Raw genomic sequence first — 72,089 nt, 5'->3', positions numbered from 1 at the left:
ATACCAATTAAAGAAAACAATTAGTTTGACAAATCACTCTTATCCAATTATTTATGATCTTGTAGAATATCTTTGTAGAATAAGCCATATTTGATCTCTTTTCACACTTGCTTTACTCTACTCAATGACATATCAAAGGCATGCATGCATACATGGAACAACTGCTTTTCATTTAATCATTCTTTAGAAGGCACACAGAACTTTTTCAATGAGCTGTAAGGGGACCAACAAATTTCGTTACTTTATAAAGAGATCAAAACACTGATAGATTATGGAACATTACTGCAGTTACACAGGTTTAATTGAGTGCTTAATCCATCAATCTATTACTTAAATCCATTTCTTCTTCTTTTGATCATTGTCTATGGTTTACATACTCTCAATCAATATGCATGGGTATCAGGCACTTCTTTTTCCTCCTTTGGGGAGCCTGTACTGACAGCATTTGGCATAAAAAAGAAACTCAGTCTAGACAAGAACTGAAACTACAAGGAATACCAAACCCACTCGGTCATTTTAAGTCCAGTTAATCTAACCTGCACATCATGTGTGATGTGACAGATTAGTGGAATACTCTGCAAAAAAAGACACATGGAAATGGGGAGAACAATTTTTGTTTGTACACTCAAAAAATGATGTATTGGACTTATTTAAAAAACTAAGGATATTTTTGCTTATCTCCTTTTAAGTAAATTTAAAATAGGAATTTTAGTTTAAAATATACTAGAAAACATGTGTTTGCAATGCATACATTTCAAAGTTAAATCAAAACGTTAACCTGAATAAGTTCCTTAGTACAAACTCAACTAAAATCCAAAAGTTAACCCTTATTTAATTACACATATTCAGTCGAATTAAATCAATACATTTGGTATATTTTGCAGACTCACTTAAGTGAATGGGTGGCATGGTGGCGCAGTCCTCCCTGCGTGGAGTTTGCATGTTCTCCCCGTGTCTGTGTGGGTTTCCTCTGGGTGCTCCGGTTTCCTCCCGCAGGTTAGGTGCATTGGTGATTCTAAATTGGCCCTAGTGTATGCTGGGTGTGTGGGTGGGTGTGTTTGTGTGTGTCCTTCGGTGGGTTGGCACCCTGCCCGGGATTGGTTCCTGCGTTGTGCCCTGGGATTGGCTCCAGTAGACCCCCGTGACCCTGTGTTCGGATTCAGCGGGTTGGAAAATGGATGGATGGACTTCAGTGAATTAATTAGCATCAGTTTGGAATTTCAAGGTATATTTACTTAATAATTATTGTGCAAAACTGTGCTTGAATTTGGATATTCACTTTTAACATTGTCTCGTGGAGGGGCACGATAAAAATAACTTGCAGTTCTAAAATAACTTGCAGACATTTGTAACAATTCAAATGTTGTTGTGTAAGGTAATTTTTTTTATAAAAAAAAATTTTATTGACACAGTACAAAATACAAAACACTAAGCACCTTTTTCTTGTTCAAACCTCCCACCACTTACATCATCACTCTATTAGATATTAGAAGATGGATGGGTATGAACGTCCTGCTGTTACATGCTGATAAAACAGAGGTATTGGTTATTAGACCCACCAGATATGGACACTTGTGTGAGAACTTGAGAGTTAATATTGATCGCTGTAGTGTTTCTAAAAGTTGGACTATCAAAAATCTTGCTCTGATTTTTAATACTCATTTCATATTAAGGCTATTACCAAAACAGCATTTTTTCATCTTAGTAATACTGCAAAAAATCCAACCTCTTCTATCTTTCCTTCTTCTTCTTCTTCTTTTGGCTACTCCCGTTAGGGGTTGCCACAGTGGATCATCTTCTTCCGTATCTTCCTGTCCTCTGCATTTTGTTCTGTTACACCCATCACCTGCATGTCCTCTCTCACCACATCCATAAACTTTCTCTTAGGCCTTCCTCTTTTCCTCTTCCCTGGCAGCTCTATCCTTAGTATCCTTCTCCCAATATACCCAGCATCTGTCCTCTGCACATGTCCAAACCAAAGCAATCTCACCTCTCTGACTTTGTCTCCCAACCATCCAACTTGAGCTGACCCTCTAATATACTCATTTCTAAAACTATCCATCCTTGTCACACCCAATGCAAATCTTAGCATCTTTAACTCTGCCACCTCCAGCTCTGTTTCCTGCTTTCTGGTCAGTGCCACCATCTCCAGCCCATATAACAGAGCTGGTTTCATTACCGTCCTGTAGAAGTTTCCTTTCGCTCTTGCTGATATCCGTCTGTCACAAATCACTCCTGACACTCTTCTCCACCCATTCCACCCTGCCCGCACCATCACAGGACAAACCATACACACACACACACACACCTAACATACACACACACACACCTAACACACACTAGGCTAATTTAGTGTTGTCAATTCATCTAACCTTCATTTGGGAGGAAACCGGGGCACCATATTCATTAACATGATATGTTTTAATGTTATTTTAGTTAAATGTATTATTGTCATCAATTCAATTAATTTTTATTTTTATTTGCCTACTGCATATTTTCTCCCATGTTTTCTTTTTATTTATACAGTGTATTATGCACTTTAAATAAAGTTGATTTAATGACTCTCAAAAGAATTATAATTGCTATTATAGTATATCCTATTCCATTAGACAGTACGACAGAAACATTCTTGTTGAAAAACATTCGTATTCCCATAGTCGTTTTTCAAAACTCAAATTATCCTCTTTCCTGAATATTGGAGCAGTGTCCATTTTACATACATTTATCTGTAAATGCCCTTATTTTCTATTCCCCAATATCCACAAAACCTTCCATCTCTCATTAGCAGCTGTGAATTCCCACTTCTTAATATCTCCCTTCACTTTCCCTTTTAGCTCATTTTCCAAACTCTTTTTTGCCCAATCCACATCTCTGATCACATTTCACTTTATCACAATATACCTGTCATCCCATATCCTCTTTGTTGCCAGACTAATAACCATCCATATCAAAAAGGCTTCCCCTTAATATTATCTCTAATTTTATTTTCTTTACTTTTTTTCTTGTCAGTTCTCCCTTTTAAACATATGTATTTCAAACATAGTTAGTTTTTCTTGGGTCTAGACATTTTCCTGAAAGTCTTTATTATATAAAATGCAGAATACAAAGTATTTTTTTAAAAATCCCTCATTACCTTGGTGTAGAGTTACTTTCTGTTTCCTTTGTTTTCTTCCTCTATCTTTTGTTTCTTATCATTGAGTAAAATGTTGTCTGTCATTTGCAACCTGTAAAACACTTCTAGAATTACTTTTCTTTTGTATATTAGTATACATCTTGCTTTTCATATAGCTTCTTTGGTTTATTTTTATACATTCTTTCAATGGAAGGCTGCTGCCTTTTCACCACCATACATCCATCCATCCATCCATCCATTTTCTTCCGCTTATCCGAGGTCGGGTCGCGGGGGCAGCAGCTTGAGCAGAGATGCCCAGACTTCCCTCACCCCAGCCACTTCTTCTAGCTCTTCCAGGAGAATCCCGAGGCGTTCCCAGGCTAGCCGGGAGACATAGTTCCTCCAGCGTGTCCTGGGCCTCCTCCCGGTTGGACGTGCCCAGAACACCTCACCAGGGAGGCATCTAGGAGGCATCCTGATCAGATGCCCAAGCCACCTCATCTGACTCCTCTCGATGCGGAGGAGCAGCGGCTCTACTCTGAGCCCCTCCCGGATGACTGAGCTTCTCACCCTATCTTTAAGGGAGAGCTCAGACACCCTGCGGAGGAAACTCATTTCAACCGCTTGTATTCGCGATCTCGTTCTTTCGGTCACTACCCATAGCTCATGACCATAGGTGAGGGTAGGAACATAGATCGACCGGTAAATTGAGAGCTTTGCCTTATGGCTCAGCTCCTTTTTCACCACGACAGGCCGATGCAGAGCCCGCATCACTGCGGATGCCGCACCGATCCGCCTGTCGATCTCACGCTCCATTCTTCCCTCACTCGTGAACAAGACCCCAAGATACTTGAACTCCTCCACTTGAGGCAGGATCTCGCTCCCAACCCTGAGAGGGCACTCCACCCTTTTCCGGCTGAGGACCATGGTCTCGGATTTGGAGGTGCTGATTCCCATCCCAGCCGCTTCACACTCAGCTGCGAACCGATCCAGAGAGAGCTGAAGATCACGGCCTGATGAAGCAAGCAGGACAACATCATCTGCAAAAAGCAGTGACCCAATCCTGAGTCCACCAAACCGGACCCCCTCAACACCCTGGCTGTGCCTAGAAATTCTGTCCATAAAAGCTATGAACAGAATCGGTGACAATGGGCAGCCCTGGTGGAGTCCAACTCTCACTGGAAACGGGTTCGACTTACTGCCGGCAATGCAGACCAAGCTCTGACACCGGTTGTACAGGGACCGAATAGCCCTTATCAGGGGGTTCGGTACTCCATACTCCCGGAGCACCCCCCACAGGATTCCCAGAAGGACACGGTCGAACGCCTTTTCCAAGTCCACAAAACACATGTAGACTGGTTGGGCGAACTCCCATGCACCCTCCAGGACCCTACTAAGGGTGTAGAGCTGGTCCACTGTTCCGCGACCAGGACGAAAACCACACTGTTCCTCCTGAATCCGAGGTTCAACTATCCGACGGACCCTCCTCTCCAGAACCCCCGAATAGACTTTTCCAGGGAGGCTGAGGAGTGTGATCCCTCTGTAGTTGGAACACACCCTCCGGTCCCCCTTCTTAAAGAGGGGGACTACCACCCTGGTCTGCCAATCCAGAGGCACTGTCCCTGATGTCCATGCGATGTTGTAGCCACCATACATTACTAGTTTTTTTACTTAGTTTTACTTGCTTTTTCCCATATCTTTTGAGCGACCCTGCATTCCCACATCACATGTTCTGTTGTTTCTTTCTGACTGTACCCACCTCTTGGGTAAAGAGAACTTTTGTTGCCTTCCTTTTTGCCAGTCTTTCATTTTGTTCAGAATATTATGATAGGGTCTGCCATACTAATTTGATGAGGTTCCCTGAGAAGGTTGTTGCTTTCAAAGGTTCCTCATATCCTTTCAAAGACAGGTTCATACTACTTTTACTTTTACTTCGGTATATTTTGTTAGTTGTAACCAGTTGTTCCAAATGTTTATTTCTTCTTTCCCTGTATTGTATTTTAATATATTCATTAACCTTTTTCATATATCTTGGATTTTCTAGGGCTGTGGTCTTGTTATTTGATGTTTTATACAAGTCCAACTTTCCTCCCATCATGTATTTGGCCAGATGATCAAGAAAGCTTCCACTGAGCCACTTCATATTTTTTGACTTCACTATCCTTTTGAACTCATTTGCAACAAGGGGTAGTTAAATATGCAAAATATCATACTTTGTGCAAATACAGGAATGGCATTACATAATTAATTTTAAGTTTAAATTAACTGAACTGGATGCACTGGAAGCTGTTGTGGAAAACAGAATGGTGCAAAATTGTATTCCATCATGTAAAATACCCTCCATCCCGTCCAGGAGGTGCTCTCTTGGAGCACTTTTAGCCACAGGCTCATTCCATCACAGTGTCCTAATAAGCGCCTCTGGGGGTCTTTTCTGCCCTCTGCCAATAGGCAATTCAATCCTTTTCTCTGACATACTCTTTAAGTTAATTTTGAAATATCTCGTAAATATATACACTTGTTTATTTTTATTAATTGATTGATTTATTGACTTTATATTTATCCTGTAGGTCTGTATCCTTGTTATTTACGTTTGTACTGCTGTATGCATCTGAATTTCCCCTTGAGATTAATAAGGTTTATCTAATCTAATTTAAATATATAAAGTAAACATCTTAGTTTGTTGCGGTTTTTTTTTGGAGTGAGTGTTTAAACATAAGTCATTATCATAATAAAGATTATAAAATGTAATATTTTCAAGTCAGAAATAGCACTGATAGCTTCATTCCAGTGTCAAAACATTTTTGAAGACACTTAACTAAAAAACAAATTATTTACCTAAAATAGAAGGTATCTTTGTATTTAGCTTAAACCTGACAACTATGTGAAAAGCTTTACTCCGCTATATGTGAATTGTTAAAGTCCTTTCAGCAAAAGATGTCTACTTGTTGAAACAGTGAAAATGCTTGAGTGTGAGTGTGAGGGGGAATTGTGTCACAGGATTTCCCATACATCACAACTTAAAAAATTGTGATGGGTTAACTGACCGTTGACATTACACAAAATTATACTTTCACTAGCTGTGCTACCTGTTCAAGACAGGTTGAAATCTAAATAATCAACGTAGACCTCAGCATTAACATTTGCAGTGCACCATCTATTGGAATGTATTTTGCAATGCATGTAGTAATAATATGCATTGCATTTGTCATTTCAACAGATGGCACATCACACACATTTGTAGTAGTAAAATGTATTACACAAATGTTTGTGATGTGCCATCTGTTGGAATGAAAAATGCAATGCATATGTCTGTGTTTTATGCCAAGGGTACTAAACTTCAGTCCTAGAAGACTGCAGTGGGTGCAGATTTTCATTCCATCCAGTTTTGTGATTAGATGATAAGATTATGAAACTTGGTAATTATTTATATGGCTTGGTAGTGCTCTCATTCTTCAAAGACAAATCTTTATCACATTGTAGATATTTTACTTTTCTGAGAACATTGCCCATATGTTTAGTGATCCACAACAGATTTGTACCTTTTGGTCCTTCCATTCTCTCTACTTCATGGTGCATATACATAGGTTCAAATGGAAGCACGTTAGAGCTGGTGGTTTATTGGCACATCATTATTAATTGATGACTGTTTAAGAAAACAGGCAACAATTAAAAAAATAATGTAGCTGTTTAAAATTAAAATAGGCAAGTGAGGGTTCTTAACTAAGTTAACTAAGCCCCCCATAAAGACAATATTGCTTTAGTAGTAAATAAACGGATTCTAACTTAAAATTTGGTTATAGCAAAAACCTGCAACCACTGCAGTCCTCCATGGACCGGAGTTGAGTACACCATTATATACCTTTTGGTATGGGAGTCGTAAAAGCAATGTTAATGTTTGTGATGCACCATCTGTTGGAAAGACATAGACATAGCAACTGGACAGACACAAATATACAGACAACACAAACATCCTTTTATTAAGGTGGATGGTATGTACTGCATCAGGTTCAGTGTTTAATCTGTATTATATGTTAAACATACTACTACTTCTTAAGAAAATCTGAAAAGGTTATTTTATTGATTAGAATATACTGATTTTCAAAAGTAATTCTTGTTGAGCTAAATAAACTTTTTTCAGGTTACTAATATATTTTATTTCCCTCTTTCTCATTTTAATATTGATTAGACTTTGCTATCCTGGTTGATTTTGGGTATATATGTGGAAAACGAATATACTTAGGATGAAGGTTGAATCCATGTCTTAGGAGGTGTGAGGCAGCAGCACTACACCATCCTGTTCATTCACTTTACATATACTAATATGGTCTAATGCTGCTTTCCTACACTCTTAAAATAAAGGTGCCACAGTGGTAATTCAGAGGAATGCCACAGGGCAACCATTATGGGTTTCCAAAAGACCCATCCTCATGAAGGTCCCAGAAAGAATCTTTATTTATTCAGATTCATAACAGGCTCCATACAGTAGTGAAATACCAATGGACCATGATTTTAAAAGGACTCTTGCTACAAACAATAACACAGGCTAAGTTTAGATTTGAATCTATAAATGTCCTGCTAGGTAGCCTACCAAGCATTAAAAATGGCAGGTTTTTCTTTTTCTGTATATTAGAAAGGTTTTTGAAGCACAAAGAAGCAACTTCATATGCAAAGGACCATTCCCCGAATGAAATTGAGCTTTGTCAACCAATAGCTCTATGAGGAACCTCAGAACCCAGGGAAGAACCATACAGTGCCACTGAAGAGCCATTTTTAAGTGTGTACACTTAACCTGTGTTATTGCACACAGCAAAAGTCCTTTAAAAATCAGGACCCATTTGGATTTCACAAATCTGTTAACATCTAGTCTTGGTTATTTACTGTATGGAGCCTGTATGGAGTATGTTAAGGATCGAAATAAATGAAGGTTCTTTCTGAAACCTTCATGTGGATGGGTCTTTTGGGAAGAAAAAATGGCTCTCCTATGGCATCACACTGAAGAACCACTCTGGCACATTAATTTTTAAGAGTGTACTTCCAGATTCATTGCCGTATAAATGCAGTGTACTGTATATAGTGTACAACTGTGTGCCTAAATACACCGACGTACTTATTTGTTTGTTTGTTTATTTATTTATTGTGTCATTTAGAACATATTTATTTATTCAAAGACAGATTTAGTGCTGGATTAGACTGTTGTAGGTTGAATTTACTATACCAGCGGCATGTCCCGACGCTTACTTTAAATGGATGAATGCAACATTATTTCACAGCCCATTCTCGATGCTATTGTCGATAGATAGATAGATAGATAGATAGATAGATAGATAGATAGATAGATAGATAGATAGATAGATAGATAGATAGATACTTTATTAATCCCAAGGGGAAATTCACATCCTTCAGCAGCAGCATACTGATACAAAAAACAATATTAAATTAAAGATTGATAAAATAGGGGCTCGTTTATTACAAATTTACAATAAAAAGATTTGGCAGTTTCATTTAAAGGTAAAATGTGCGGCATATATGTCCACTCGAATGTATCTCTGTCTGTCTGTCGCCTGTCACGTGTCACATAAAATTGTTTTCTCTTTCTGCTCTCTGACTAAAAGTCAGCGGGCTCACGGTGTACTCTCGCCCCCTGGAGGCCATTTGTGGACATGCTACAAGCAGTAAGGCGGAGATTCAATTTCGACATTTTTCTCTTTCTTCTTAGTAGGCGTAAGCCGTTTAAGTGACAGAGGTGGCTCCCCCTTGGACGATGTTTTACCCAAACGTGGAAATACGGCGTGAACGTCTCATTGTAGCGTATAATAAAGCGGGCAATCGGAATAAAGGCAACTGTGCTGTAGCCATTTTCTCGGCATCCACTACACCAATTGGTACAAACTCGGGATTATTCTAGCGATTCTTTTCACCCAGTTGAGTGGATCTGAGCACGAGGAAAATGGAAAAGTGAGTCGTAAATGTAGTTGGACACCGAAAATTGTCGACATTTGTAAAAGGCGGCATGTACGGCTGGCCACAAGTCAAAAGCAGTACTTGTAAATGCAACAAGCGCATCGCGTCCGTTAACTCTTCATTAGATGATCACGATGCGATGGGGCGCTACGTGGATCGGGCAGTAATTTTTAATAAAGCGTCGTATTTCCATTCTGGATATTAATCAACCTTCTGATTGATTTGTCCCCTTTCTCGATGAGTTGTTAATAGACATTTGTACGCCTTTAAGATTTTCGAACATGCATGCTTTATAATGCCCTAATGAAACTATAATGACAATCTTAATTATCGGTATTAAAAACGAAAGAATCGGTGTATTTATTAACACGTACACAAAGTTAGATTTTCTTCAACTGTGAGTTCTTCTTGAAAACCTTAGAGTTTCATCCAAAAGTAACGCAGCGATTTGCTTTGTAACCAAATAAAATCCGGTTTAGATACGACAAATCGGTGGCACCAAGACTACACGTTGCTGCATAAAAATGTTACTATACTCATCTGATGTGACGCCTGTTAAAGAAAACACAATCCTAGAGCACCTACAAATAAGCATCAGTTTAGGAGAAACACTGCCTAGAGGCAGGATAGGTGGTTTACACTTAAAACAGAAATGATCTGAACTTGATTAAATTGAACACATATGTCCGTGCCAATCATTGAATATTTTACAGTAAATCATGATAAACATAAATATGAGATGACAATTTATTGTCATATGCACAGCAGTCACTGTATACAATGAAAAGCTTACTCTACAGGCTCTTCCAGACACCGGTATAAACAAATTAAAGACAAGACAACACAATTAATGTGCTAAAATTCGATAAAACAAATTTCTACAATAAATACAGCAGTGCAAAGTAAGCATAAGTGGTGCAAATACTATGAATATTATATAAACGTATAAACCAGGTTGTAAGCTTAAAACATATAGTCCAAAATCGTGTAATGCAGAGTTCATAATTCTAAAGGTGAACAGAGCACACTCTCAAAACCAACGGTTCTGTAACGGCACTTTCCTGAATTGTGAGGTTCCTCGTAAAACCATTGCTTGGTAAAGAACCATTTTATTCTGCACTCAAAAAACGATCTTTGACAATGTCAATTTGTACATTTTTCATTATATTAATTTTTAAAATGCTTAACTGTTTCTTCGGGTTTATTAGAGCTAATTTAATTCTTTGTAAAAGTGTATGCTTTTACCGTTATAAACGGTAAGATCATTTTAAACAAATGAAATTAGTTCACAATTTTTTATCATTTCATATTTTTAGTTAAGTTTTCTTAAATGGTTTTCATACTTTTTAACCATACAGACATCATTACAATGAATACGAAAATCTAAGTGTTTGGAAGTAGATTACAGTAATTTGTGGAGAACTGAATAGACAATACTGCAGAAACTACACGAATATTTTTATATTAAAGATCAATAGGTGAAGTGCTGCCATAGTGCGCCTGCACGTTGTGACGGATCTTGCTGGAAATGGATGGATGAATTGTCTGATAGATGGTGGAACTGTTTTAGGTTAATTATAACAAACCGCATTAATTAAAAACTTTCAGTTTCACTCAAAAAGCAGGGTTGTTCACTTTATTTATCTAATTTAAGTTATTGTAACTTCATATAGTCTTGTTCGTTGATATTAAACATCCTTTACTTGTTACGTTGACATAATTCTCTTAAATGTCACATTAACACAATTAAATGATGTTGAAGTAACACTAATTATTTTCTTACAACAGATGCATAATCACCCTCAGGGACTGATGTACTTACTTGTTTTAATTTAATTTTACTCAAAATTAACGCTTTTTAAGGTATGCCCACTTTCAATATACGCAGTTGAATTAAGCCGATTTAACTTAAAATAAAAGCCATTTTATATGTGCCTATCCTATATTTGCATAAAGAGCCTTCCCTTTTGTTGCATTGTGGTCCAAGGCATTTCCACAGCTTTATAAACTTAGAGACAAAGTTAAGGACTTCAATGTTTTTTCCCTAATTCTGTAGGATAATTCCCTTTTGCTTTCTAGGTGTTGTCAGGGTTGGGTTTTATAGCAAAATCTTGCTTTTGGTCTCCGTGTTTAGATAGTTTGCGCTAACTTAATTATTATTATTATTATTATATAGACTGACAAATTTGTTGCCCACTATTCATTATAAAAGCATTTTTTCTTTACTTCCTTTATATTACAGAGTTGGCAATGTTAGTATTACGCAAAGAGTTCAATCATCCAAAATAAATGGAAAATGGAATGGCTGTCCATTTTCCTGTTTGTACTGATGCATTACAAATAACCATTTAAAAACTAATGTTTGAATGGACGGGTGTGGCATAATGGATATAAGTTTATTTTATGATATACAGTTTTGTCCATAAATATTTGGACAAAGACAACTTTTTTCTAATTTTGGTTCTGTACATTACCACAATGAATTTTAAATGAAACAACTCAGATGCAGTTGAAGTGCAGACTTTCAGCTTTAATTCAGTGGGGTGAACAAAACAATTGCATAAAAATGTGAGGCAACTAAAGCATTTTTTTAACACAATCCCTTCATTTCAGAGGCTCAAAAGTAATTGGACAAATTAAATAACTGGAAATAAAATGTTCATTTCTAATACTTGGTTGAAAACCCTTTGCTGGCAATGACAGTCTGAAGTCTTGAACTCATGGACATCACCAGATGCTGGGTTTCCTCCTTTTTAATGCTCTGCCAGGCCTTTACTGCAGCGGCTTTCAGTTGCTGTTTGTTTGTGGGCCTTTCTGTCTGAAGTTTAGTCTTCAACAAGTGAAATGCATGCTCAATTGGGTTAAGATCAGGTGACTGACTTGGCCATTCAAGAATTTTCCACTTCTTTGCTTTAATAAACTCCTGGGTTGCTTTAGCTGTATGTTTTGGGTCATTGTCCATCTGTATCATGAAACACCGCCCAATCAATTTGACTGCATTGAGCTGGATTTGAGCAGACAGTATGTCTCTGATCACCTCAGAATTCATTCGGTTGCTTCTGTCCTGTGTCACATCATCAATAAACACTAGTATCCCAGTGCCACTGGCAGCCATGCACGCCCAAACCATCACACTGCCTCCACTGTGTTTTACAGATGATGTGGTATGCTTTGGATAATGAGCTGGTCCATGCCTTCTCCATACTTTTTTCTTGCCATCATTCTGGTAGAGGTTGATCTTGGTTTCATCTGTCCAAAGAATGTTTTTCCAGAACTGTGCTGGCTTTTTTAGATGTTCTTTAGCAAAGTCCAATCTAGCCTTTCTATTCTTGAGGCTTATGAGTGGCTTGCACCTTGCAGTGCACCCTCTGTATTTACTTTCATGCAGTCTTCTCTTTATGGTAGACTTGGATATCGATACGCCTACCCCCTGGAGAGTGTTGTTCACTTGGTTGGCTGTTGTGAAGGGGTTTCTCTTCACCATGGAAATGATTCTGCGATCATCCACCACTGGATGTCCAGGTCTTTTTGCGTTGCTGAGTTCACCAGTGCTTGCTTTCTTTCTCAGGATTTACCAAACAGTAGATTTTGCCACTCATAATATTGTAGCAATTTCTCGGATGGGTTTTTTCTGTTTTCGCAGCTGAAGAATGGCTTTTTTCACCTGCATGGAGAGCTCCTTTGACCGCATGTTGTCTGTTCACAGCAAAATCTTCCACATGCAAGCACCACACCTCAAATCAACTCCAGGCCTTTTATCTGCTTAATTGATAATGACATAACGACGGACTTGCCCACACCTGCCCATGAAATAGCCTTTGAGTCAATTGTCCAATTACTTTTGAGCCCCTGAAATGAAGGGATTGTGCTTTAGTTGCCTCACATTTTTATGCAATTGTTTTGTTCACCCCACTGAATTAGAGCTAAAAGTCTGCACTTCAACTGCATCTGAGTTGTTTCATTTAAAATTCATTGTGGTAATGTACAGAACCAAAATTAGAAAAAAGTTGTCTCTGTCCAAATATTTATTGACCTAACTGTAAATAGCATTTGGGGAACATAGGTGAAACATTGTCTGTTTGGGAATGTACATTCAAGAGTGTAATTTTTATCAATATTAAACTATTTGTTTTTATAAAGCTAATTCTCCCTTCAACAAAAACTTAAGACAATAATTTAATAATAATTTCTTATCAAGCTTATAAGCAACAAATGAAAATGCATTTAGAAATCACTCATACATTTGTTTTAATATTCTCTGTTGTCATACATGTGACTTTAAGCATGCAATTGATATGAATGATATAGCAAATGTGTAGTTAGCACTATGTCTTATTTCTTCAGAGTCCTAAGCTTCAGACCAGACATTGTTCCTGTAAAGTTTACGTTTCCTGTGCACATCTGAGTGGATTTTTATCTTGCTACACTACTGGTATGTGGATTAGTATAACAGGAGTGTGAAAAGAAATCCACGCTGCAAAATACGCTCCTTCAGATATGTGTTATGGGTTTGGATAAAACTAAAATATGTTATTAAAAACACATCTTCAAATGATAGTTGTTTACTTTAATATCATACATTTATGATTTAACAAAATAGCATTAAACACTTAAAAAATCGTGCAAACCCAAAACTTTATGTTTTACACTGTCTAGAAAGAAGAGGTTAAGAAGGGACAAGTCAATTTTGCAATGTTAAACTCAAGTATGTTCTCTTATGAACAAGCCGTGACAAGACAATAAATACACTAATTAATAAATAAATGAAAATAAATTGTGCACATTTCTGTCACAACCAATTTCTACTTTAAACTTGGCACATCCATTAATTAAACAAGCTTTTATTTCCCAATCCAGAAAACCATCAGCCACAGCGCTAGCACAAACATATATGTCACACATATGCGCATTTTTCAAAATGAGATGGTGATGGCACCACCCGGCAAAGCATTTTGGGTGTTAAAAGTTTTAAGTCTACACAAATGAGGTTAACCTTGAGTCTAGACTCGGGTCCTGAAGAGCTACTGTGGCTGTTGGTTTTCATTCTAACCCTTTTCTTAATTAGCAACAAGTTTTTCATTCTAATTAAATCCCTTTCCCTTTATTTTAATTGACTTGTTTTTTTTAAGATTTAGTCATCTGAATTGGTTCATTATTTCCTTAAATGGCACCAAAACAGAAATGAGATGTGAAGTGATAATTAAACCTGTTATTTAATATCATGGTTTTCTGGAATGTTCTTTCTACCACAGCAGGCATTCCCAAAATAGTAGACACTCTTTTTTCAAAGAACACCATCAAAATGTTTTACAGACCTGAGCTGATCAAAATTACAGCAACCTTCACCTATGTTTATTTTCAGATATTGTATGATGGACACGGGTTGCTGGTCATGTATTGGCTTATTTTGTAGCTCAACTGAGGACTTTAACAAGGTGATGGTTGTGGTAGGTGGAGAAAATCATTTGGAGTAAAATCAAGTCGGGGCCACCCTTAGGGTAGATCAGTGAGATTCAGAATATTGGTAGGAAAGAGCTAACTGTTACCACACATCCCCAGGTGACTGGGTTAGAATCTTACAATGCCCCACTGCATATGTGAAGTCTGCACATTCTCCCCATGTCTGAGTAAGGTTTTATTGGGGGTTCTTTGATTTTTCTTGGCAGATTACTAAGACATGTATTATTGATTTATAGACGTATTAACTGGGCTACTCATCTAAGACAAGTTGAAATCGAAGAATCAGCAAAGACTTCAGAGTTTGTAATACATGTAGTAATAAAATGCATTGCATTTGTTATTCTAACAGATGGTACATCACAAACATCTGTAGTAAAAAAAAGGCATTATCACAAATGTTTATGATGAACCATCTGTTGGACTGACAAATGTAATGCATATGTCTCTGTTATATGCCATTCGGTATGGGATCTCTAAGACTATTTGTGACACACCATCTGTTGGAATGACAAATGCAATGCATTTCATTACTATGTATGTCTGTGATGCCGCCATCTGTTGGAATGACAGAGACATAGCACCTGGACGGATACACAGACAGAAGCACAGACACGTCTGCTTTTATTAATGTGGATTAGCATCTCTGAATTGTGCCATGTAATGTAAATTGTAGCCCCACCCAAAGCTGGTTCCTGTTTTGCATGTTAAACTGACAGTCTAGGCTCTGGTTCCCCCTGAAATTGAAGTTAGGTGCAGGGATGCGCACAACAGGAGATGCTATATCGACTTTAACAATTTTCTACAAATTAGACCAAGTGCCACTTTCTTCCATTAGGACTTAACTTATTGCTTCAGAGATCAAGTGCACAACTCCTTTTCACTGTGAGAAACAGAGGAACAGCAGTAATAAGCAACATGTCTTCTTAAAGCTAGGTAAGCTAGTTCACATAATCTAATAAAGAAAAAAGTAGGGTGCATGATGATCACCGCTATTAAAAAAAAGTATAATAAATATTTGTGTGCTGGTTGTGTTGATTTGTATTACATTATGATGTGAAATGTAGCTATAAGGTCTTCATACAAGCTGCACATGTTCACTAAGCTTAAATTGCAGCTTTTTTCTTTGAAAAAGCTTTTTAGAAGCTTCTCACTTAAAAAAAAACTGTTAGGAGATTTATAAAATAACTGTTTATTCACAGTGTATGGCATTTTATGCCTAACATCTCAGGCACACTGCAACCAAGCAAAGCATCGTAAAAGTGCAGGTATCTTTCAAAATGCATGTCTACATTTATATGTGTGTCTACTCATTCAGAGAGGAAAAAGAGGGAGCAATTTTGGCAGAACCATTCAAGTTCAGTTGAGTCAAGTGTGCTGACAGAGCTGAGAGTATTTAATTCCACATACACCTGTCCAAAGAATGGTGCCCAAGCAATTCTGGATATGTACCAAGAGTTCAATGCCAATTTAGTATTGTCAACACTGTTTCAGTTGCTGAAAATCTATGGCATATTGCCTGTATCAACAAAGTTACTGAATGAAGTTTTTACAGGTTCAATTCAGTTAAGTCCAAACACAAAAAATCTATGTGGACAAGAATAGATCTTTGATAATATGATTCTGGCCATAAGGAATAACATAAATATTAACAAAGATGAAGACAGTGAAATCTTTCTGAACCCTGTAAACTAAAAGTAAAATTTTGCTGTAAATCCCAAACCTGATAATGCCTAGAAAGCAAAAGGGTATTATTTTTCTTTTGACTTGTTACTGATACATCTTATTACATATATTATTTAGATAATCTTTTAATATTACACTTCAGGGTCCTGAATCACATTAATTTTACTTTTTATTGCACAAAAAAGAATGGTAATATATGGTAGCAGATGATAAGTTGTAGTGTCCTCCTAAATGTTGGATACATGTCTGAAGAAAAAAAAACGTTTTGATGTAGTATAAACTCTTGGTCTGTTTAGTATTTTATGTAACAAGATGGAAATTATTTTATTTGCTCTTTAATCTTCTTAAGGCACTTGTATTAAGAAAATAAATTATATGCAGAGTACAGGGGACATCCCCAGCTCCATACCACATGGAAAGGGTATCTAAAATACTAGGGGAGCATGGCGTGATAAAGGTCCAACCCAGTTTTATTTAAAGATGTGCCTTGTGATAAATAAGATAAAAGAGATGTCTATGTGATAATAATTAATTCAAAATAAATAACTTAAATAACTTATTGTAAGAGAGTTAGCAACAGGCTATCATGTAGATCTAGCCACTTTCCTTATTCAGGATGCGAATGGACTATGGACAGAAACTCCTCCTCAGTCACTCTGAACTGAACTTCATGCCGTTTACCTGATCGCCATACCTGACTGGGATGTCTGATCATTTTCTTTGACCTGGTCCGATATCACTTGGTGCAGATATTGTGCACACCCACACCTCTCTCTGAAGAGCATTGAGGTCCTGCTGCATGCTGTTCCCAAACCAGGTGATATACTGTACAGTCCATCCCGTCAGGGAACATTCGATGGTGGATGTAAAGAAGTTATTTAGTAACTGGAATGGCAAGTGTCTGAGGTGGTAATGTGTTTGGGCCCAGTCCTGCGATGTGGACACTGAGGTATCTGAAACTTTCCACCCTCTCCACCTAAGTCCTGTTAATTGTGAGAGGGTGGTATTGCCTTTGCTGTTTTCTCACACAGTCCACAATCAGCTGCTTTGTCTTGCTGATATTCAGAAGTAGACCGTTGTCCTGACAGTAGAAGTCTACACTTAATCCAGGCAACCCTGCTCACTGTTGTTAAAGATCAGGCCTACCACAGCTGTTTTATCAGTAAGGTTGAAAATGATGTTAGAGTCATGTACTGTCATGTAGTCATATGTGCACAGGGAGTACAACAGAGAATTCAGAACACAGTTCTATGGAGCTTCTGTGTTGAGAGTGAGGGATGACAAAGTGTGGCCACCAACTCAAGCCACTAGGAGTCTGCATATCAAGAAGTTAAAAATCCAGTTGCACAATAAAATGCCTAACCACAGGTCCCTGAGCTTGGTGGTGAGCTTACAGGGGATTATTGTGTTAACTGTAGAACTTCAGTCTTTAAATACAGTAACATTTGCACATAATTCCCTCTCCTGTTGTTCAGATGGAGCAGTGCTGTATGAAGGATCAAGATGCTGGCATCTTCTTTGGATCTACTAAAGCAATTTGCACACTGTAAATGATCCAGTTTTTTTCTGTCAGAGAAGAGCACATGTGATGTTTGACTAGCCCCTCAAAACAATTAATTTCTATAGGCATTAGTGTGATGGAACAATAGTCATTCTGAAAGATTGGATTTAGTTTCTTAGGTACTGGGTCAATGGTGAATCCTTTAAATCATGTTGAAACGACAGACTGAGTTAAGGGGAGATTAAATATTACCATGGGCACTGGTGCAAGCTGATCAACACATATCCTAAAAACATTCTGGAATGCCACCTGGATCTGCTACTTTTCTGGTGTTTACTTTCCTGAAAGCTCTCCTTACATCATGTTCTGACAAAGTGAGCCCTTTGGACCACTGGCTGATGTTAGTGACATTCACATTGAAGCATGCACGGAAGTTGTTTAGCTCGTCTGCCAGAGAGTTGTCGGCACTCTCCATGGTGCGAGTAGCTGCTTTATAGTCTGTTACTGTTTGCCGACCTTGCCACATGCACCTAGGATCAGACTATTCAAATTGTCCTTTTTATTTTCTTCCCATATTGTCACTTAGCTGCTTTGACAAATCTCCTTAGAATATACGATGGAGCTTTGCAATCATCCATATTCCCAGACACAAACTTTCAGTTGTACACAGCGATGTGTGCATTTAGTGCATCATGAATGGTTTTATCTAAACATTGTTTCTGGTTTGGGTAAGCCCGGATGCTGACTTTCAGTGCTATTTCATTTACAATATATCTAATGTAGCAATTCACAGTTTCCGTAAATGCAGTGATGTCGTCATCAGAGCTGCACCTGAACATATTGTATCCCAGTCTGCAACACTCAATGTGTCCTGGAGAATGCCCTCTGATTGGTCTGTCCAACATGCACCGTCACACGTGACTGGATCTTTTTGCTTTAAATTTGATTATGCATTGTATCTGGGTATAAGAAAGACGGCAGCATGGCTAGATTTGCCCAATGGAGGCATTGTCTGTGCTTTATAGCCATATTTATACGGAGTATCGCTGTGATTTAGTGTCCTGTCTCCTCTGGTTTGCAGAACGTGTAATGTGCTGTTAAAAGTTCAGCATTACCTTTTTGAGACTAGCCTTGTTGAAATCACCATCCACAATGAGGACAGCATCTAGGTTATCATTCTAGTCATGACCGAGTGTCTCATACAGTATCATCTGGGCAGTGTCAGTGTCTGCTTGAGGTGATATATACACAGCCATGACAATTACTGAAGTAAACTCCTGGGAAAGCTAAAATGATCTGCATTTAATTGCCAGGAGCTTCAGGTTGGGCAAGTAGTGGCATGACAAAACAGTTACATTCCTGCTCTTACATGTTATTGTTGACCATGAGACATACACCTCCATGTTTTGATTTGCCAGACTCTTTTATTCTGTCCATATGGCAATAAGTATAGGATACCTTACTAAACTGCATGTAAATGTTGACACTTGACTGCAGCAAAATGAAGAATAATACTAAAATGAGCACCAGGATGAAACAACGGAAAAACACACATGGACCAAATGAGACTTAAGCCCAGTAACAGGTAAATTTATTCAACAATGAATGACTGACAGCTGTACTTTCAGAAGAATCACCTTCCTGCTGTTATGGCCATGGGAAGTGACTTGTAAAGTAACAGTTTCTCAGTGCTGGCTCTAGCTTTTTTGCTACCTTATATGGATGCCCAAACCACTGAGTCTCAAAGGCAATTGCTATACAAATTATTACAGATAGAAGAATGGGGGTTTGGGTGTGGTGGTCCCCCTTGGAGAATCACACGAGTTGTACATGGATGTATGTCAGATCAAAGTGGAGGGAGGGTGGTTTTCCCCCTTAGACTTTCACATAAATCACACATATATGTAACTAACTGTGTGAGGTCTTTGGGACAAAAAACAACCCGAAGACTCCCTAGCAGTTTTACTATATTTGTGAACTTGGAGAGACGTTAGCTAACTCTTAAAAATTACCCAGTGCAGAGGACAAGGACCCACCTGTGCTTGCTGCCCCAGTGGCATTTGTAAGAAGACACTTACAAAGATACCGTATCTTATCCATATCACAGGCATATGAGTTCTATTAATCTTTGTCTTGAGAAAATACCTCCTGATAGACAAAGTTTTTAGTGAAAACTTGTCTTGCCCTCCGTTGCTGAGGTGTTTCACTTGAACATTGTTGAGCCACCGCATTTGCTTTATTTCCATGTTGTGTCTCTTCATCTGTGTTATTAGCACAACATCATTGTTGCATGGCAGTATTTATTGCACACAGGCCTTTTGTACTGAGAAACGAGGTGCACGTGTGTGCCATCTAGTGGCTCCATACACACACAGGTCTTTTGTTTATATGTCTAATATTGAAGAACAGGAGTGTTTGGTTGTTTTATTGAAATCATGGGCTGGGTGCCAAAAATGACCAAAGCCACTCCTTCCTTATGTCAATGGCTATTGACCAGTCTTGGGAATCAGGGTCTTAGCCCCGTTGTGGCTGTCACACTGTTACACACGAATAACAATCTCAAGAATGTAGTTTTGTGTGATTCGTACATATATGTAAAACTCAAGAGCTGTGAGGGCTTCCCATTTGGAATTTCACATGAGTCATACATGTGCAGTATGTGAAACTGAAAAACTGGTTTGAGGAGGTCCCTTTGGGGTTTCATGAAACTCATACGTGTAGGTTAAATGAATGGTTTACCATTGATTGGGGCTATATTATATATGATGGGCATGAAGGTTTTTGATGCTATTCATCATATATATCTGAAACTGAAATGTCAGGGGCTGGGCACCAGAGATCAGGGGCTAGCCCTCCCTCCTCTCAGCGTCACTGATTGTGACAATAACTAAGTATCAGAATGTTTTGAAAACGTTTAGCTCGTTTTCTCCTTCTCACTATTTTTTTCTCTCATTATAGATGGTTGAAATGGATCAGCCTTTGTTTTTAATATTTCACAAGGCTTACTGTGCTATGATGGCTATCAAGTATACTATACTTCTTACATTTGGGCATTGCATACCCTGTTCCTCCCTCTATATAAAAATATAGCATTCATCATTTATATATCATTCATACTTTAGAATGCTGTTTCTGTGGTTTTTGCTTCTATCCACACACTTTCTGCAAATTCTCATATTACTTGTTGTTCTTGTGCAGTTCCTATCCAACATTAGGCGACTCTTAGGCTTTGACATTACACACTAGTTTTTCCATGGTTCCCTCAGAACACTTATGGGGGTCCAAAGAATGGATCAATCCATGGGCCTCCTCCCTCCTAAATCCGCCCCTGCCTGGCATTTAACTCAGCTAATGTTCGGTGTGGTAGGGTGGTGTACCATGTTAGCCATTAAGGATGCAATGAGAAATCAAGGAAAACGACACCTTTTTATTGGCCAACTAAACAGATTACAAAATTACAGCTTTCGAGGCCCCTTTTTCAGGCTAGTTCAAAAGCTTATTGTAATCTTTTCAGTTAGCCAATAAAAGGTGTCATTTTGCTCGACTTCTGAATGTTTGGCGTGATATTCAGACCTAGACAGTACTCCCTAAAGCACTGACAAACTGAACCATGCATAACACATTCGTCTCTGTTCATATGACAGTACAGGGGCTACTCAAAGCAGCACTCTGAGTAGCTTCGAGTCTTTAACCAGTATCGCCTTTCAAGCTGAAATCATTGCCCAGGCTTGATGAACTGCTCTACTTACTTACTTACTGTCTGCCTGAAGCTTCGTAGAGCGCCGTCTTCCGGAGGTCTGAGGTGCACGCGCGTGTTCGTCCCCTTTAAGGGCTCCCACAATGCCGCGCGCGGAAGTTGCGCAAGACTCTGACGGTCTCGAAGTTTTTCGGACAGCAGTTATCGGACAATCGAGCGTTTGTAAACCAACAGTGAGTCCGTTAAAAGCGTTTAAAATAGCGTGAAAAGGCACGCTTGGTTCTGTCAGGCCCAGGCGTGATCCAGCGCGTCTCACCATCTTTATTCCAAGCTTAGCCACTAGAGGCCTGCTCTTGAGGGCGAGGCCTGAGGAAGATGTCGTCCGCCGGCCAGGCCTCCTCCCGGCGGCAGTGGTGCTACCTGTGCGATTTGCCCAAGATGCCGTGGGCCATGATATGGGATTTCAGCGAAGCAGTGTGCCGCGGCTGTGTCAACTACGAAGGTGCAGACAGGATCGAGTTTCTCATCGAGACAGCACGGCAGCTGAAGCGCAGCCATGGTATACAGGACGCCCGATCTCCCGGGCCGCAGTCCACGAAGCACAAGGAGGTTCCTGTAGAGCGATTCGAGAGAGCTCGCGGTGAGTATGGCGTGCCAACGAGGTTGCCCAACGGCCTGGCACGGCCCGAGGAGAGCGTGCACCTGGATGCCAGCCGCCAAAGCCCCAATCCGAGGAGAGCCATCGTAGGGGCCGTGCCTCCCAGTTTGTTGGCACAAGGACTAGTCAGTACACCCCATGGACTCTTGGCAACCGTGCCGGGTCGTCCAGTGGGCGCCTCTCTGAATATTGCTACACCCCTTTTAAATGATTTAAGCAAACGTCCGGCGCAGATGGGATTTGGAACCTTAGTGGTAGCTGATTTTGACAAAGAGCCGAAAGACAAGCAGAGGAATGCAGAGGTCCTGGCCGAGCTGGCAGACAGCACGAGGAACCGAAGCGAAGAGTGGGCTGGCCGGCCCAAAATGGTACGGGAGACACTGATCACACTTTCCAGTTGTACCCCTTTCAACGTTCGCTTCAAAAAGGATCACACACTGGTGGGACGTGTCTTCTTGTTTGATGCCAAACCTGGCCTGGAATTTGAGATGAAGATCTTTATTGAATACCCCAGCGGTTCCAGCAACTTCTTTTCTAGTCTGCTGAGCCTGGCCAAGCAGATGTTTCATGACTGCATGAAAGATTCCAGTAAAGTGATCAATTCTGGCTTTAAATATGTGGAGTATGAGAAGAGGCATGGCACAGGAGAATGGCGGCTCATTTCTGAACTATTGACTGATCAGGTGCGGGTATTCAAAGAGAGCCCAGTCCCTGAGCTTCTCCCTCATGCCTATATTGACAATAACTGTGCCATTTTGCCAACAGCATTGTGCCCACTTACCCGGAGCTTGACAGGCCGTAGCACAGGGCGGCGCAGAAAGGCTTCTCCTGAACCTGAGACTGCAGACGGAATGGTGAAACCACTTGGGGACGATCCACCGCAGCAGAAGCAGCATTGGCTTCCCGTAGCATCAGCTATCTATGCGGGGGCACCTCACTTGCCAATTTCAATGACTGCATCAGCTGGACAATCCAACCAGCCATCCTTACAGGAAGGGGTGGCATCCCACAGTGAGCAGTCTCCCATAACTGCTCTGATGAGTGTGGCGGACAGTTTGGGGGCCAACCAGTCCCCGAAGGACTCTGTTGCAAGCAGCATGGTTTCAAGACAGAGCAGTGGCAGCCCCTCATCTTCATCTTCTCCAGCAGGACAGCAGCGGCGCTTAGCTTCACGAAGTGGAGAGCAGCCGTCTTTTCAAGGATCCTCAAACAGCAGTATCCCTGCTGGTCCAGGTTCTGAATCAAGTGCTGGGGAGACATCCACTACTAGCAGTGTCCCCCTCTGCTGTACTATCTGCCATGAAAGACTCGAGGACACACATTTTGTCCAATGCCCTTCAGTGCCAAGTCACAAATTCTGCTTTCCATGTACGCGGAATTTTATAAGGGCACAAGGAGTTAGCAGTGAGGTGTATTGCCCCAGTGGGGATAAGTGTCCCTTGGTGGGCTCCACTGTACCTTGGGCATTCATGCAGGGGGAGATTGCAACCATTTTGGCAGGTGACGTGAAGGTAAAGAAAGAGCAGGACCCATGACTGTTTGAAACTGGGTTTTGAGAGACTCATTTGATATCCATGAACTACTATTGCAGCATATTATGTGGGTTCAGGGGTTCCTTGATTGTTATGTCATAAGTGTATTTTATTTAAAACTGCTGGATGCTTGGCATAAAAAAGGCAGAATATGTAGTAAGAAAGGTAAAATCTTTAGACGTGTGAACAGCTCCCGACATACAGGAGGATGTTAAACGTTTGCAGTGAGTGTATTGTACTGCCCAGTCTTTTGTTGGGAAGCAACAGAGGTTTCTTTCTTTGACGATACCTCTGTAGAATATGAACTGAAAGTCTTAATGATGTGTGGGAGAGAGGTGCCCTGATCAGAGCAGTGACAGTCATTCTGATGAAACAATGCCTTAGCCACTCTAAATGCTTCTGGTCCTGCAAGTTAAATGATGTTGCAATAATCACATTGCTATAGAATGGCACTCTTCCCCCTTCAATGTGCAGAATACTGAGGGATACAATATGTCACTTTCGGGATTTGGTAGTGCGCATGGCAGACTTCAGGGGTAACACCCGTTTACTTAGATCTGTGCACAATCTAGTCCAATCACATCAGTAAACGTATATATTTCGGAGGGGTCAGGGTTCCATAATTGATAGGTCTACCCGTGCTTTATTATGCTTCATTGCCCCTTGCTTTCTTCTTCCTCTTTTATATTTGAACTAAACTTAAAATTGGTGAGCCTGATCCCCCTTTGTGTTTTTTCCTCGGTTCTTGTTGTAAGTTTGGAGGGTTGGTTCTTAGGCTTTTCCCACCAAACTATTGTAATTTGAATTAAAATATTTTGCAGCCTGCTCTCCGAGCCAGATGGGTATATGTGGTCTGACAAAGCCCTTAATGCTGCCCAGTGCAAGATAGCCTCCGAGGACCAAGAAGGCATCTCCTGTTGTATAAGGCTCTTTCTTCAGTTAAATTTATATTTTTAAAAGAAAGCAGTTAGATTTTCTTTTGATGGTTTACTCCAAAGAGTTCTGCCATTTTGGCAGATTTTTTTTTTGTTTTTTCAGTTATCAGAAGAGAGTAATTTTAGAAAGCACTTGTTCTCGCTGTCAGCAGGGTCACATTGCACTTTAATTATGTGGCACACAAAGGGAACTGTAGGTGCATGGTGGGCCTGAGAAGACCTGTTTTGCTTTGTTGAGATTTTTTCCAAGCACATTACCAGCCATTGGCACTTGTTTGTTTTGGGGTTACTGATGTAATCTTTACTTAAATGATGGAGGAGACACCGTATAGAGGTTTCTGATTTTGACCCATGATTGTCAGACTTTGGTTTCAAATCTCTCAGTTTTCTACAGAAATAATTATGTCACTCGAGAATTCTCGTCTTATGATGAACATTGTTGACTACAATTACTTAATCAGTTATGATAATGGTTGACAATTTTATCTAAGGTATTATTGAGGAAGTTACAAACAGTTTTTTAATAAAAGTCCATCCATGTTGGAAGATGTTAATGTATAGCAGGAACACGTTCTTGTCCCTAGCTGAGTCAATTTTGACTTCTCTGTCCATTTCATGAAATGATGCCTTTACTTCCCTTTTCCTATGCATTCTCAGTTTGACCAGACTTTCTGTTAGTGGTGTACTTCTGGCAGAGGCTTAGTGCCTACGGTAGAAGTCCGTTTTTGGTTCTTTTTTCCCTTCTTTCTGCTTTGTTTTCATGTTGTAGTTTCAATCAGCATTACAGATGAAGGAGTAATAGTTATTCAAAGTTGATCTATCACATTAAATCTTGCTTGGTTTCTGCTCATCATTTAAGGTAGTGCTACACAACTCGGAAGGGTGCAGGCAGTTTCAGTTGGTAAACCCTGGATGGGTTGAAATGAATGCTGTTACATTTTATTAGATACTTAGGTCAAAGTCTTAAACTGACTTCCCGCTCATAGAATTTAGACCTGCAGGAGTAGAGATGAGCTAAGATCATATCTGCCAGCTTATTGTTTGTCCATTTGAGCAATGCTGAACAGCTCCTTGCAGTGAGGCTGGGTAAATGAACGTTTGTTCACTGTTATTTTTATGATTGTTACTCACCTGGTATAATTTTGTGATGCTTAATGTATAAATATTAACAGCTTATTTTCTTTTTTGGGAGGAAAAAAGTAATTTTTAAGCACATTTTAATAAAAAAAAATTCTGTATCTTTCTAATTTCTGTGTTCTTGGTAAATGGCATCATTCTTTGCTTTTGCTTTTGGTATGTTAGTACAGTGTAAAGTGATTGAATATGGACCCTGTAAGGAAGCTGTTACAATAACCAACACAAAGGAGCAGCACACACTATTAACCATAGCAAATGTAAAGGTACAGCACATACTAGAGTTTGTTTGTTTTTTTCTTGTTGACGAGTTTACATTTATGTTTCTAACATTTACTTTTTGTCCTTGTGTGGCATTATAATCTGTGGGTTAATCCTCCCTTTTCCACTAGATGGCAGCACAACAAAGTTCATTGAAAAGAATTGAATAAATGGGACTTAACCCTGAAAATATGTGAAGTAAAGTTGGGGCTTTAGGAGTGTTTGGTGGGAGATGTACTCTTACGTAGCGCTCTAAGACTGATTTTATATTCATACCAGTCTGACATGTAACAGGTGCAGGCTATACACCTCTAACTGAGGATCTTCTGCATTAAAAAAATAAATGAATCCACCTTCATTGTACTTGGAATTTGTATCACAAAACAGTCTAAAGAAACACTGAGCATTTTCGAATGCTGACATACTGTGGCTTACTACTGGCCCGAATGAATACCATTATTATTATTTCAAGACAGGTTTTAAATTATAAAAAAAAAAAAAATGATACTGTCCTGCTATGTTAATGTGTAATTTAGAATCTGGCCTGCTTATAATTTGTGAATTGTCAGAGCCCAGTTTAAAATCCAGTGGGAGGCTCTCAACAAATGTAATGGAATTTTAAAAAGTGACACATGAATTGACCCCCACAGCTGCTTCCATCTGTTTGTTTTTGTATATATACTTTGGTATATGAATGAGCATATGCTCTTTGTGTTTGTTTGTTTGTTTGTCGTGTTTTTCTACGTATTTCTAAGATTTGTTATAGTTTCATATCTGTGCATAGACTGCAATCATTCACATGGTCCCAGGTCTAGTGTATAAGAAGCAAGCACACTGTCTACAAGCCAAGGTTACTTCAACCCCACCACTGACCAAGCTAAGTTTGGCAAGCAACAGCGTGGCCACAATCCAGGAATGTAAGTGAAGGACAATAGGCTCAGGTGCAGCCGTTACATTTTGGAAACTGAAAGAGATGTGGGTGTTAAGCAGAGGAACCAAGAGGTACTGGAGTATAACGTGACAACAGAAGCAAAAGAAGGAAGAATGGTGCTTTGTCTGTGGATCTCCATTTTTTTTTTCTTCACAGATACATTTTTAGAAACTCTTAAGGTATATTAACTAAATTATTTAGCATTAACCTTGTATGTATCATAAAAAAATTAGCCTTTCTGAGTAAGCATTGATATACTGTATTTTATAATCTTAGAAAAAGTAAATTACAAGTAAAGGCAAAAACTAGCGTCACAGTAACGCTGACAAATGACTGTTTAATGCCTTGCGTCCACTATTGATCCTCGACCTACTGCACCCCACATTAACGAAACACGTTTTCTGCTCACACTTGAGTGCACATTGACATATCTTGCAAGGGATTTTTTGCTAACGGTTGTTAATGCTAATGGTGGAAAGTGAAAGTGATCATCAGCCATAACAAACTGCTCCAAATCTACTCATGCAGAGTGTGTGCCACTCTTGCTGTGTTGAGATAAGAGTAGGAACACAGTAAAGCCTAACTGAAGTATTTGACTACCTGAACACCTCTGTAGATGTGAGGCGTAAATCTAAACTTTATGTAAATGTCTTTAGTAACACCCCATGTCTACTCACTTCTTCTTTTTTAATAATTCATTAGCCATCATGTTTGAATTGATATAGGATATTCCTTACAGGTCAGGATAATTTCATTATTTTTCAATTTATTCTTTTGTGGCAATCATTTCAGGAAACAGGCATGGAGAGCTTACAAATTTACAAATCTAAAACAGCTGTGGAAATGAAAAATTAGGCATATATACAGCAGTATACTAAATTTACACAATTGTTATTGGCTACACACAAAAAAAGATGAAATAAAGGAAATGCCAAAAAATGTAGATTATGAAAGAAGGCTGTCTTGGAACTAAGGAATGTGATGAAGGAATACAAATTTTGGTTATAACACATTTTTAGATGGATCAGATTACTGTACAGGGTTTGTTCCTGCATTAAGCACAATGCTGGTGGGACAGGTCCCACCTCCCCAAATTGGACTGAGGCTTCACAAAATGAATGAACAGATGGTTATACAGTAGCTACTTTCAGTTCCTCTTTGCCATTTTTGATTGATGTTCACACCATTCCACTGAGAGACCCTCAAACTCTCTGTCTGACATGATACAGGACAATGGTCTTCTTCGTGTTCTTCTTGAGGGACATATCTGAAATGATTCTTAATATATAAATATTACTGTCTTGCAGAGGAAAGGGAAAAAGAGCTGGGACTGTTATCCAAAACTATTCTACCTCTACATCTCTGTTCACCAAGCTAAAGAAGACAATCTGCATTTGGAAATGCAGTGCTTGACATGTACAGCATAATTCATAACTTTAGAGTATAAAAAGGGGACACATGGCCAGGCACCTACTGATCCTCTGAGCCAGGTATTTTCTATCATAAAGACCTTACTAACAACTCTTGAGAGCTCCCATTCCTTCATGTCCATATAAATTCAGTAGATTTATTAATGTAGCTTTAACTTTTATCATTTCTGTAATTTAACGTACCTGGTGCCAGCGTTTTATGTTCTGCATGTATTAGTCTAGATCCCCCAGGACCCTTTTTCCTTTCACAGTATGAAGTTAAACTGATTGCAGAACTGCCAAAGTGTGCATCAATGTGTCACAAGTGTCGTGCTTTCCAGTTTTTATCATTTTCTTGCATACATTGAAGATTAACCTTAGCCAGTAACCAATCACACAAAATGTGAAATCAGAGCATAAATCTACATATGAAAGTAGGTTTGTTATGTGCCAGAAAAGAGGCACAGTTATTATTGTTATTAGATTGTCAACTCAGGACAATCAGGCCAAAGCCACATAAATATACAGTTAGGTCCATAAATATTTGGACAGAGACAACTTTTTTCTAATTTTGGTTCTGTACATGACCACAACGAATTTTAAATGAAACAACTCGGATGCAGTTGAAGTGCAGACTTTCAGCCCCTGAAACGAAGGGATTGTGTTAAAAAATGCTTTAGTTGCCTCACATTTTTATGTAATCGTTTTGTTCACCCCACTGAATTAAAGCTGAAAGTCTGCACTTCAACTGCATCTGAGTTGTTTCATTTAAAATTCATTGTGGTAATGTACAGAACCAAAATTAGAAAAAAGTTGTCTCTGTCCAAATATTTATGGACCTAACTGTACCATTGAAGGCTTGTTATTTCATAAACCTCTAGGAAAATGCAAACAAAGCTTTCATTGCTATCTTTGATCCCAGATTTTTGCTCTGTGTGTATCTTTACTTAGGCTAAGGCTACAAAAAACAATGTTTTATAGTTTGTGCTCCACAAATGCCCCTTTTCAACCTTGAAATTCAACGTTACTTCTGCTGCTCCTATTCCCTGGCAACAGATAACCATCCGTAGTCCACTACCACTGCATGATTGTCAGATGCGGGCGCTTTCATTGTCATTGAACTCTGGCAGCTGTACAACAATACCTACCAACCGTGATCAGTTGATTTCACACTTTTTAGGAATGGATACATTTTGTGATGCAGTGTCCCTACACTGAGCAACTCATACTGCAACCACATGCTAATGAATGAGAGCAAGATCACTGTATGTGCTGATTTCTGTCCATTTGTCTTTGTACAGTTCTACATGTTGTCTTATACAGTAGGTACTCTTCCATCCATCAAGGTTGTTCACTTTATCTGCTTTGATTTTTTGCAGTGACGATGCAAAACAAGCTAGCAAGCAGAATGACATGAAGTACAGTCTGCTGCCAAACTAGAGAAACACAATTGGAAATGTTTGCATCTGGAAGCAAGTGTCAAAGCTAGTAACTAAAATGGATCCCCTAATCCAACTGTCCCATTTCCACAGTCCACATTATCCATTAAAGGAGTGTGGAGAGTCACGAGGTACCCCAACAGCAGCAGGTAAAGGTCTAGCACTGTGTGGACCTTCAGTCTGTCATCCATTATATAGCACGCTCACTCATTTATACTCATAAAAAAAGTATCACATTTTATTTATTTATTTATTTACTAGGGGGTTTCCCCCTGCTCGCTTTACTTGCCAACCTCCCCGGACTGCGCAAGGTGCCAGCGACTTCGTGTGACTGACGCTTGTGAAAAGGGGGGCTGAATGCACCCCAAGGAGACGCGGTCGCTCCTCCGAAACCCCCTCCTAAATGGTGATACAATGGGAAACAAATACAGTATTTTTTTTACCTCCTCTTTGCTCGATCAGCTGCTGACTTGCTGCCATGCCACATGATCTGTATCTCGCGCAGTGCTTCGAACATTTAAAAGCTTGTACAGCAGCTGTCTTTGTCTTCTACTCTTTGTCTTTTATTTCCGGCCCCGGGCGTGGTTAAATCTCTTGGTATAAAGTCTTGTCTCGCGTGACGTGTGTTCTTGATATTTTTTAGTTTATAATTTAAAAACGGAATAAGAATCTGAAAATCTAACAACATCACATTAAAGTTCAATAAATTCTGAAAAGAATATACCAAACATATATATGTAGGTTTTAAAATAAGCCTGATTTAAAGCGTTTAAAAAATGTCACATAAAATTGTTAGGATTTTATATATATAGAGTAGATGTAAATCACTTTAAAAACAACATCAAGGCTGACCAAAGTGCTGTACAATAAAATCAACATATAAGACACACAATAACCAAAGGGTAAAAGAAACAGAAACACATAAGAGCTGAAGAAATTCATAATAAAAAGTGCACAGATAGTCAACATATCATACTGGATTAAAGGCCAGGCAGTAAAAGTGTGTTTTTAAATAAGATTTAAAGACGGCAAGTGAAGGAGCCTGCCTAACGTGCAACAGCAAATCATTCCAGAGTTTTGGAACTGCAACTGAAAAAGCCCGATCACCTCTGAGTTTGCATTGTGTCTTAGGAACACGTAAAAGCATCTGCTGACCTGAGAGAGCGAGACGGTACATAAGAGTGCAGCAGTTCTGACAGATAAAATGGGGCACAAACATTAAAGGATTTAAAAACAAATACAAGGATCTTAAAATGGATACAAAAACAAACTGGAAGCCAGTGAAGGGAAGCCAAAACCGGGGTAATGTGCTCATGCTTGCCTGTACCAGTTAAAAATTGAGCAGCAGCATTTTGCACCAGCTGTAGGCAAACAATGGAGGCCTGACACATACAACTTTTAGGTGTTGAAAGAAAGTAGAATGATGTCCTACCAAAAGCAGCATGGATGCAGGAGGAGCATGTAGCCCCAGGTTCTTGGGACTGTGAGGCGGTTTATAGGCATTACCATAAGGCACTTCTGTGATCTTCCTGGCCATTACATTCTGCACAGAAGACCACCTCAGAAAGATGCCTGAAACTAATGAGACCCTTACAAAACTGATGATGAATTATGTTCATTGGAAATTAATAATCAAAGTTGTAGGTTATAGAAATAAACTGTAAATTCAGATTACTAAAATGAAGAAGCCCTTCTTCTTCTTCTTCTTACGGCTGCTCCCGTTAGGGGTTGCCACAGCGGATCATCTTCTTCCATATCTTTCTGTCCTCTGCATCTTGTTCTGTTACACCCATCACCTGCATGTCCTCTCTCTTCCTTCTCTCCATCATATCTGCTAATTCTCTCCCCTTACCAGTCATACTGCCAACATTCAAAGTTCCTACCCTCAGTTCCACTCTCTTTACTTTCCTCCTCTCCTCCCGCTTCTTCTCCTTCGGCCAACAGTAGCCCAATTTCTGCCAGCACCCTGTTGGCTAACAGTATTGGTGGCGGTCATTGTTAACCCGGGGCTCAACTGATCCGGTATGGAAATTTGTATTGTTGTCCACATATTGATTTGGCAAAATTTTACACTGGATGCCCTTCCTGACGTAACCCTCCCCATTTATCCGGGCTTGGGACCGGCACGAATAAACACACTGGTTTGTGCATCCCCTGTGGCTGGGTTACTAAAATGAAAAAGCCCAATTTAAAAAAAAAAACAAACAAAAGTGATGATAGTGAAAGAAACTGAGAGGAGCACCATTAGCAGTTCCAGCAGAGATAAAGGAATACAAACTGAGATTCAAAAACATCCCAGACTCTTTCACCCAAGACCTGTATATACGAGTCGTGGGTCTGTTTCTTCAGGATGGACACCCTTTCAAGTGGCTATGGGGTTGCAGTGACTACCAACATGGTTTCTCTAGAAACTAAGTACAGTGTTGATTTCAAGAAGTGTTTTAGGAAGTTCACCTAAAATCTTTCCTGGAGAGCTGTCACCGCTTTATCGTTTGGACAAGTATAGTTTCAGATATCAACTACTGTGACAATTAAGGGTCCATTTACAACTTTTTTATGTTTTATCATTTACAGGAGACAACAAAAACACCAGTTCAACACTGGAGATTGACTAAATGATGCCAAATCTGCTGTTCATGGGTTATGAGTTATAGTTAGTAAAGTTCTCTCCAACCACATCTCTCACAAGACTCTTTTTGCTGTTTGATATGGTGTAGTGATTAAGGCTTTGAACTTCAACCCCTAAGGTTGTAAATTTAAATCCCACTACTCACACTGTGTGACCCTGAGCAGGTCACTTGACCTGCCTGTATGCCAACTGGAAAAACAAAAGAAATGTAACCAATTGCATCATAAATGTTGTATGTAACCTTGGATAAAGGTGTCAGCCAAATAAGTAAATGCAAATATGTGACTTACCTAGTCACATGTACAAAGGACAGTGAAATTCTTACTTGCATGTGCTAATGAACATGGAAAATGTTACCACTCTCCCGCTTAGGATTAGAGCCTGCAGTCGTGTCATTTCAAGTACTTTTTGATCATCACAACATGACACTGGACAAAGGTTGTTACCTGAAACAAACAGTGGCCAAAATAAGAAGGTGAGAGAAACTGTTATGAGAGGGGTGAAATAAAAGGGAGTGTTTAAAGACTAATTCTGTATGCAATGTGAAAGTCAAGAGCATCAAAGTCTCGGTGGATGAGCTCAGTGATATGGTGGGGGCAGGAGGACACTGTATCCTGATTGCATACATTTGTGGCACTCATTCCTTATCTGGAGCCTAACCGCGAGATAATGGGTACAAACAGTAAATGAATTGATCCGTGGTACTTACATTTCTGTTTTTTGAAAGATGTTTAGAAATGCTTCAACTTTCACTTAAGTGGACATCTATCTATCTATCTATCTATCTATCTATCTATCTATCTATCTATCTATCTATCTATCTATCTATCTATCTATCTATCTATCTATCTAATTTTCTAATTTTAATGGCTAAAATGTATTTGCTGCTTACCAGTCAAAAAACATATGCTCCAACTTCACATTGTAAAAAGGTTGGCCCCAAACCAGAAATGACAGAGGAACAGATAATGGGAGCTTTTGACCATTTTGATACTGATGGCTACATAGATGTGAAGAAACTGAAGGTTGCAATGAGAGTTGTGGGAGCTGAGTCAAGAAAGGAGAAAATTAAGAACATTATTGCTGAAACTGATGAAGAAAACACAGGAAAATATGATTTCAGTGATTTCTTGTGAGTGATGAACCAGAAAATGGAAGAAAAGAATTCAAAAGAAGAAATACTACAGGCATTTTGCTTAATTGATGTTGATGGGGCTGGAAAAATCTCATTTCGAAACCTAAAAAGAATTGCTAAAGAGCTTGGGGAGAAGCTCACAGGAGAGGAGCTACAGGAAAGGATTGATGAAGCAGACAGAGATGGAGATGGAGAGGTAAATGAACAAGAATTCCTGTGTATTATGAAAAAGAGGAGCCTCAATTAAACAGACAAGTTCTATGTTTATTGCTGTTTATTTTTTTAATTGTTACAAAACTGCCTGTTACTAAAAAGTATATATACATACATATATATATATATATACCAAATGCATAAATAATTTAAAAAGAGAAAAAAAAAACTTTTACAAAAATTAATCTATGATGCAAAGTAATCTATTGATTTCTAGAGAAGCCCTAATGTATTTCAAGAGTTATTTAAAACATTTACAATTATCTGTCTATCTAATGGTAGCTTTTATTTATTTGGTGTATTTTTATAAGTGTCACTGTGTATTAAATAGAACTTTTTTATTTATTGTTTTCAAGCAGGAGATGCATTCTGAGAATCGTGGATTGTCTCCACAATATATTATTGTACTTGTTATGTGCATTTCATTTGATTGGAGTATTATTTTCTGTTTACAATAATGTAAATTTTAAAGTATATTTTTAATATTGATTTAAGATTAGCACATTGTGATTGTTTATTCTGTTCATCACGCCACATGTAATAACGATTGGTTGATGTATTGTGTCACATTTTAAGAAGCTAGGCAACGTCGCCTTCATGTTTCATACCAGACATTTTTCTCCCGGTGCTAGTGGGGCATTTCTTGTACTTTGCGTATTTTGTTTTCTCTCTTTTTTTTAATTCTACAGCGGACTTGTGACCTCACTAACCCTGCACAATATCTTGTGATGGCGCATGCTAAAGACAATGAATGCTGACTGACAGATGCTAAAGACTTCAGAAAGGAGATACGATCTGCACCATTCCTACTTTATTGTACCGTTAAATGACTGGTAACTCCGATCACTCAGGCCTGTGTGTCGCCCTGAAGTCAATGTCTCTGTTTACACTTCGACTTTCGCAAGCGCTCGGCGCTGATGTTCAGCAACTGGAGGAGCGGGTGGGGGTCGAATGAACTCGCTGCTAATTACTATTGTTCAAGTACTGTATCTGAAAAACAGCAACGAAACATACGGACACTGGAGTGGGCGTCTCTAAGAGTGCAACACCTTGTCCATTTTACGTAAAAAGCGGACAGGAAGCGTTCTCAATACACACCCGACGAGACGCTCGCCCCAGCCGCTTAGCATCTCAATAGCAGGCTCGATCGCTAATTAACACCTCAATAATTGGATAACAATGGATTTGATGAGATAACACAATTAGGAAGGAAGCCATTGTGGCTTGCATCTCCTGCAGTGAGATTAAGGTCTGTTTAATAATCTTACTATGTGCTAAATTTCTTTAGTTCTTGATTTAGTTTTTAGACGTCTTCAGTAATTCTCTAAAGGCCGCAAATTCTTCACGATCAACCACATCTGGTTCAAGATCACTGGGGAAAGCATCATGTGAAAAGCTGTTGACTGATTATTGCATGCAGGGAGAATGAGCTCTGTGAGAGTAACGTATAATAAGGACCTTCAATTTGATTCACTGATTGCATATAAAGAACATTCGGTATAAAGAAAAGGATCAAAATGTCTAAAAAAAAGTTCTCGCCGTCTGCTTGAAAACGTTTGATTATTTTACGGTAATCAGCGAAAAAACTCTCTTACTGAAGATCAAATCAGAATAATGTGCATGTTTCCATTCATTAAATGTACGCACCTAGAGGAGAGAAAGAGTCGGTTCAGTTAACAGTAAGATAAGACTTCTAGAAGGCATTTGGTCAGGATATTACATTTATGCTCGCCCATTTAAAAATGGCCGCTTAAAAGTGGTACCAGGCGGAATATTAGAAATGATTATAGAGAAAGTGGCCAAAAGGGAGTACAGTATAATCAAACGTTTAGCTGTACAATTTCGATTTCACGGAATACACAAGTCGTACTGTCGAGCCGCAAAATTCATTCAGAATTGCAGCCTTTTGGTTTTAGTGACGCTGTCAACGACGATTCGTAAGGATGTCTTTGTCAAGCTGAGGTTTACGAGGACTACGCAACACCACTGTCATGCTTATACGAGGCCGCCTCCTTAATCATCTCACACTTACGTATGCTGATCGAACTTCTCTCCTGTGTATCATCTGTCTTCAAATTAGCGGAATTGGAAGATAGCTGATAGATTGTTATTGGGTCCCTACGTTTTTCAGCTGCTTGTGTTATCAACGCTTTCCATAAAGCTGTGAGTTAATGCGACTGACACTGACAGGGGGCAGGGTAGCATTTCTGGAGGCAAGCAGATATGAGCGTCCCAAAAACGGACTATTTCACATTTGACAAACGGTCACATCTAGGCGAAAATGCTTTTTAAATGAGAATTTTAAAAACGTATACATCTTGTAAAGATCTTTGTAAAGCCACAACACTTACACAATTTATTCACTCAAAAAACAATGGGGGGCTATAACCAATACTTAAATATATGCATGGTTGCAATCCATATTTTATTATTTTGTTCAAGTTTCTGAGTTACAAAATTTAGTTAAGAAGCTCTGCTGTTGCAATAATAATGGGAATTACTTCAACTTACTATCTCCACTTACTTGATTCACTAATAAAAGCAAAAAAATGAGGCTGTGGTGACTTAATCAGGTTGGTTGGTGAGGTGATTTCCCTCCACACTCTGGTCCTGTAATGGCATTTTATAGTTCTTTACTGTATTGTTTGGTTCCTCCTTGAAACATTGCATGACAAAGAAGAGTTTTATTCTTGGAAGGGTTCTTTACATATGAAACAGGTTCTTAAATTGTGGAAAAAACAGAAGTATTTAGGCTACCAAGCAAGATACTCACAAACCAAGTTATTTCTGGAACCTTCATGTGGATTGTTCTTTTGGAAACCAAAAATGGCTCTTCTAAGGCATCTCTCTGAAGAACAACTCAAGCATGTTTATTGTTAAGAATACATGTCACAGCGTAACTTGACAATAATAACAAATAATAAGATAAATGTAGGCTATTTGGATCAAACTTAAAAGCTTAAATAGCTTCTTTTATGTACTAAAGGGGTGGCACAGCAGCATGGTTGTAGCATGGCTGCCTTGAAATAAGGAGACCAGGGTTGGTACCCATACAGGGTGCACCCTGTGTGGACCTTGCATGATCTTTCCATGTCAAAAGACATGCAGGTTAGCTAAATCGGCCTTATGTTGTGTGAGTGCGAGTGTGCTTATGTGTGTTGACCCTGCAAAAGACTGGCTGCCCATCATACCTGCCCATGCCTGCTGCTTGCTGGGAGAGTCTCCAGCTATCCCATGACCCTTCCTTATATAAGTGGGTTTATAAAATGGATGGATGAGTAATGCTTGAAATATCTTTATAAACTGAGAAAAAAGTATGTTGGAACTACTTTCATTTTTTGTGCAGTCAATATAAGTTAGAATTATTAAAATGTTTTTATTTATTTAAAATTTAGGATTATTTAACTTAATTTTCTAACCCACTTAATCCATGGCAGGGTCACATGGGGTTCTGGAGCCAATCCCAGCTAGAATAGGGTGCAAGGCACGAACAAATCCTGTCATTGGCAAGGTGAACACTTACACACACCAGATACACACTAGGGCTGATTTATCATCACCAATTCACCTAACCTGCATGTCTTTGAACAGTGTGAGGAAACTGAGGCATGCAGAGGAAATCCACACAGAGACAGGGAGAACATGCAAACTCCACACAGAAAGGAACCCTGGTCTCCTTTACCGCGAGGCAGCAGCACTACCACTACATGGTAATGACATGACACTGCTATTGTGGGCTGCATCAGGAGTGGGCAGGAGGAGGAGTATAGAAACCTCATCAAGGACTTTGTTAAATGGTGCGACTTAAACCACCTACACCTGAACACCAGCAAAACCAAGGAACTGGTGGTGGATTTTAGGAGACCCAGGCCCCTCATGGACCCCGTGATCATCAGAGGTGACTGTGTGCAGAGGGTGCAGACCTATAAATACCTGGGAGTGCAGCTGGACGATAAATTGGACTGGACTGCCAATACTGATTCTCTGTGCAAGAGAGGACAGAGCCGACTATACTTCCTTAGAAGACTGGCATCCTTCAACATCTGCAGTAAGATGCTGCAGATGTTCTATCAGATGGTTGTGGCGAGTGCCCTCTTCTACGCAGTGGTGTGCTGGGGAGGCAGCATTAAGAAGAAGGATGCCTCACGCCTGGACAAACTGGTGAGGAAGGCAGGCTCTATTGTTGGCATAGAGCTGGACGGTTTGACATCCGTAGCAGAGCAACGGGCACTCAACAGGCTCCTATCAATTATGGAGAATCCACTACATCCATTAAACAGTGTCATCTCCAGACAGAGGAGCAGTTTCAGCGACAGACTGCTGTCACTGTCCTGCTCCACTGACAGACTGAGAAGATCATTCCTCCCCCAAACTATGCGACTCTTCAATTCCACCAGAGGGGGTAAACGTTGAACATTATTCAAGTTATTGTCTGTTTTTTACCTGCATTTTTTATTACTCTTTAATATTTTTGCTGCTGGAGTATGTGAATTTCCCCCTGGGATTAATAAAGTATCTATCTATCTATCTATCTATCTATCTATCTATCTATCTATCTATCTATCTATCTATCTATCTATCTATCTATCTATCTAATTAAAAATACTTTTAAAAGGAAAGGAAAAGTTAATTCAACTTGATCGTTGACGTATTGGCTCTACTTAATTTTAACAGAAGTTGACATAACTCAAAAAGGTACTTGCAGACTGTTGTGTTATGTTATTTATTGATTGATTGTCCCGAAACATTTGGTTTTAGAGTTTTCCAGGAAAGCTTACTGACTTTAAAAACAAAACCTTCTAATGTCAAAGCAGCAAAGTTTTATTTTTAAACCATGACAATAGCCATTCATTATATTAATAATCATATTCCATATTACAATCACCTTGAATTCTAAGAATAAAGGTGAAATATTTTGGTACAAAGTGCTTAAACCTGGATAAAAAGTGGTCCCTCTGCAGAACTGACTTAAACATTTTTAGCATTGTGACTTTTGTATTTTTGGGGAGATTTTCTTCTGTATTATCATATACTATTTTACAATATTTACAACATTTCATTATTAGCATCATGATGTTGAGAAGTAAAAGTGTGGTCTGGTGGATAAGAAGATATGACAAAGAAGATGGACAATCCATTCTCCTTCTCTTCAGCCCGCACAGTCAGTGAAAAGACTAAGGTTTAAACGCAGGTCTCCTACAGGGCGCTAAACACTGCGCCACTTTGCCGTCCTTGCCACAGTCATGATTTAATACTGCAGAACGATTATAAAGTTCACTTTATACAAATAAAATAAATGATATCGATCTTAAAATTTGTGGCATGTCAGTTAGGGTCAGTAAATGACGCACATTTTAACACAGCTAAAAAACTGCATTTTAAAGTCTAAAGCATGCACTTCAAACTGGCATTTTCTTCAGTAAACTGGAAATACACGTTTGGTTTTAATAAAAGTCCACATTGTACTGCGAGATACTTCAGAATGTGTCAAGAGTGCTCCTTTCCTTAGACGTAAAATAATAAAACATTTGTTATTCATATTCCATTACATTTTGAACGAATTTGTAGCGTATGCAAACAAAAGTAAAACTGTATTGACCTTTTTATGTTTCGATGCAATGCAAGGATCACTGGCCTAATTCGTTACATCAGGTATCACCATATTGTTCAGGAAAAAAAATCAATGAAAATCGTTTTTACACATGGAAATTATAAATGATACTGTTGTGCTAATCGCACACATTAAATGGGAATAGACCTAATTATTTATGCTTAATTTTTTAAATAAAGCTTAGTTAACCATATGCACAATTGCAAGGCGCTTTACAGAAAAACAAATTAAAACCCCGTATCGAATACAAAGACTGAGCGGTGCATGAATAGCACAGCACATACAGTGCAGCACTGAGAGATATCAGGAGTGACCTGGAACTACACAGATTCTGAGCTGCGTGTTTCAAAACATTTTTCTGAGATACAGTACATAAATACAATATTCGGAAATTATAAATAGTGAACAATGAAATACAAAACTCGTTTCAAATGGGGCTTTTCTTTAGATCTACATTGTCCACCACGTCTTTGTTATAGCACTTTGATCCCCTGTCACAGCCTCGCCACTATAGTGTTTAACTGTTTATTTCATAGTTTTCCTTATAAAATGCAAAATAATGTACTGGCAATAGTCAATGAGTCAGCAGAATCTGAACAGAAGATTGTCATTACGTGCTACACAATATGCTACCAACAAATCTACACGACTTAAATTGATCAGAGAGTTTCTAATCGTTAACCCTTTTTTGCGCAAGATGAATCTACGCGTGTCTGTAAAACTGAGATGAACATCCGACATCTAAGGCTTTTTGTGGAATGGCCAGTCTTGTCTAAACAGCAGGGGGCGAGAGACCCTTTCAGCGCACTTTCCGGGCTTTAGGCATATTTAAATGCTACAGGGCGGGCCTTCACCTGGCATATAAGACCTGGGCGGCGGGCCGGGCTCACGAGAAGTGCCTCCCGGCAGAGCTACGCGGGATCGATTCTGTAGATGCGAACGAACCCTTGCCTCAGTCTGACGTGGATTATTTGGGTCTATTTTAGCCACGAAAGGATTTTTGGACTGAAACTAATACGCAGATTAGCACATGTAGACATTTTTCGTATGTTGATCAGGTATATAAATAAATAGATAATTGGAACACCCAATATTTAGTAATCATTAAACGCCCGTGCAGAGAGGGGGCAGCACGTTAATCGATATCGAGGAGAGGTAAAGGTACTTTCAAGAGTTGAACATCAACTAACCAAACCTGCCACTCGGATTCCGCCTGAACTGTCTCAAGAAGATTCAACCCATCGCTGGATTGGTTTTCAACTAGAGGTCTTTTTGTGGGATGTTGAGTTCTGTCAAGATGGAATCGCAAGAAATCCCAGAGTGGAGCTCCTATTACACGGACCCGCCCGAGGTGAGCTCACATTCTTGATTTAAGAAGTCCACCCAACCTGACGGTGTCTCGGTAATGTGTATGTCTGTGTGGGTTTGTGCGTCCATCATCTGACTGTGATGGTCCACTGTTTAGTGCAAAGCCTCCAACACGGTGGTGCGAAAACCTCCAGGCAGATGTCCAGACGATGAGGAGGAACCTGCCGTGAGTTGTAATAAAACTTCGGGGAGCGAAGTGCAAAATTACGTTTTACAAAATTAGCTGCACTTCGACTGGTAGAGAGAGAGGGGCTCTTTGTATAATTTTTTTTCGAAAGTTTTGTCCCAAAATATGTCTTCTGTTGAAAACTTGCGGTTGCCAGTTCGACACAAGAGTTCTTTTTTCCTTCTAGAAAAAAATAGCAAAATGTTTAAAACGCACACTGTAGAATTCAGTTCTATAATACCGTTACATAAATGGTTTATTTTAAGAAAATCGCTGAAGTGGGAGCTTAAGGAGTTCAATCAGTGTGACTAATTTTACTGGTTTGATAAGGTTTTATAAAACTTAAAGGTTTAAAGCCGTTTGCCCTTTTTTGCAGCCTAATTGATGGTTCCAGTGATACGATGAGTTCAGATCACTTAGTTAAGTAAATGTTTGTCTAAAGAGGGGATTCTGTTTTTCTGAGGACACTGCATAACGAAGAACGAAATGAGTATCCATCCAGGGATCCATTTTGCGATTCGCATTTTATAATTAATGGTCGTTTAAAACTGGAGTCAAATACGGCAGCATCGGGAATCCGCTTGGTCAGCGTCGTCAGTCCAGAAGTAATGAATAATGCATATTAAATATCTTATTGAGTGTCCCATGGACGTGAATATATATGGCACAATATCAGTCTTTGTCTAAAGCAAATTTAGAAAGATTGATTTTTTTTACACCTATGGAAAGTCTCCAGTACTGACCAAAAATCATGACAAGTCTGAGTATCCTGTATTCTAATTATTAGGAAATGCATTTATATTGTATAGTATTATAGTATATAAAACATCTGTTCATTTTATCTACTTTCTTCACTTGAGGGTCGCAGGGTATCCGAGCCCATTGGTCCCAAGCACGGAACTAACCGTTTAACTAAGGTTCGCTGTAGTTAATGATTATTTATTGGCTAAACTAATAATTTAAAATTACGCCTTTTAGCTCCACATCCATAAAAAGGCAGGACGGTTCGACTTATAACGTGTTGTTGAGTTTTTTTATCTTATCATAATTAAATCTGATTAATAACTAATGATCCTGTCCATAACATCCACACACGTAATGTGATTTTTTTTTCTTTTACTTTTCAGTCACTTCGTGGGATCGTACGACCATAACCGAGTACAACACTTCTCCACTATTAAATTTATTAATTAATTTTATATTTAGAAATAGCTTTAAAGAAGGTTTCGTTCAAACGTTTCAGGAGGGTCAAGTTGTACGTTAATTTTCAGAGCGCGCTTCATTACTGGGACTCGCTTATTAATGAGCATCTATCCTGGCACCATCAAGCGCAAAGCCGGAACTAGACGGGACGCCAGACCAGCAAAACACCTTGACTTACCCCGATAATGGTGTGCACCAGACAAGCCTGGAGTCGCTAATATACTCGGTGTTTTCAGTCTAACGATGTAGCATGAGTCGCGAGTGCGAAGACTCAGTAGAGAAGGAGCAAACTCCATACCGAACGTGAGCAGGTTCATGTGGGGTAACCACTGCAACACTTGTATAACATAACATAACATAACATAACATAACATAACATAACATAACATAACAATATTCAACAACCCACTTAATCCAGAGTACGGTGTAGAAATATTTTCTTTCAGTGGTTGTGTGAGTGCCGCGGAATAAGGGCTTTTTCTCACTGTGCTGTAACTGCTGCTTTATTTAGCACTGGCTCTGCTATGGCATAACATGAAATGCAGCTGAAGGGCTTTTAACTCCTCATTCTCTTTGGAGTTTCTACTGAATTTACTGCACACAAATTGTTCAGCAAGACTCCCCTCAGCTTTACTTCTTAGAAACATAAATCGAAACGACGTGGATTTTATTTCTCTTCCTAAATATATGCAGAAAAAAACTCCAGTGTTAAATTAACGCCTAAAGTTTCTATTTGGAGACACCTGACATATAAATACTTTTAGGGTCACTTTAACACTACAGCAGTTAATGTAACATTGGCAGCTTTGCTGTGTAACCATTATAATTTGAAAAGATTCTGTCCTTCATTAAAAAAAAACCAAAAAGTACTGGGTAATGCTGGTATTTTGCGTTCATGAATTCCCATTTCATATCCTATTGGAAAAATTAAAAACAATAAACCAGCTTGTCACAGATGATATTTCAGATCCTTGTTTGAAATAAATGGATGGGATACGTTCAATTTATATATTCTGTGTGCTTTTCTTTATGGAGGCCCCATAATGTTTTAAAATGTTTATTGTAAGGAACAGTCTAGAGCTATTTTAACAATATTTAATGGGTAGTATCCCTGGAGTCCATCTGTTGCTCAGATGTGCCATTTGCAGAATGATCTGAATTAGATGTTTAGCGCAGCCTACAGCTACCAGCACCAAGTCTCTTCTTGTAATATTTAGATAACTGCTTAAGTTGGTATACATGTCTTTGTGTCTCCTTAGCCCTATTTAGAAGGCATTGTCTATGTTGCTTTGATAATGTATTGTGAAAATTATGATTTTTATGTGGTACTTTCTTGCTGCAGCTGAATGCTTACAGCTTTATTCTCTTGTCTTGGCAGATGTATCCCTCAGTCAGCACCATGAGCTCAGGACTTAGCTCTATGAATACCGTGAATAGTTACATCAACCTTAATTCAGTAGGATCATCAGCAGCAATGAATATGGCCTATCCAACTAGCAGTCTGAATAATAGCCCCCTGACAGGGATGAGTGGTGCTTCTAACATGAGCCTGTCACCTATCACATCTTCCCTTAACCCCTCCACATTGACTCAACTTGGAACCTCTGCAACATCTCTAAATTCACTGTCACCTTACCAGAACATGCCTCAGTCGATGAGCCCCCTAAGCTACCCAGCTTCAGGGATGAACAGAGGTAAGGAGATGAGCAAACCATACCGACGAACCTTGACTCATGCTAAGCCTCCTTACTCCTACATATCCCTAATTACAATGGCTATTCAGCAGTCAACAAGCAAAATGCTCACTCTCAATGAAATCTACCAATGGATTATGGACCTTTTCCCATATTACAGAGAGAATCAGCAGAGGTGGCAGAATTCCATTCGCCATTCTTTGTCCTTCAATGACTGCTTTGTGAAAGTAGCCAGGTCACCAGATAAACCTGGCAAAGGCTCTTACTGGGCCCTGCATCCAAACTCTGGAAATATGTTTGAAAATGGGTGCTACCTGCGTCGTCAGAAGCGCTTCAAGATTGAAGACAAGGCAAATAAGAAGAACTCGACATCCAAGGTCCAAGAGGTCAATAAAGGGGGTCAACAAGAAGCCTTGCAGGACCAACACAGCCCCACCACTGGATCGGAGGGAGCAGAGTCTGCCCATTCTGACAGTCCACACCATGGTTCTTCCCCAGAAGAACAACAAAGACGCCTGATCCAACTGGAGTGTTCACCATCACTGGTGCAAGGTGGCACTTCCATTTCATCCACCATCTCACCAGCCACTTCTTCTTCGCACTCTATCTCCCAAACAATGGTCGGGAACCACCTACTGCATAACTCTATTCAGCAACTAGACATTCAAAATGACCATCTCAAATCACTGGACCCTCACTATAATTTCAACCATCCCTTCTCCATTACTAACCTAATGTCTTCTGAGCAAAAAATGGACATCAAGTCTTATCAGGAGCAGCTGATGGCCTACAATGGCTACTCATCCTCCTCATCAGTAGGAAATAAGCACAACTATGATAGCTCCAGCACCTCTGCCCTTGATACTGCATCATACTACCAAACCTTGTATGGACGGTCAGTCCTCAATGCTTCATAATAGGTAACCCCAAGGGGTGGTAATCTCCCCTGGCTGGACTTATCATTGTGGTTGGACAGAAATAGATTTAGCCAGCTATTTCAGCCAAACAGCTGGTTTGTGGTTGACCAGACTAAGATGGTGCCTTTGCCTCTTGGCAGTTAGTAGGTTGGACTGATGTGTAGACTTCTTTCTGAATTTGATTTTTTTAATGATAGTCATGCTCTGGACAAACCTCCTTTATCGAAGAGCAAATCTAACAACCACTTTGGTAACAATGAAATCGGCAACAGAAGTTTGTCCTGTCCTTGACTGATGGTTTTGCTTGTATGAGTAAAAATCTGAAGAACTTCTCAGGATCTCTTTTGAGAAAGTTATGGCTGGACACAGAAAAAAAAAAAAAAAACCTTTGCTTGTTGAATGACGCCTGTGTTGCTGGACTTCATAGGGCAAATGTGTTATGGAGGAAGGGAAGAAAATATTTTTATAATTAAACAGAAGAAATATTAAAGAAAGAAGTTTACTCAGGCCTTTTGTGTATGAATTGTATATATTATCAAGGTGCCTTATTTATAATGAATTCTTAATATATCATTTAATAAAGTGTGTCAGCAGCAGCAGGCCAGACAAATACTGGCCAGGGGAAGCAAACACACAGCCCCTCTTCTCAGGGCAGCACAGACGTCCCATGCTTTCACTGAAACTGAAACCTGTCTTTCTACTTCGCTTTGAGTGTGTTCACCAAAGCTGGGATAACTTGAATGTGGAGAAAGCGCAGATAATTCAATTATAACAGATAAAAAGGTGTGAAGCTGGTGCAGCCACTTTGGTGCCTTTTGAATTCCAAGGTCAGGAAAGTTTATTTAAATACTGTATTTTGCTTTTAAAATGCAAGACAGAGTGTGCTAATATATCTTTACCAGTATATTCCTGTATCATTTCACTTTCTTGGTTTTTGCTTATTAAAATAAACCATGAAAATTTCTCATTTAGTTTTATTTTTGAAGGGCTTGAGCAAGGGAGGGATGCTGTGGATGCCATAATGGGGGTCATATATATACAGTACACACAGTGACATGAAAGTTCGACATTATTTTGATAATTTAGGTCATTTGGTGGCACAAAGGAGCAACTGTGATTCCAAACTAGCGTCTTCCCTGTCCTGACTAAGTACTGTAGCTGTCTGCGTTGAGTTTGTAAATTCTGTTCAATGTCAATTTAGGTTTTTCACCAAGCCCTTAAGTTTTTTCCCCCTCATTCCAAAGTGTGTGTTCAGCCATTTATTAAAATTAAAACTGGACTTGTGTGAGTATTTATGTATGTTTGTGACTGTGACTTGTGATGGATACTGGTTGTCCCAACATATGCAATAATACAATTAAAAAGTGTAGAGAAAAGGCAAGCAAAATGACACCTTTTATTGGCTAACTAAAAAGATTACAATATGCAAGCTTTCGAGGCAACTCGGGGCCTGAGTTGCCTCGAAAGCTTGCATATTGTAATCTTTTTAGTTAGCCAATAAAAGGTGTCATTTTGCATGGCTTTTCTCTACATTCATAATGGCTAACACGATACAACACCCTAGTACTACAATTAAAAAGTGCAACTTTATATATAGTACTGAATAATGAATTTAATTGACAATGGTATTGCAGCAATGCTAGAATGTAGGATTAAGTGGTCAGTTTTTGCCTTGCCCTGAATGCTACAGGGATTGGCTCTTGCCTCCCAAACTCTAAAATCTGATTATGTGAGAGTTTCGTCAATGTTTGGAGCTACTCGTATGCATGGATAATTACTCATCCTAGGATAAGCAAAACCAAATAGTTTCTTATATGAAATTACATTGGACTCTTAAGAAAGGTTTCTCCATTTATTTGTTAAGATAATACTCTTATCCAAAGCAGTCAGCAAATCATAATGTCTGCACAGTACAACATGTTGAGTACTGACAGGTTATGTCACTCACCCTTGGTCAACTGGTGGTGTGGACTTAACCAGTAAACTGGTGGTCTCTGGATCAACACTTCAGCTATGAAAAATTGTTGTCTTCATCTCCCTAATGCTGTCCTGGGTTCACTGCAATGTCTGATGCTGGGTTTTAGTCTCCAATTTTCAAGACTTGACAACAGGGTATTTTTATTCTGGAAATGTTTTGAACAAAATGGAGAGCTGAATTGTAGAGTGAATAAGCGGAATGACAGGACCAATGAGCAATATATGCAGTATATGGTCTTCAACAGACACTGTGTATATTCACACAAACAAACAAAGGGATGTTTTGTTGTCACAAAATTTCATATCATTGTAGAGGTAAACCTGAAAATATTGACTTCCTTCCACTCCCATTGCAGACTGCACTGGGGCAATTCCCCTGATTCTCACCGTCTTTTTCTTTACCTGGTCTTCTTTAAAACATGCAGCCTAATACAGGAAGCAGTCATTCATGAGATCAAAAGTATGGTAACTGCCAAAAATGGGTGTAGGGGTAAGGATAAATCCTATATAATAATAGTTATTATTATAATAAGTATTATTACATTAGTATTATTATTGTCATTATTATTATTAACAAGGAAATTTTAAGCAAACAAAGAATACTGAGTTACAAGGCTGCCACTTTTTCAACTTCTTATAGTGCCTCTCAACAAATACCATTACAAGGGCTCATTATAAATCAAACATGGTTACAAATCATATAGACACACTAACAAATAAAAACACAAGGCTATGTGGTTTACTACAACTTACCAATCTGTTTCATATGCCAGGGGAACCATTTTTGTTCCCAAAGAACTGTCCACAGGAAGAACCTTAATATATCTAGATTCATAAATAAGCTCTTTAAATGAGTTCTGCATAAAATTACACAGGCTGTCATGTGTTCTTGATCTGCTTTCTCCTGCTAGATAGCAATAATATACATTAAATATTGCTGGTCATGTCATGTCATTTTCTCACCTGTTTAATCCAGACCAGGGTGATGGGGTTTCTGAAGCTTATCCCAGTTAGCATAGGGCAGGAGATATAAACAAACCCTGGACCCCGGTGCCAGTTCATCGCTGGCTGAACACCCCCCACATACACACCCACACACCAAACACACTAAGGCCAGTTTAGCCAAACCTGCACGTTGTTGGACTATGGGTGGAAACTGGTGCACCTAGAGGAAAACTCACACAGACATGGGGAGAACATGTAAAGTCCGGGACGTGAACTCTGGTCTTCTTACTGCCAGGCAAGCAGTGCTACCACTGTTTCACCATTATTTCTTGTTTGTTCTCATATATGGAACCTTTTAAAAGCCCAAAGAACCAATCCCATATGCAAAGGGCCCTTCTCAGATTAAAATGGTTCTTTGTCAAGCAATGGTTCAACAAAGAACCATACAGCCCAATAACATTCCATTACAGATCCATTAATTTTGAGAGTGTAGTTAGACCTCCAGACTGTCTGCATTTCATAATTAACAGATTAAGAGCATTGTAGTGGTTAGAGCTTTTGCACTCTAGGAGTACAAGATCTGGCAGCTGAGCAGGTGCAGACCTACTATGAAACTAATCAAGTTTAAGGGTTTAAATTTCGGGGACCCTAATCCCAGCAGGGCCCCAGATGAGACTTTAGTTCGCATTTCTTAAAAATTTGGGGTGTCTACTGTATGAGAATGGTTTAACAATAATATTAATAATATAGTGTAATTCATTACAAAATAGTTAAAATAAAGATTAAAAGGTTTTTAAAAAGCTTCAAAAAAAATAAAATTTGTGGCAATCTGTCATGGAACAATCCCACTGAAGAAGATAACAGAGGTTAACCAGACCCTGCTGCTGGTTGCAAATGGGCCACCATAACAAAAATGTAGGTCCGCCACTGCAGCCGAGGCTCAGAATGTGAATGTATGACTGAGCCCTCTGATGGATCAGCACACCATGCAGGTTTGGTTCCTGCATCCCAAGGTGAGTGGAAGATGATGAAAATGAATTGATTTTCAAAGTATTAAAAATGTTTCCTTCATTATTACTTCAATCAATATAATCAAACAAGTACATTCGTCACATAGTATATCTAAGTCCACTATTGTAAAGGAAATAATCCCGAAAGAGCTAAATCTCTAAATTTGGCCCGCTGCGAGTGTGCCTGGGGTTATTCCCGCCTTGCTCCCAGTTCTGTCTGGATGGGTTTGGGTTTAACACAATCCTCAATTAGTTTGAGAATATTAAGTAAACTTTCTCAACAGTTGTTGAACTCAATTTGCACATACAGTATGTATACCGCCATCAATTATCACGATCACTTTATTATTATTTTGATACTGGGAATTATATTAGCAAATTATAATTTATTACGAAAGACGAACAGATATTGTAACCTGTTACAAAAGAATATTTTAAAACAATTTTTTTTATAAGCGTGGCTGCAGTTTTACAGATAGTGTCAGATACAAGTGAAAAGGGGGAAGTAAACGCTAAGAATTACTCACCTCCTGCGGACTAATATACATCGATGGAAAGATTTTATTGTGCACGCTAACCCTGAAAAGAGTCGTTGCTGAGTAGTAGGAGTGAAAAAAGGGTTAATGCGCGTGTGTGTGACAGAAGAACCGCCACGCGTGGGTCGTTCAATTCGTGCACGTGCTTGTCCAGGGACAGTTTGCGTCTTTGAACGTCCACGCGCACCCGCCAGTTTGTCTTTCCTGGCGCTCACGCCGCGCAATACATATGAGGGCTTTGAAAAAGGTGCATCGACGATTAGAGCGCAGATTAAAGGTGATTCTTCTTTGAGCCGGCCCTGGGGGCTCGAGGGGCCCACTCCACCCTGTCAGGATTGGACGACCCGGATCCTGTAAGTCACTCTCGCATCCTGTACAACGTTTATTTAAACACTGTTGACTTTTCCCAGGCTGCGTTTGGAAAGGGTGGCTCACCTACGGCTACCGCACTAGCCCTGGGCTATTGACTGCAGTCAGACAGAGGGAGTGACTCGCCAACTGGCAATGGAAACACCGAGTCAGTTGTGAAGGTGCCCACCTCGCCAGTCACTCATTCCTCCTTTAGGCACTTCAGCAGGAGCATCTTCGTGAATGCTGATCCATGTTTGCAAAAGCTCCCTCAGACAGCCCGCACTGCACCAAGCGCCTGTTTGATTCTACAGCTCTTTACTGATCCTCCAGTTCAGACAGGCTAGAAGCAGTCTTCAAGCCTCTTGTTCATTTTGTATTCACCCTGTTGCCCTAAATCACATTGCTTGCCTGGCCTTGCCCAATGGGCATCATGTTTATCTATTTTCTGAATCTGCTGTCTGCTGTACAGGTTGCAAGGCAGAGATAACCCTATAAGGGGCAAGAGTCAATGTTATATTAATTAATTTTCATTACATTTTATAGCTCAATGAGTATGTGTTCTCACTAAACTCAGTCACTCTCCCATACTTCCCCATTCAATGGTCATTTAGAATCTCCAGTCCAGTTAGCAGCACATCTTTAGCTTTTGGGAAGAAGCATGCGGAGAGTATATAATGTACACACACACAGCAGGCCATAAATTGAACTGGGGTTCAGCCACTGTCAAGGTGGCAACACCTGCCCCTTGTGCTTCAGTGTCACTGTAGCCAAGCCTATTCAGCTAGGGACTTGTTTGAATTATCTTGATGATAACTGCTCAGTTACACACAGCTTACTGAGCACACTCTGACAACATACTTTTTTCTCCACTTACTGCTTTAGATCAAGTCTCATATTTATGTTCCTTTGTTCTGTATGCCATGTTGTTGTCGCTCACAAAGGCCCTTCCATGTGCGACATCAGTAACACACCAGAGAGGGACTTCTCTATTAACCTGCTGGCCGATAATGAGTTGGACTTTAGTCGCGGCACTGCAGTGTTGCTATGATTCCAAGATAAGCGGAACTGAGTAAAGGAAAGGGATAAAGCAAATGTAGCACACAATCAGACATTCACACTCAGGGAGGCAGACAAACTGGCACAATGAAAAATACCAGAGATAAAAATAAAAATAATAATAATTCATTAGCTACATTTATATAGCTTTTTTCTAACCTAGTCAAACTGCTTTACATACTAGTGTGGAACTATTACAACCACAACGAACGTGTAGCATCCACCCAGATGATTCAACAGCAGCCATTCTTATGCCAATAAGGTCACCACACATTAGCTATTTGGTGGTGAACGGGTGCACTGAGGTGTCAATTAAAAGGACACCTTTATTGGCTAACTGAAGAGATTACAATATAGAAGCTTTCAAGGTAGCTCAGGTAGGTCAGAAGGTAGCCCTTCTTCAGGCAAGTTGTGAGAGAGATAGTTAGCCAATAATAAAGGACAGGGGAATAATAGGTGGCCAGAATAGCCAAGGCAAGGTAAGCAATTTAGCCTTACATCAGGAAACACCCTACACTTTTCAAATGATGCCTAGGGATCTTTTATGACCACAGAATGTCAGGACATCAGTTTTATGTTTTAACAGAGGGATGGTGTCAATTTTTACAGCACAATGTTCCAATCACTGCAATGGGATCCACAGACAGACCATAAGGTAAGTGCCCAAGATGTATGCTCACATCAGGACTTCTTAAAATACACACCAACACAAGTGAACATTTGCACACACACACACACACACACACACACACACACACACACACACACACACACACACACACACAAATCAAAGACATTATGAGACACTGAAGTATGTAAATGTATTGTATATAAATGAAAACCTGTTGCTAGCCACCAACCAACCATAAAGACACATAAAACATAGTCATAAACAGCACATGCAGAAACAAAGACATCACACATCTACTGTCTCCCTGACACTCAAAGATGCAGCCATCAGCACATTGTTTGGCACAATTCATCTCCCCAAAATGGAGAGATGCAGGACACCCACAGTCACAAACCCAGGCAAGTGCAGTATGTGGGGGTGATGGATGACTCACACTGTCTGACCTCTTGACTTGTCAGGTCATATATTAGAAATTATTTAAAATCCAATTCTAAATCTAAACCCATACAGAATGGTCTTCTTTTTCCACATAAAAATATATAATTTCAGTAGTCAAGGAGGCACAGGAGCACTGGCAATGCAGGGATCCAGCATCCTTGTTTCAAATCCCTTGGCCAGCTTTTGTCCTCGCAGTTTGCATGTTCTCCATGTGTGTGTGTGTAAAATTCCATCAGGTGTTCCACTTTTCCTCTCACATCTCCAAAGATATGGTTGTTTAGTTCATTGGTGATTCCTAATTGGCCCTTATAAGGCATGTGCTACTCTATCCAAGGAGTTTTTCTGCATTGCATTCAGGGATTCTGGGATTTGCCCTGATTCCCATAGTCCTTAATTGGATTGAGTGAGTTTTAAAATGTTAAGATAAGTTACAGCAGTAAGGACAAGTTGTCTGTAGGTGAGCTCAAAGTTTAGAAAAGGTAAAGATTCTGTCACTGATACAGAAATTGGGCCATTAGGAAAAAAAAAATCATGAGGATACTTTTTGATTGTATTTTAAATTAATTGTATTTCAGTTATCTTGGATAGTAATTTAGTTTGAATGGCATGATTCTGTTTGTGTGCATATGTTTTTTTTAAATAATTACTCTGGTTTCCTCCATAATCCCAAAGGTGTGCAAGTAAAGACGATCGGTGGCTCTAAATTGGCCATTTGAGTGAATGTGCTCTGTAATGGGCTGGTGTTCCTTTCAGTGGTGATCCCTGCCTTGTACCTGATGCTTCTGGGATAGGCGTTCTACTGCCCCAGCCCTAAAATCAATGAATGGAACAGTTAAATTTATCTAAATATCTTCTTCTGTTTAAATTAATCTCTTGTTTGCTCAGCAAAGTGACTTGTGAGGAGCCTACTGTGAAAACCACCCTACAAAGCAAAGACTGATTGGTAAAGAGGTGGTACGTTGTTCTTCCACTTGAAACTCCCTTTTACTACACCTCCTTCCCTGTTATAATCAAATGTTTGGAAATGTATTTTATAGCTATCTCAATAGCTACCTGACGTATACATGCTAAATTTAATTTTAGAGAGCTACTGTAGCTGGTTAGCTTTTATGATGTTCCTTTATGACTGAAAACACAATAATACCAAGCTGTTTTGTGGAGCTTCTGGCTATGGTCAGGTATCTTGAATCTCCTGTGTATGGACATTTTTATATCTGACAAGTGTTCCATAAATTAATGATCCAAAAAATGTCCTAGCTATTTGAAGCTTCCACTAAATACTTCAGTGTCCAGCCTTTATGGTAATAAAGGAAAATGGCAAGTCTGTAGAGTCTTTAGGTAAAAGCAGTAGCAGCATGCAGGGTGAAAATCTGTGAGTGACTGTGACATTAGTACCTACGAACACATAAAGCTGTTGGAAAGTAAAGAAAGAAACTGCTGCTTTGAGCTTCCATCTAGTGAGGACTTCATTATGAGGAATTAAATAAAAATTAGTTGACAATGAATGGGTAATGCCCATGAATACAGCAGTACATGCGGGTACATGCATGTCTACATGTGTTTGGGAGTCTGTCGGTGTGAACCTGTGTGTTAGTGAGTGCATATTTGTGTGTCTGTTAGAGTTTGCCTTAAGTATGTCAATGGCCCTGTCTGTCTGTCAGTGACCACTAGTGTGAGAGTTACAGTGTGTATAGTAATGTTTGTGCATGTTGTTTTGTGTCTGCATGAACATATGTTATGTATACTGTATATCAGTGCTAGTGTGCATGTCTGTGTATCCCTGTCTAATGTGTAAATGTCTGTGTCAGGCATGTTTGCCACTCTGTATGAACATGTGTGTTATGTCATTATGAGTGTGTTTGTGTGAATTTTTGTTGTTGTTGTTATTGCTGTTTGCATCATTGTGTCAGTTTGTGACTGAATGAGCACACGAATGAGTTCTGTTCCTTTATTATACCCGCACTTTCTGTGTGTCCCTGTTTGTGCAGTTGGGACTGTATATGCACGATTATTAGTGAAAGGTGATCACAACGTAATGGTCTATACCATTTGAAGCTCTTCTCATCACAAACTATGTGGCCTTGTGGGCTGACCCTGCCACTTAGTCCCTGATGCTTTCACTTATGCTGTTGTCATCAATTTTTTCTTGTATCTCTGATCAAGTCCCAGTAATTAACAGTGATAAGTGCTCCTCTAGACAGTGAGCCATAACTTGGTTAATGGTCTGATTTCATTGGCAGTTGTGTCTTTTTCTATATGAGATGATAGTTTAGTTGTCAGCTCAAGCTGTTTTCACTCTGCCTGTGCCGCTCAGTGCCCAGGACCTTCCTTTCACTATTGCCAAACTCGGATCTGCACCTCTTTTTTCCGATTTGAGCCGTAAACAGCCCTGGCCTTGGAAAAAAAGAAAAGCCGCAGCCTGAAGATGGGATGAATGAGCCTCTGTAGAGTGGTTGATGCCCAGCGTTTCCAAAACAAGACTTTAAGAAAATAAAACTAAATGACAACAGTTTTTCTGTTTGAGAGAATCTAAAATAAGCACAAATCTGCCAAGAAAGAGTGGCAAGCAACTGGGCACAAGAGGGCACAGCGGAGCATGTAAAAAAGGCAGGTACCTGGAGTCCAGTCCCACAAATCATTGTGAGCACTGCCCCTCAGCCCTTGTATTGGGGTGGGGGTTCTAACTGCATTCTTGGCAGGCCGAGTAAAACCACTCTTGGGGCAGCTCTAACTCTGCAAGGTCTCTCACAATTACCTCTTTCATTGGCGTGAAAATCTGGCTGCTTGCTTCTCACAACCATCAGGCCGCAGGGCAGCTTCCTCTCCATCTCTCTTCTCAGAGATCTTTGCGCCCATGGGCTTTAAATATTTGAAACCTGTCTCCTTAGGGCTCTGCCAGACACCTGGTCATCAGCAGCAAGTTCTCTTTCCGAACCGCACAACCAAGCCTAGCCAATGGTTCATTTTTTTCTAGCCATATTGCTCTCAACAGGATGGAATAGTTGACAAGTTACAGTACTGACAGTTACTCCCTATTCCTGCCGGCAGGTTTCTGTTTTTTTTTTTAATCTTGCACTTTCACATTTGTGCCTTGGGCACATAGTAATGGTCTAATATGTTTACACTTCATTTTGTAAGAATTAAAACAGATATTGTAAGTAGACTGGATTCAGAAAATATAAGGATACATGAAAATCTGGATTACAGAAGTTTGAAGCTTGATCATGTCAGATTGAGTGTCCTAGAACCTGAAATTTAAGTTTAGCAAAGCAAAGGCATCCAGTTGTAAGACCCTGGAATATTATAATGTCAGGTGGTAAGGTCTGCTGCTTTTCAACCATCAGTACTGATATTTTCTGGTCACACAGTTTCATTCTGTAGGCATATTTTTCATATCTGAGGTGAGTATCAATGATTTGCTAGTGTCTCTTATTGTCTTATTATATCTCATCCCCTCCACTATCAGCTTTGCCTTCTGGTGGTCAGGTCTAAGTAGTGTGCTGCCTTACCATAACGGAGATTGATCCCATCAAGACTAAGTGATCTGCATCTTAGTGTTAGCCTCTTAGATGGTTGCTCTTGATATTTATTTACTTTCTGTATCTTTACATTTTTTAGACACTTCCTTTCTATTGTATTGTCTTACCTGGTATCAAGAGCAAGTAGCCTTCATTTTCGTGAATCCTACCCTGTAAGATGTCAGTGTTCCACAGTTTTAATTTTTGTAAAGTTGAACCAGTCAAATGTCCATGACTTATACCTTTAGCCTCCTAAAGCCAGATCCATTTAGGTCTCATCAGGATACCTCCTTTGCAGAACAGAAGCTTTTCCCTGTCATATCGTAGGAGGAATGGCAAGTAATCTAGAATCAAGCAGAGGGACTTGAACAGAATAAAAGCTTGGGCAGGTTTGTGTCAGATTAAGTTTAATGTATGTAAATTTAAGGTATTATGCACAGGAAATATAAATGTTAGATCTGAATACACAATGGCAGGTCTGAAACTTGAAAGAACTCCTTAAGAGAAGTACCTAGGATTGGACTCATCACTACCTACATCCAGACAGTGTACAGAAGCCATTAAGAGGCTAACAGGGATGGGATGCTAGGTTATATAACACAATGTGTAGAGTACAAGTCAAATGAGGTTGTGCCTAAATTGTATAACATACTAATGAGGATTCATCTGGAGTATTCAAGCAGTTTTGGTCTCCAGGCCAAAAAAAGACACAATAGTGCTAGAAAAAGTCCAGAGGAGAGTGACCAGGCTGATTTCAGGACTGTAAAGTAAGAGTTATGATGAAAGATTGAAGGAGTTGAACAGTTTCCATTGAAGTAAAATGAGATTAAGCAGTGACATGACTGGTTTTTAAAATTCTCAAAGGAATTAGCACAGATGATCCTGGCTGTTGCTTTAAAATGAGAAGAATACAGGAACACAGATAGAAACTCATTAAGGGTAAATTTTGCACAACTGCTGGAAAGTTTATCTTCACACAATAAACCATATACATGTAGAGTAAATTACCAAGTAGTGTGGTAAAGAGTTAGACATAAAGGACCTTCAAAACTCAATCTTGTGTTATTTTGCCTTGCTCTCATCAAAAATGTTCTAATACTAAAGTGTAGCTTAACAACCTCCTAGGAAGATGATTTTGCTAGATATTAGTTTTGTACAGATTTACCTTTGTGATCTCAATCAGGTATTAGCAGAACACTGCCTTAGCTAACCTGAATCTGATCCTATCAAATCAGATGCCTGCAGTTTTGCATCTGAGGACGCTGATTCAGTCAGACCTCTGTGACCTAATGCTTCAATTTCGTGAAGGTTAAATCAGAGCTCCATGAACAGCTATTCCTGTTTGTCCAGTGATTTTGGCAGATATTAGTAGTTTACATACATTTGTTGTCTTGATCTTAAGAGCTAGTGACCCAATATTCTTTGCAAACAGGTATCCAGATCATGAGCCCTAGCTGTGTAGTTGTTTGGACCTGGTATTATAATTCATCAGAAGTCGGTAAATACTAGCAATTGGTTTTGAACCCAAACTCATGCAGCAACATCCCTCTGCTGTTTCCCTCAAAACATCCGCTGCATGAATTAGCAGGCAAGTGCCCCTCCCCTGCTCGTTCGATATATTAAATAAACAGCTGGCTGTTTTTAACCGGCAGACAGCGACACGCTAACACTTGGCTCTTTGTGATTTAAAAAAACATGGAGAGATATATTACAGGGCCGGCTGCTGGACAGAGCAAAAGAAAACCTCAGTGAGCAAACGAGCATAAGGCCACGTCTGTCCTGCATGCCAGCTTCCTCCCAAACCAGCCCTTGAAAGGAATGAAAACGCCCCTGAGTTCTCTCCACAGGCAGGGTCTCTACAGCAGGTCCAGTCCACACCATGCTGCTGAGACCTTGTAGCCCTGTTCATTGCATATTAAGCCCATGAACCCACTACCCCACAATGGTGGGTCTAGTCTCAGTAACCTGGCGCTCCATCTGGGAGGCTTGCTCTAGTTTCCTGCACAGTCTCCAGGTTGCAAGTTAATGATTACCACACATTGAAATCCTGGCGTTTCTCTATGATTATTCACCTCCTTTGTTCAGGGTCCTGCCATGTTTGCTTGCCGAGCACAGGCGGGTGGCTCGCTGGGCATATCTAAAACACACAGCCCTGTTTGCTCGCTGTGTTTGCTCAGCTCCATAGGGGAGGGGCCAGGCTATGTGGACATGGGGTGAAGCTGCAGTTCATAGTGACCTTTCAGCCCACTCTCGACAGTGGCCTTACCAAGGTGGAACATGACCCAACCTGAGGCCAGCATTGGCTCTACCAGGCCCTTAAGGCTTTACCACCTCTGTGCTGCTTTTTGTCATTTTCTGCCTATATTCATCTGGCTCTGTGAGGACAGAGACTGGCCAGGTGCAAGGCCCTGCCCTTGTCAAACAAGAGAAATTGCTGAGAGGGAGGTGCCCTGCTGTTGTGTTTCAGCGTCAGCCCCCCCAACACACAGCTACACAGAGATACCCATTTTAGCCGCTTTGTATTTTCTGATTATTTGGGCAACTGTGCAAGTGATTGTCCCTTAATTAACATGCACCTTCAGTGGGTGCCCAACTCTCAAAGGTTAAGCCACTAAAAGACTGCTTGCATGGTGTAGTACATAAAGCCAACAAATCAAAAGCGAGGAAAGCCTCTAAGACATACAGTATGTTCACAGCCAGTCTCACTGAGGGTCAAACAAACTGAAACATATGTACAACACCCATATAATACTTGTGAATGCCATTTGACCAATACAGGCTTTCCCTTTATTGTTGAAGTAAAATTGCAATAAGCTAGTAAACAAGCACACTGGGTAAACAGAACCTACTCACACTAGCTTGTACCACTTCTGCTTGGGGCTTACTATTGATTGTCATTTCAGTTTTATTTAGGATTCCTGATTCGTTCTCAAATCATACTCTACAACAGGTAAACAAAATGTTATGGCAGGGAAGGATGTGTTAACTTCCTAACAAGTGGACATTTTCAGAAAATTTGTTCTCACCTGAATTGGACAACTCACTCATACCAAAGAACTCACCAACTTCCAAAGTCTCAACAATGGTGTTTCTCTATTCTGCTTGTACTCTCTGGCTACATGTATGGATACATTAACACCAAGAGTCATGTTCACCACCCAAAGTTGAGCTAAAATGTGTTTCTGTATGTACCTTTCTCGCCTGCTAATGTTCACCAAAACCATGACTAATATACAGGTCTATTTCTATATTTTTCACCCATATTTATGGACACACTGACACCCGGAGTCACACACAGATCTATTTACAGTATATATTTTGTGGTCTTTCCCAACCATGCCCCCCGATACCCAGTGTTGCACACTTGTTTTTCTATATTTTGCTGCTCCCCTCATCAATATTTATGGGCTCATTGACAACAATAGTCATACAAAATTGCACCTCTGTATTTTTGTATATTCACTGCCCATATTCACAGACACCCAGAGTTGCACAAACTTGTGTTTCTGTTATTTTTCACAAACACAGAAATTCTCACAGTTGTGTTTCTGTCGTTTTCTGTTTTCTTCTCCCACATCAATACCCAAAGTCAACCACAGTTGTTTTTATTTTTTTCTATGCTATATACTGTATATGCTGCCGTTCTTTATTATATTCTGTAAGTGCCTTGAGCATGGGAAAGGCGCTATATAAATAAAATGTATTATTACTGTCCACAGGATCTCATGGACGAGGAGAACTTTAGAGTGTGGCAGAGCTGGAAACCAATCTTGCAGGATCAGCCTTGCCAATTAGCTTGAGTCACACTCTATCAAGTAAGACTCTTAATCTGCTGACACTCTATATGACATAAAGAATATTACTTTAACTATCACTTTATTTTCCACATAAATGTATGTGTTCAACAGGTGAGCACTGATAGCAAACCTGGCACTATTTGTTTTTAGTTTCCTGAGAATAATGCTTCTGTATTAATGTTTTTGTTTGCTGTAGGACTCTGCCAATTTGCAGGCAGGCAGCCTGGGTTTCATTTAGAGCCCACAATCCAGTTGCATGATGGTTCTGGGCAGGTAGGCAGATGCACGTGACACCAAACCCTCAAGCAGGAGGCTTGCTGGCCAGCAGGCTCGTGGGCGTGGGTATCTGTGCTGCGTACAAAGGAAGTAATGGTTAATGATTAGTAGAACCCACATTGTGCTTCCAGTAACAGGTGTGGGGCCAAGGACAGGTTCTGATAAGGGAGCAGACTAGCAGACCAGCTGGCTACAGCAAGAGGAGACCTGTCCTGCAGAACCCTTTCATGACTGTCACTGACCATTGACAGCAGATTACAATGGCATGAAAGCAGGTACTTGTCTGGATATACGGCACCTATGCTCTCCTAATATACACACTCACACACACACAGAGGTCAGTCTTGGTGTTTTGGAAGAAATGCATTATGGACATACAGAGCTACATGGTGCAATTGGATTAGGTCCATATCTCTATCACACATTTACCCTGCCCAAAAATATCTGTGTCCCAGGTTGGATATCAGAAGTGATAAAGGTTAAAAAAAGAAGGTTTATGATGTAGTTCTCTATTTTTATTGTAAATATCAAACCTTGAGCGGTCTCTATTCTAAACTAGGGCAACCAGACAAGATGGGCCTCTGCTATATGAAGACTTAACATTCATTCACAAACCTATGGGATCTAATAGAATCAGAATCTCATGATATATGTACATATGTGGAAGTGAGAGAGGACAGGACCCTGTTAACCAAAGGAAAGAGTGTTGTAGTTTGCATTCAGCATTTTAAGTAAACAATGGCACAGGCCTGTGAAACCTGACAGGATCAGATTCCAAAAGGGTAAATGTGTAGGCCAGTGAGCCCCGATGGGATAAGATGCTGAGAAAGTAATGTTCAGGCCCATTAAACCTGACAGATAAAATTCTGAAGTGGCAAATTTGCAGGCCAGTGATTAACAGTGGAATAAGGTGCTGAGCAGTACGGTATAGGTAAGTGAGACCTGATATATCAGGTTCTAATGTTGCAAAGGTGTAGGCATATTAACAGTGACATGACCATATTCTGAATTAGTAAATATGTATGTTTGAGAAGGTATGTTGCAGGTCTATGAGAACTGTTTTAAAAAGATAAAAATATATCAAAGCTGACACAATCATATTCTGCAAAGGTTAATTTGTTAGATCTGTAATGCTTGATAGAACAGGCAGTTTTGAATAAGGAGTAGGGCAGTGAGATCTAACAGGAACAAATTTTGAAATGGAAAATATCAGGTTGGAGAGGACTGAAGGGATGAAGTGTTGAGAGGGTAAGGTACATGCCTTTGAGACCTGGCAGATCAGGTTCTAAGGTAATAAAGGTGCAGGTATATTAAAGTTATTTAATCATATTCTTATATGGTAAATATATACACATAAGGGAATAAGGAACAGGCCTTTCATGACCAGGTTCTAAGGAGGTAAAGGTGCAGGCATGTGAAGCTGCATAGGATCAGATTTAAAATGGTAATGTTCTAGTCTGTCAAACCTGATTGGATCAGGTGCTAAAAATATGAGGTGCAAAACCTGTGAGTTCTCATAGGATCAGTATATGAGATGGTAATGGATGCAGGCCGGTGAAACCTGATAGGATCTGTTTTTGAGACTCTGTGAGGATACAGGTATAGGTTTATGTGAGCTTACGGGGCCAATCATGCAGAACATATCAAACCTAAGAGAATATTGGTCCTAAATAATAATAATATAGTAGTGCTAGTAGCAGTAGTGGTGGTTGTAAAGGTGTAGGCCAATGAGGCCTTATTGGATCAGTCACTGAGTGAGGAGCTGAGAGGAGCCAAATCTGAAATGATAAAATCAGTGGCACCTAATAGGATCCAGTGTGGAAAAAGTAAAGTTATAGGTATGTGAGAGATGATTGGATCACTCTTTGAGTAGGCTAACCTTTGTAAAGAGACCTTCCAAAATCAGATTTTAAGATGGAAAAGTAGTCAGCAAATGATATCTAGCTGGGTCAGTTTCTGAACTGAATCAGATGTAGGTCCGTGAGACTTAACAGGTAAAGAAAGATGTTATGTGTTTTGACACAGAGGTGGTATGTGGTCTCAACTGCATAAAGGTACAGGCCTCTAAGGCCTGACAAGATCAGCTTCGCCTACTACCAGCCATCCAGTTTGGTTGATGATACTGTTTCAAGTGGCCATCAGTAATAGATTAACAGCCCTCACCCCCGCAGCTCTTGGTTTATCTAGAAGCCTTCACCCAGGTGAACGAACTCTGTTCTTTGTACGAATAGCCCTGAGGTCAGACATGCTCCAAAACAAGAATGAAGCGCCTTTTGAAATGCCAGGTCTGCTCAGCACTCTTGTGCATGATTTATTTTTTCTTCACTGTCCGTACTGAAATTTGTCATTCAGGACATTACTAGGATGTAGTCCACACTTTGTCAACTATTTTTATATTTTCTCTCAGAGTCACTGTGCTGTAACACAGATTGTAAATGGAAGCCAACTGTCCAGTTGGACATGATGACTTCTAGACATTAGTAAACATGTGCTGGCCTGCGGTAAAACCCATAACTATAACATTAACTCTGCTTTGCAGCCTGTAAACCCTGCTTAGTGCTCATTTAGCCATAATACTGTGCTAATACCTCTCCTCCATTCCCACCCTGATAAAGGGGTGTGATCTGCGTTGACACCACCCTAGATACAATGCGCCCCAAGCTTGAGGATTAGCAGGCAGAGTTTAAGTGGTCATCTTGTCTCGTAAAGCCTGGTTAATTGCAAATCTGCAAAGCCCCAGTGATCCAAAAAGCTTCCTGCATGGGACTTGTGGCCACCTAGGCGAAGTCTTGAAAATTGGAATGGTAGCCCTGTTTGAGGAACAGGTAAACATTTGACCCACTCTGCCAATCAACCATTGTGGTGCCAGTAGTGTTCACTAAGGTGTGTCTGAAGCAGGCAGGGCTTTGTAATTTCAAATTATCCAGAAAAACTTTCATTGGGTACCACTTATTTTATCTGGTCTCATGAAAAATGAGTGCATTGTCTGTGCTTGACACAACAGATAGGACATAGCAAAAGAAGGTCAGTTTAGTAAGACTTGTTTGCATTTGAGAGCAATAGATGTCTCATTGATCTAAAATGTCTGTGGATCCCATGTTCTGTTGGGCTGCCACAACGGATATCCAGCACCTCTCCCATCCCAAATAACTGAACTGCTGTTGTCAGTTATTGTCCGGTTGTATATGTCATCTCCATGGAATCAGAGGCAACCGCTCCCCACCTGCTCGCTCCAGCTCCTTTACTGGGCGGGCTGACCGGCGCCCCAGCTCCACTCCCTGTTTCCCTAGCAACATTTGGCTTTTTCTTATTTCAATCTGCAGACACCTCTGGCGGGATCAGCCCGGCTTATTATGTTGCCAAGAACTGACTGCTCTTGTAATTTATGGTCAAACAGAAGTTCCAGAGCAGTAAACTGAATCTAATTGTTGCTGTTACACTTGCAGTTTAACTGTAGAGTTTGTAATGTGTGGCAGAAGGGGTCACAGTCAAAAACACTACCTGCACGCTGAACGTGCAGTGGATGGGCTAAGTAGGCCTGTCTGTCACACTTAAAATGCAGTTTATTCTCTTTTAAGTTACAAGACAAATAGAGTTCAAGGAGAAATAAGTAAACAGCAAAAATAGCTTGAACCTTGAAGAGGGCACACCTATCCTGTCTTTCACTACGTCCATCCATTAATCATTTAAAGATGCCTGATCCTGCTGGGTGTGGGCCTCTTCTGTATCGTAGCACTTTTGCAGGAGGCTTCTTATATTTTATTATAGATATGTTACTTATAGAATAGCCTCTAATTCCACTGGGTATAACTGAAGTGTGTGTGTGTAAGTGTGACTTGTCATAGACTAGTACCTGGTCAAGGATTAACTTCTGCTTTCCCCTCAGTGCTGCTGGGATTTGCTTTGGCCTCCACAACTTTGTATGGGATTCAGTATTTGACAAATAGGTGGATGTATATCATTTCTCAGTACATGGGTTGCTGGTGGCTCTCATCTTTGTGGACTGAGTATATTAGTTCACTGGACCTTATTATCTACCAAATGACCCATACATAGATTTTCTAAACCTGCACAATTTAAGACAAGAGTCTTGGAGGGCTGGACAATATCAGACAAGACTGTTTGGGATGGTGTTTAATCACAGTGCACTTTAACACAAACACTTACACTCACCCAATTTAGAAACACCAGTCAATGTGGACACAATTCTTTACGATAATGGAAGATTCTAGTGTCCCCGTATAAAATAACACGGGCACAGGGAGAATGTGCAAGCATTATACAGACAGTGGCTGGCCTGGGAATTGAATTTGGATGCTAGAAACTGTAAAGTGGCAATGTCAGCCACTTTGCCACCTGCTACATGGAATCCATTTATTCATTAACTGATTATGCTTGATGCAACTGCAAGATTTGAGGAAACCAATTAGTGGCGATGTTCTAGGTAACTGACCCAGATTAGTACCACTTGCAGTCTGATAAGCATTCTCAAAAATGTGCTACCTTTTTTACATCATTATTTTATCATTGCTGTCTATATTTATTAAAGCAGAAAACTATTTGTTGTAACATTGCCAAACTTAGAATCTCTTAATGTATAAAGTGAAGATTAATGTCACTGCTAAGATGCCTCTTTGATTTGTGAATACATTTTGCAGAACGTTATGATACTTTGACATAAATATCTGCAAAACAGGTTAATTGGCAACTACAAACTACAAAGTGAGTGCAGGTGTTTGCATGAAAGTGCCCCGCAATGGACCTGTACCCCATCCAGAGTTGGGGTTTGCCTTGCACCCTATGCTGTTAGAATAGGCTCTGGAACCCCATTGTTTAGCTGAGTTTAAATATCCATCCATGCAACCTTTATCCAACCCGCTATATCCTAACTACAGGGTCACGGGGGTCTGCTGGAGCCAATCCCAGCCAACACAGGGTGCAAGGAAAGAAACAAACCCCGGGCAGGGCACCAGCCCACCACAGAGTGCGCACACACACGCACTAGGGACAATTTAGAATCGCCAGTGCATCTGACTTGCATGTCAGAGTACCCGGAGGAAACCCACGCAGACACGGGGAGAACATGCAAACTCCACGCAGAGAGGACCCGGGAAGTGAACCCAGGTCTCCTTATTGCGAAGCAGCAGCGCTACCACTGCGCCACCGTGCCGCCCGAGTTTAAATATGGATAGTTGAATGTTTTGGTGTTGAGTATATTATTTATTGGACAGCTTGCTTCTTTGTAAATGAGAATTGACTCTCAGCTGATATTCTTAGTTAAATAACTCCAGGTTATATGATAATCACGTGAAGATGTCTGAACAGGATGGATTCAGGGTTCCCAGCTCAATAAATCAAAAACAGGAGATTCTGAACAGTGCAAACCATGCAGCGGAAGGCAGTGTGATGGCTAAGAACTGGACTTTAAACCAAAGCGTTACTGGTACAAATCCCACCTCTGTGTGAATGTGTAACCCTGAAGACGTCACTTAACCTGCCAGTGCGCCCACTGAGTAAATAAAAAAATTATAAACAATCTTGTTAGTTGCCTCAGACAAAGCCATCGGCCTCCACAAGTACAATAATAAGACAGCTCCTCCTGTATCATGTTCCTTTGGAACACTGAATAACTGATCCTGCACTTCAGGACATTGTGAAATATGAGTCACAACCCAATGTGGGCAACTGATGCCTTACAGGACATCAGCCCAACGTGAATCATCAGAAGATGACAGCAAATTAATGTCCCTGTTGGCCTTTACAGGTAGCTATGAAACATAAGTTTAACCATTGCCACCTAGTGCCCAGATCTGGAATACCAATTCACGCTAAATTGTTTATACTATCATTTTTGCAGATAGTTTTGTTTTACAATAACTATCTGTCCATCCATCTTTTAAACCCACTTATCCTGAGCAGGGTCACTGGAGACTATCCGCAGAAACATAAGGCAGGTACAACCCTTAGAGAGGGAGTCAGTCCATCACAAGGTGAACACACTCACACACTACTCTCTTAAAAATTAAGAGGCCAGAGTGGTTCTTCAGAGCCATGCCATAAAGAAACCACTTTTGGTTCTTAAAAGAACTGTCCACATTAAGGCTCCAGAAAAAACATTTATTTATTTACATCAGCAACAGTTTCCATAAATAGTCATGAATAGATAATAAAAGATGTGTGGAAGACCAATGGGTTCCTGATTTCCTGCTGTATGGTAAACACAAACTGTGTTCAAGTTTTCATGATCTGTTAGTATCCTAAGTAGCCTAAAGACTTCTGTTTTGTCCACATATTAGAAATCATTTAAAAAGCTCAAAGAGCCAATTTTAGGAACCTTTTTAAAGCCCATAGAACCAATTTCATCAACAAGGAACCCTTCACATAGAATGAAATGGTTACTGATCATGTAATGGTTTTATGATGGACCACACACAACCCAACAAACCACCACTAAGAAACCATTATTGTTTAAAAGAGTAGGGCCAATTTACCTAAGAAAATTAGAGTACCTGGAGGAAACCTACATGGCCACAGGGAGAACATGCAAACTTCACGCAGAAAGCACTCAGAATGTGACCCCTAGTCTACTTGTTGTGAAGCAGCAGCATTATCACTGTGCCACCGATAGATACCAAATGTTTTTTTTCTTTTCAAAATGTCTTCAGTTGGAGAGCCAGCAGACTAAGGGACCTGCACTGGATACACACTGTGCTTACGACAGGGACTGAAACAGAGAATTTAAACTAAGAGGCCAAATTGCTGATTCCAGGATGCCCTTATCAAAGTTAATCAAAATCAAAGAAGTTTGGCCACTTACTGTTTTGGGGTGCTTATTGTGTTCCATTTATTTTCCTTAAGGAGCTTCCCCCAGATGTAAAACTAGGGCCACTATGTAAGTCTGTAAATGAACTAGTCATTCTAGTGAAGGTGGTAAGGACAGTCAGGCAGCAAGGGGAAGAGGAAGAGTGAAGGCAGAAGAGAAGGGTATGAACGGAGTGAAAAAGAAAGATGAATGGAAGAGAGGACCATCTGGTTCACACATGCTTCTCAGTGCTGATTTTGATGTTGTGTGTTGAGTGGAAACAAACAGTGATGTGCCTCACGCCAGGCAAAGTCCAGCTGAGCCCTAGACTAGCCAGTCATAATGCTACTTCAGCCTTGACTCGAACATAACCTCAGATGCCAGCATCAGACCTCACTCACCTTCCGGTACTGGGAATGCCACACACCCTTTCCCAATATCCCACCCAGCAGGCTCCAGAGAGAAGAAGGGAGTGATGGACTGGAGCCAACAACACTGAAGCTGATTACTCTGTAGAGATCCATATATGAGAGCTCTTCAGGTCTACCCTAAAGCTATTAAGGACCTAAGAAATAAAAAAGTAAAAGGACCTAAGAAATAAAAAAATAAAATTTTCAGTAAAGGGGGGCCGGAGTTTATCCAGGCAGAACAGGGTGCAAGGCAGGAAACAGGCCTAGCCAGGGTGCCAGTGTACTTTGGGAAATGCTGATATCAAATCATAACATTCTAACATTGCATTTTCAAATGTTGATATCAAATTATATTGATTTAAATTTCAATATCAAAAAAGGTATTACACGCTAAAATGGCTTTATAGAGAAATGGAGTGAAAGCAAAACCTGCTGACCTGGTTAATGAAAGTCTGCAAAAAAAGCCATAAACAGCGGGTGACGCTGTATCTAGAAGCGCTCATCCACCTTCCTTGGCACATCATTCCACAGCTTTAAGAGGCAGCCAGTAGTTAACATGGGTGCAGTGCCACTGGGATTTCTCTTTGGAAAGAGAACGAAGAATACAAAGAAGATGGGCTGGGAGAGTAGAAAGAGCAGACGAGATGTCGAGAAATGGGGGCTCACGGTCATGTTCTTTGGGCTTAAATACTCACCATGTTTACCCAGTCAGGTATGCAAACAGGTGTTGCTTTTTGGGTGTTTATTTTTTGTCTCATTGTAAATTAAAATAAATATCACACGGAAAAAAAAAGTAAACCTCAAGATGAATGAACTTAGTGGCCATGGACTTACAACATAGCACAAAATGGGAAGGCTGGAAGAATGTATACAAAAATATAGATCGTGTGACATACAGTATGTGTGTCAAAGTGCGTATTGGAGTATGTGTGGCACAATGGCTGTGGGTTTACGACTGGGCATGTGTGCCTTTGACTCGGAGTCATGGGCTCTGTTCATTTATGTGTATAGAAGAAAGAATTAGAGTTTATATCTACAGTACATCAAACAATTAAACCATTAAAAATAAAGCCACCATTCTTTGGCATCCAGAGGACAACCCTGCGAGCAATTGGATGTTCTTGCTCCTTTTAATGTTCAACAGGAGCGACAACACCACTGTTGTTCCTCTCATTCTCTTATGGACCTTCCTGACTGCATAGCCTCCTCTTGCCCACAATGGCTTGATCACCCAGTCCTGCCACTCTCTCTCTTCTTTTCTCTCTTCATTTTTTCCTCCACTCTTTCATGATCTTTTTTTTCTCTCCCATTCTGACATACTCAGACAAATTTATACCTGATGAGTGTGTAGGCACACTAAATGATCAGCGGGCCCTCTGAGAAATAGCTGCACTGACTGTACCCATGTACATAATGAACATTTAACCAATTTGCCCATGAAGTTCTCCACAGCTGCACGTCTTTCTTCTAGCTACATCCATAAAGCCTGAGCCCCGCTGTTTTTAAAAGCCCCACACTGCAACAGATCCCTGACATGCTGTATCACAGACGTTTGTATTGTTGGCTTCATTATTTACAGTATCCTCCATAATGTTTGAGACAAAGATACATTTTTCCTTGATTTATCCCTCTGCTTCACAGTTTAAAATTACAAATCAAACAATTCAAATGTATTTAATGTTCACATTGCAGACTTTAATTTAAGGGTATTTACATACATTTCAGTGTGGAATATTCAGACCCGGACACAAACAAGCAGACACAGAATATCCCAAAAACACACACGTTTATTCTTCCTGCACCTATTCACACAGTATACAGTGCACCAATCACCAAATAATTCAGTCTCTTTGGACTTCCTTCTGCCGCCTCTACTCCTCCTGTCGCAAGCTCCATCTTCTACCTCCCGACTCGGCTCCCCGAATGGAGTAAGGCAGCCTCTTTTATACGTCACCCAGATGTGCTCCAGGTGCTTCCTGATCTTCTTCCGGCAGCACTTCCTGGTGTGGCGGAAGTGCTGCTGTCCAGGGCTCCATAACTGTTGGGGCACCCTCTGGCAGTGGCCACGGGCCCCAACAGGGATGAGCTTCCAAGCTCTGTTCCTGTGGCCCCCATGCAGACCAGGGCAACTGCCATCTCATGGCCCAGGGGAGGTATTGTTCCTCTCCCAGTCCTTCCAGGCATCCCGGCTGGGCAGGACCCCCAGCCATCCGTCACATCAGTCACACCATATATAAATTACAACACTTTTTATACAAGGTTCTCCAAATTAGGGCTTATGTCTTTATTTGCAGTCATATTGTGTAGTATGTCTGCATATGTACAGTATATGTATGTATCATTATTGGTGGCTGCATGTCTGATACGGAATCATTATGTTTGTGTGATCGTGACTGTCTCCGTGGCCACGTGTGTAGAGTGTTAGTCTATGTTTGTGTCTTTATTGTTGTTCACGTGTCACATGTCTCAGTGTGCATTCATGTGCAGCTGAGACTTGGTGTGAAAGTGTGAGTTTGTGTACATACGAATAGGGTGTCAATAAGTGTCTTAGGTGAATTATTATGTGGTGAGTGTCTCAGTATGCTTTTCTGCAAATGTTTGAACTCAGTGTGTAATCATCATGCTAATTAAAAAGAACTTGCTGTTTGCTACTTGTTAATTTCACTTTTCTACAAGCTCGGTTGAACCTTCGGCACATTTGCTTCCAAAGAGAAAGGGAAGACAGGGTAATAAAACTGCCAGTTATGATGCATAAATACTTTGTGTTTGTTTTCTTTCCACTTTACTTTGACGGTGTTTAGCTATGCCAGGAGAGTTCATTTGAATTTGATGGATGAAGAACATTAAAGGTGGGTCCTTAGAGCCCAGATTACAAAGCTATGGAACAGAAGGTAGACAGCAGCCAACAGGAGGAGGAAGGGTGCCAGATAAAAAAAAAGAGACTGAGATAAGGAAATTGTAGCCTTTGTCAAGTGCCCCCGCCCCTACAGGTGCATATTGGAAGGGCAATCCCCAAATGCTTTGTCCTAGCTCAAGGAATTGAATGGCAAGTCTGGATAAAGCGTGGCGCTCAGACACACTGGCTTGGGAACTGAATGAAGGTGGCTCTCATGGTCAACGTTTTCAGATCTGAGAGCCCCACTCCTTACTTTTCCAAGGAGTCCTGGTACTCGGGCCGTTACCACGGTAGTAAATTTTTATAAGGGTGTAAACGGGCAGCTGGCAGCCACAGGCTTATGTTCACACCCCCTCCCAGATCCCGGATGCAAAACCAACAAGGATCTGATTAAGTGAAACAACGGCTTTGTTCTCCCACAGGTGGAGTGGGCAGGCAGTGACTGGGAAGAGGGCGTGGCCCCCCAGGGAACTGCAGTGCCATGACGGGCCTGGCAAGAGCGAGAGAGAGAGACTGCTGGCTGACAAAGCCTGATCCTAAGCAAACAGCAGCGTCAAACTTTAAACTTTACTTAAGAAAAGCAGTCGAGAAAGGGACTGCCAATTAGCCGGACCTGCATTTCCAAAAAAGAATTTATTCATGCAGCCAGGTAGAAATAAGGTCACAGCTGTCAGCCTAGAAGTCCTGACTGGGGGAGGGGGCCATGAAGTTGTCCACTGATGGACTTTGGCAACCTTGGTCCATGGGCCTGAGCATGAGCCACCAGAATTATAGGCCCATAGGGGAAAGAGTTGTGGTGATAGTTGGGATGGGGTTAAGGATGAAGGGTGTATAACGAGTCAGCTTGTCTTGCACCATCACCAGTTCAGAGAAGACTGGGATCTGGAGACATCATTGTTATCTTTAGTTTTTTGTACTGTATGCTTTAGCTCTGTATAAAATAATTGTTTATTAATTGCCTGAATAAGTTAAAAGTTTCCAATCATAACTTATTTTCCTGGAACTCTGGTTTTCCTGTTACATATATCCTAAATGCACGCACATTAGGAAACGCTGAATTGGCTTGGGTGTGACAGTGAGTGTGCCCTACAGTGTATATGTACCCCAGTTAAGGTTACTTCCTTCCCTTGCACCATGAGATATCAGGACAGACTCCAGTAACTGGATGGACAGATTGTTGCTAATTGATCATTATCTACAGCGCTGCGAAAAAGTATTTACCCCTTTCTGATTTCCTCAATTTTTGTTTGTTCATAACACTTAATTGTTCCTGATCTCTAAACAAGTACAATACAAAAGACAAACTGAGTAAAGACAATACAGTTTTTAAATGATCATTTAAAACTTCACCAACACCTATACCACCCACATGAAAAAGTAATTTCCCCTTTAGTCACTCAATTAACCGATCAACCAAATTTAAATGATAATGGGTTAAATTAGACTAGAAACAGAACCTTTTCAGCAATGTGAAATTGGCCAAATGTTCTGAACAAGCAGTATACCATTCCTCGCTCAAATCAAATTTCAGAGGACCTTAGAAACATATACTAAGTCATAAAAGGGTTACAAAGCAATCTCTAGAACCCTGTGACACCAGTGAACCACCAGGACAGCCACCAACTCCAAATGGAGAACACTTGGAGCAGTGGTAAATCTGCCCAGGAGTGGCCAGTCCAGTAAAATGAGTGCAAGAGTGCACCAAGGAATACCAATTAAAGCAGTTTTCCCAAATCACAACCTTTTTCTCAGATCATCGAATTATAATAGCAGATCTGGAGAGAGGAGACAGAGGGGAATGGAATATTGGAAATGAAATACAGAATTGTAAAAAAGATCCCAAAATAAGGAAAGAATATAGCATATCAGGCATGGCCATCATTTATAGATTGGTATGAAACATATAATGAATAGTGGGGCATAATGAAGGAAAAACTAAAACTTTTTTTCCAAAAAAGTGAGTCAAACAAGAGAAGAACAGCAAGACTAGATTGTCGTTTTACAAGATAAATTAGAAAGTTTGTGTAAAAATAAAGGAGTAAGGAAGAGGAAGTAAAACGGATCAAGCAACAAATCGAGCATTTCTATAGACAGAAAGAAGAACAGATAAACTTCCAAAGTAGAGTCCAGGAGAAAGAAGAAAGCAAAAAGTGTAAACGTTTCTTCTCTAATAAAGAAAAGTTCAAAAGAACAAGAATTATATTGAGGTGATAACGAATGAGAGAGTATAAAGAAGAACGAGAAAAATAAGAAAAATTGAGCCCTTTTACATTGAAGTGCATTGGAAAGGGAAGAAGAGGTAGGAGAAAGTAAGGAAATTGCATAGGGAAGAAATAAACGAATAAATATGTATGAAAGAAATAGAAGAAGGGGCAGCACAGTGGTGCAGTGGTAGCACTGCTGCCTCGCAGTAAGGAGACCTTAGTTCGCTTCCTGGGTCCTCCCTGCGTGGAGTTTGCATGTTCTCCCCGTGTCTGCGTGGGTTTCCTCTCACAGTCCAAAGACATTCAGGTTAGGTGCATTGCCGATCCTAAATTGTCCCTGGTGTGTGTGTGTGTGTGTGCCCAGCGGTGGGCTGGCACCCTCCCCAGGGTTTGTTCCTGCCTTGCACCCTGTGTTAGGATATAGCAGGTTGGACAATGACTGACTGAAGTAGAAGAAGCTCAAACAGAGAGCCGGAGTTTTTGGAAGAAGAGGTAGGAGAAAGTAAGGAAATTGCATAGGGAAGAAATAAAAGAAGAAATATGTTTGAAAGAAGTAGAAGAAGCTCAAATAGAGAGCCCAAAAAACAAAATAC

The 72,089-nt window shown here is 40.0% G+C and overlaps 2 protein-coding genes and 1 pseudogene across 2 annotated transcripts; all 3 read left to right on the top strand.

Moving 5' to 3' along the window:
• Positions 1-21,559: 21,559 nt before the first annotated feature.
• Positions 21,560-26,124, top strand: irf2bp1 (interferon regulatory factor 2 binding protein 1). Its single transcript, XM_028824077.2, has one exon. It carries the CDS (start codon positions 21,790-21,792, stop codon positions 23,605-23,607), a length of 1,818 nt encoding a protein of 605 aa, XP_028679910.1. The 5' UTR covers positions 21,560-21,789; the 3' UTR covers positions 23,608-26,124.
• Positions 26,125-27,913: 1,789 nt separating this feature from the next.
• LOC114668421 (centrin-2-like) lies at positions 27,914-33,725 on the top strand (annotated as a pseudogene).
• Positions 33,726-40,182: 6,457 nt separating this feature from the next.
• foxa3 (forkhead box A3) lies at positions 40,183-45,612 on the top strand. The gene is made up of 2 exons (XM_028824677.2): positions 40,183-40,652; positions 43,417-45,612. Exons 1-2 carry the CDS (start codon positions 40,581-40,583, stop codon positions 44,647-44,649), a joined length of 1,305 nt encoding a protein of 434 aa, XP_028680510.1. The 5' UTR covers positions 40,183-40,580; the 3' UTR covers positions 44,650-45,612.
• Positions 45,613-72,089: the final 26,477 nt, after the last annotated feature.

Source organism: Erpetoichthys calabaricus, chromosome 18 (assembly GCF_900747795.2).
Source record: "Erpetoichthys calabaricus chromosome 18, fErpCal1.3, whole genome shotgun sequence".
Taxonomy (NCBI): domain Eukaryota; kingdom Metazoa; phylum Chordata; class Cladistia; order Polypteriformes; family Polypteridae; genus Erpetoichthys; species Erpetoichthys calabaricus.
Note: the sequence above shows the minus strand (reverse complement) of the source record. Positions and strands in the feature narration are given on the sequence as shown.

Bases quoted from the DNA above. Each gene is read 5' to 3' on its own strand.
- irf2bp1 (XM_028824077.2), top strand. From the start codon at position 21,790: ATGTCGTCCGCCGGCCAGGCCTCCTCCCGGCGGCAGTGGTGCTACCTG.
- foxa3 (XM_028824677.2), top strand. From the start codon at position 40,581: ATGTTGAGTTCTGTCAAGATGGAATCGCAAGAAATCCCAGAGTGGAGC. The intron at 40,653-43,416 runs GTGAGCTCACAT...TTGTCTTGGCAG, and splicing joins ATTACACGGACCCGCCCGAG to ATGTATCCCTCAGTCAGCAC.